Source organism: Thalassophryne amazonica, chromosome 3 (genome assembly GCF_902500255.1).
Source record: "Thalassophryne amazonica chromosome 3, fThaAma1.1, whole genome shotgun sequence".
Lineage (NCBI taxonomy): Eukaryota > Metazoa > Chordata > Actinopteri > Batrachoidiformes > Batrachoididae > Thalassophryne > Thalassophryne amazonica.
The window spans coordinates 96,817,237-96,889,325 of NC_047105.1; the positions used below are offsets into that span (position 1 = coordinate 96,817,237).

The 72,089-nt window shown below is 41.6% G+C and overlaps 1 protein-coding gene across 1 annotated transcript; it reads left to right on the forward strand.

Annotated features, from left to right (window-relative positions):
• The first annotated feature begins 22,892 nt into the window (after positions 1-22,892).
• Positions 22,893-58,464, forward strand: LOC117507309 (interferon-induced GTP-binding protein Mx-like). Its single transcript, XM_034167154.1, has 11 exons — positions 22,893-23,030; positions 23,132-23,286; positions 28,744-28,882; positions 28,960-29,158; positions 29,249-29,327; positions 48,707-48,829; positions 49,194-49,335; positions 51,563-51,721; positions 51,817-51,893; positions 51,971-52,234; positions 57,633-58,464. Exons 1-11 carry the CDS (start codon positions 22,925-22,927, stop codon positions 57,924-57,926), a joined length of 1,737 nt encoding a protein of 578 aa, XP_034023045.1. The 5' UTR covers positions 22,893-22,924; the 3' UTR covers positions 57,927-58,464.
• Positions 58,465-72,089: the final 13,625 nt, after the last annotated feature.

The following is a 72,089-nucleotide window of genomic DNA, read 5'->3' on the forward strand; positions in this document are numbered from 1 at the left end:
ACTGGGTACCCATACGCTTTCCCATTCCCCTTCATTTTCTTGATCATTCCCCAGATTGTCCCCACTGGGGTTATTCGGCCAATCGAGTTACAGAACTTCCTCCAATAGGCCTTTTTTGCATTCTTAACAGTTTTCTGCACCAGTGCCTGGGATTTCTTATAGTTAATCAGGTTTTGGAAGTTGTGTCCTTTTCAAAAGCCTAAACGCTCTATTTCTGTCTTTCATAACCTGCTTGCACTCCGCCGTCCACCATGGAACAATTCTATTCAGCATTTTAGGCCTAGCCTTTGGGATTGCCAACGCAGCCGCAGCAAGTATACCACAGCTGACCTCCGAAACTAAATTAGCAATATCCAGACTTGTATCCACCCTTAGCAACAATTCTTCACTGACTGTCCTAAATTTATCCCAGTCCACCTTGTCTATAATCCACTTTTCCCCTCTCACCCCAGAATCACATACAAACTGGACTCCTATCTGAGTTACAATTGGATAATGATCACTCCCAACAGGACTCTCCCTCAGGATGCCCCACTCACACTTATGAGCAACGTCATTCGTTACTATAGTGAGGTCAATAGCTGATTCAGTAAATGGACTGCATTTATATAAATGGACTGCATTTATATAGTGCTTTTCCATCTGAGTCAGACGCTCAAAGCGCTTTACAATTATGCCTCACATTCACCCCGATGTCAGGGTGCTGCCATACAAGGCGCTCACTACACACCGGGAGCAATAGGGGATTAAAGGCCTTGCCCAAGGGCCCTTAGTGATTTTTCCAGTCAGGTGGGGATTTGAACCCATGATCTTCTGGACTCAAGCCCAACACTTTAGCCACTAGACCATCACCTCCCCTTAGTACCCCTTACTATATCCACCCTCGTACCCGTTCCATCATTCATACAGATGAGCTCTTTGTCTTCAATAAACTCTTCTAAGGTTCTCCCATTACCATCATCCCTTTCTCCCCATAGTGTGCTGTGGGCATTAAAATCTCCACACCAGACAACCTTCCCTTGAACTCCCTTCCACATCTCCTCCAGCTGCCCCAACTCCAATCTCCTGCATGGATTGTAAAAGTTTATAATGGTCAGACTCCCACCGGTAAGCCATACCTCCACAGTAACACATTCCAAGTTGTCTCCTTTCTCCACTTCCCTGTACTGAAGGCCATTTCGTATGAAGGTGATCACCCCCCCACCTTTACCCTCTTTCCTATCCAATCTCACAGCCACGTATCCTGTAATTGTAAACTCCAGCTGTGGTATCAACCACGTTTCTTGAACACACATGACATCTGGGCGGACATTAAAATCCTCTACATACTTTTTAAATTCCTGTCCATTCGCAATTAGACTCCTCGCATTCCACTGCAATAAAATGAACACCATCAGGCTGAACCAACCCATGCATGAGATTGAGATTGCTGGACATCATCGTGTAAAGGATCCCTCACTGTTTCCCAAGGAAAACCTGTTATATCCAAGTACTTCTCAGCTGCCTTGACTATAATTTTAATTCTTTCAGTCCGGCTTGTAGTCTGCACTGAACAGATAACTTCCGCCATGAATAACACAAATGCATTTTTATCCACCACCAGTGTTTGGTCAGTACATTTATCACAGTGTTTACATTCAACAGCGTGTACCCCAGCTTTCGGCACCAGCACCGGTGCTGGCACCACCTTTGTTGGACCGACCTTCCTCACAGCCTCTGCATAAGATAGACCCCGAGTCACTCGGACTCTCTTCACCTCCTGCATTCTCTTGCTCACCTCACACCCTCGGTACGCTGAGCTGTGGTCACCTCCACAGTTACAGCACTTCAGTTTAGCCTTCGCGTCACACTGCCCATAGACATGCTCACCACTGCATTTACTGCATCGCTGCTTCCCCTTACAGACGGCCGCAATGTGCCCAAACTTCTGGCACTTGAAACACAGAAGAGGCGGTGGGATGTAAACCCTCACAGGATAACACATACATCCAATGAACACCCTGTCCGGAAGTTCTGCTGCATCAAATGTCAGTACAAGTGAGAGACTGTCAGTCAACACTCCACTCCGATGTGTTTTCAGCCGTTTAGCGTCTTTTACTCTCACATTGGTGATGCCCTCCAACACAATGTCTATGGGCACACTTAATAGGACGTCAGATATCACACCCTTCACCAGTTGCTTGTCAAAAAACACTGAACACTTCACTTTGTAACCGTTCAGGATAGTACCTGTGGTAGCTTTCTTTTGCTGTTCCCCATCCTTGCACATTATCAACAGACACCCGTTTCGTAGTTTTTTTAGCATACTTCACTTCCCCAATCTCCTTGTGTAACGCTCTCATAAGGCATATCGGATTCCAATCCGCAAACGTGGATCCTTCCTGCATCAACTTAACAAACACTTTGTACTCCCTACTCTTTTCCGCCACACTACGAGGTCTATTAGAAAAGTATCCGACCTTATTATTTTTTGAAAAGAGATTTTCATGCGGCGGTGCTGCATGGCGCACAGCAACGCCGTGATGAAGCCTCACGGGACATGTTCTGGCATGTCCAGGCACATCCACAATTTCTCGGATAATCACTCGATGGAAAAACCACCGACAGCTGTCTGAACGCCATCTCAAAGCCGTCCTGTGAGACCAAAACAGAGGTGTTCCTTTGTCTCGCTCCATCAGCAAATCGGTCGTGACACGCGAAGCCTCCGCTCGGCATTCCATGACAAAAACTCCTGTAACAGTGGAATGTGCCGTTCATTTCCAAACTGGACACTGTGTTTTATCCGGGATGTCGTCTGACTAGCACAGGAATTGTGAAAAGACGTGGACATCAGCACTTTTTTGGCACATTGAGACAGACGTGTGGAGGAATTCCGCGCGTCGCGGCGGTGCTGCATGGCGCAAAGCAACGCCGTGATGAAGCCTCACGGGACATGTTCTGGCATGTCCAGGCACATCCACAATTTCTCGGATAATCACTCGATGGAAAAACCACCGACAGCTGTCTGAACGCCATCTCAAAGCCATCCTGTGAGACCAAAACGGAGGTGTTCCTTTGTCTCGCTCCATCAGCAAATCGGTCGTGACGCGCGAAGCCTCCACTCGGCTTTCCATGACAAAATCTCTTGTTAAAAGTGAAATCTGCCAGAAAATGGTTGATGTCCAGCTCTTGTGATAACCAGAGAAAGTGCACACGACGGTCCCGGCTCCACAGAGCCATCCGTTTAGAAATGATCCAGTGGTTTGTGGCTCTCGATGGTGGCACGGAGTGCAGCGCGCCGAGCGTCCTTAAAGTCATCCTTAAAGCTGTAGTAACAGTCCTTATTCTCTGTGAAGCCCGTAAAATTTTCACCGAAAGCCAGATAAATTTTTCGACTGGTTTCCAGCTGCCAGTCTCTAACAGTTTCTGAAAAAATTCTGATGGAAAAAAAGTCCAAATCATTCCGCCATTTCCTGACAATGAAAATCCGCCGAGGGGGTGGACCACTCCTCACTCAAAGCCTGCTCACAGGTGAATGACGCAACCGACAAGCGTGGAAAAACTCATGCATGTGCACGAGGGTTCAAGCTTGTCTGACGCAATCACACATGATTCAAATCCATATGGTTTTTGAAAAAAATAATAAGGTCGGATACTTTTCTAATAGACCTCGTAAATCTTCCGTCGTCATCACTGGCGCAACGTGTGTGATTCTTTTTCCGTTTGGTCCCCCTGTACTCAACCCAAGGTTCAGAACACCCGCTACCTTCCATCTCCTCATCCCCACTTCCGGACATGTCAGTCTCATCCCCCCGCTCCTGACCACCCACAGTCCAGGTGTTGCCAACCGCCTCCACTCGGCCGCCGCTCGACGCAGACATCCTCCCCACTATCCGTTTTCCAGTCCTGCTCTGTTTCTGCTGCTCCTTTTTCCCCCTCTGCACAGGTGGCACGCTGCAAGCTGATTGACACACCTGATCTCCATTCAATCAGCACCTGCATAAGAACCCCAGCTCCTCATTCCATCTTCGCCAGAAACTCAGCTAATCTTCCACAGTAAGCTTGGCCTTTCTATTTTTCCAGAAATAGAAATTTTCTGACTATTTGGGTGTTTCCACACACACCTCCTGTCTGAGCCTCGGCTTAGAGCTGAGGCTCGTTGCTGCCACACCGAGACCAGCTTGACCTGCAGTCTGTGCGTGGAGCTCACACACTCTGCATCTACCAGCTAAGTGTTTGTCACCTTTTGCTCACACGAGCCACTTCACTCTGAACTCTGATTGGAATATTGTACAACCTGAACTGTGAACTTTTCCTGATGACAAACACTAAGAAGAAACTGAACTGAATCACTCTAACAACTGCATGTCTAGACCAGCTGTGATAGTTTGTCACTGATTGATTGTGAGAATCACTTCTGGAAGTGACCAGCTCGGCACTCACTCATCTGTCTCTCCTCCCCAGTCACGTTGACAGCTTGCAGGTGGCCACCTGGCTCCGGGTCCCTTCCACCTGAACTGAAGACAGGGCTGCGGTTCCCCTGGTTCCACCGCTGAGCGGGCCGGTCTCCACGCGGCTAGATAGCCGCACATTTGACTCATTTTACCTCAGTATTTGTACTCACTGTAAATAAATCTCTTTTCTAACGTACCGTTTCTGCTCCCTGCTTTTGGGTTCGTCCTTCATCCACGCCGAACCATAACAGAAAGTTGACCTACAACTTGACAGAAAGTACATTTGAGATGAAAGTCTAGATTTGATGTTTTGGTGAAAGAAACTTTTGTATTTCTTCATAATTGATGTAAATAAAGTCCAAGACATATTCAGTGATTTGGAAATGTTCACGTTTCCATCCCCTGACTTGTCTAAAGAAAACTGGCAATAAAACTGATTATTATTTACAGGTTTTAGAGATTTGCTTGAAAACTTTGAATATTAATTTACATCTACATTAAAAAAAAATGTTTAAAGTGGCAGGGGGTTAAAAGGGCTGTAATTAGGGGGGGTTAGATGAAAAGCAAAAAAAAAAAAAAGCTTAAAAATATGGGGGTACAGGGGGCAGAGCTTCTCCAGAAGCTGATAGGCAAAATAAGGAAAATGCTTAAAAATGTGGGGGGTGGAAGGTTTTAGTCATGCTAATGCTCCCAAGAACCATTTTACTGAAAAGTCTAAAGGACATGGTTAGATGGCGAGGAGCTTTTCCAGGCATGTGAGAGGTCAAAGAAAAATGCTTAAAAAGGCAGGGCACCCCCAGAAGCTGAAAAGTTTTGCAATGCTAATGCTCCCCTGAAACATTTATTCAAAATAATGTCTGAAGGACCTAAATGACATGGTGAGATGCTGACGAGATTCGCTCATTCATGTCCGCGACAGATGCATATTATTACAATTGGTAAAATAACCAAAATTATTGTTCATTCTTATTTATGAACGATAATCCCACGTGATCTGGTTTCTATAGTGCACCGGTTATTGCAACCGTAAGCAGCGCAAAATACTGGCAAATCTGCTCACTCTCTATTGACTCCGGTTGACTCTGGTGCGAGCCTATTGTGAAGAGATCCATCCAATATGGAGGCAATGCTGGATTACGTCACACTCTCACGAGTGGCACTAGCTTCATTTATGGCAAGCTAAAAGTGGACGCTCTCGTTATGGCCGAACAACTGTCCAGTTTCTGGGTATTCTGTGTTAGTACGCGCCCGCGGCTGACGTGCTTGATGAATTCCTGCATAATTGTGATACAGTCCTGTGAGATAATGAGTATATCTCATCTAAATTAATTCTAAAATTTACCAGTAATAAAATGATAAAACTGAAGTTTTAAGAGTGGCCATAATAAATATTTAAGAAACTTGAAGTTTATGAGCAACTTCACCTGTTATTGCTCAAACACATTGTAAACATTGACACAGTGGAGTTTGATGCGGAAGAGTTCAGAAAGATACAATTGGAATGTTCTGATTACTATTTCCAGTTGGCGATGAAAGACTTGGGTGTTAACTTCTTGTTCAAGTCAGAACAAGAAGCTGCACTGAAAGAGATCTTATCTGGGAAGAGACACATTCTGTGTTGTTGCTCCAACGAGAGCGGCACGCTGAGCAGTAGAGTAGAGGTGCTCTACTCAGTAGAGCACCTCTACTGAGTAGAGCACCTCAGTATACCAATACCAATTGGGTTGATACCAATTGGTATTGGTATCAACCCAATACCAATTGGTTGGTATTGGTATCAACCAATATCAACGCTGGTTGATATTGGTTGATACCAATATCAACCAGCGTTGATATTGATACCAACGCTGATACCAGCGTTGGTATCAATATCGATACCAACGCTGGTATTGATATTGAATGATCCTCGTGTAAAAAGATCGATACTTAAGCTTTTTTCTCTCCCGCACGCACTGACTGCTGCGCACACAGATTCATCAAAGTACTCTGTCTGTAAGAGCAGCGCTGCTCTGTGTCACACAACACAGAGTAGCGCACCCTTGTATTGTGGTTTGTCAGACCTCTACCTCAGGATATTTTGTTTTAAGCTGTGTTGAGTGATATTTTTTTAAACAAAAATGTTGATTGTGATAATATTTTGTTGTCACGTACAATGTTTGGTGAAATTCTATCCTAGGTCTTTTGGATCCTTTGGAGCTATGAAGCTTAAATATGAAAAAGTATCGGTATCGGTATTGATATCGGGAATACTGGGCCTGTATTACTTGGTATCGGATCAATACCAAAATTCCTGGTATCGCCCACCACTGAGCAGTATGGTGAAAGTAGTCCGGCGAGCTCAATCTGTGGGCGCGAACTATCCCACAATGCCAAAACAGCAGAGATCACAGTCCAATGAGAGCGGCACGCTGAGGTGGGTGGAATTACGTTGCAAATTATTCTTCTACTGCTTTATGTTTAATGGCGGTTGGCAGCTTCTATGGAGCATTACTGTCACCAACTGGACTGCAGTGTTGGTCAGGAGGCCAACATCCCCAAAACAAAATTACAAAAAACAAACAAGCAACAAAAAAAAAAAACAGCAGTCAACTCATACCCTGTGTAGTCATCCTGTAGTCTTCAGATATTCATAAAAGTAATTGAAGCAGATCCCACCAGACCCTAGCTTAAGTATGTTCTGGAAGCTGACGACTACTTGTCTCCCCTGCAGCTGACTGGACAGTAGTTGTCTATGCTGTTGGTACTTTGGACATGTAGAAGAACATGTTCACGGTTTCCTGATTGTCACCACAGTCGCAGGTTCCATCAACATGTTTATTAATCCTAACCAGTGAGCTATTCAGTCCTGTGTGACCAAACCTTAGTCTCGAGAACACCATCCTCCTACCTTTTGTTTCTGTGCGTGCACCTTCCCCTGCAATAGTACGCTGAATACCATAAAAGTGGTGCCCCATGTGCCCGCCGTCTAATAGGTGCTGCCGCTTGCTAATGCCTTTAGCCTTGATCATACTTTTCAGTTCAGCTCTACTGTGTCTGATGTCAGTATCTATAGTGGACTTCCCTGCTGCTTGTTTGGCAAGCCGTTTTCACAAGCTTGATTTTTTTGGTGCCCCTCCCCGCCACTTGCTGCCCTACACGCAGTGCGTGATGCGTGTGTGCGGAACAACGGCAGTGACTCAGAGAAACAGAAACACTGGACTTTTGAGCATTACAGGGACTGTACTAAATACAAAATGGAGCAAAATGAGGCAAAAATGGGTACTGATAATCACGAATGGGAGTAAAATGTAACAAAATGGAGCAGACTGAACCAGACTGACTCCAAATAATTACTTTTATTGAATTGTTTAGCTTTTGTTTTTGTGAAATGCGCTCAGTACATGCAGTAGGGGGAGGTGAGCCATCTGGCGTTCAAGAGATGAAACTTCAGTCAATGGGTCAGTCTGCTCCATTTTGCTACGTTTAATCCCCATTTTGTTATCAGTCCAATTTCACCCCATTTCGCTTAAAAATAATTAAATAAAGTAATTAATTGAATCATATTTAATCATATTTCTCCTAGAAACCTAGACCGACTCCAATCATATTTGGAGTCGGTCTAGGTCAGTCTTTTACGTTTACCATTTTTTTTAAGTTGAACTGAAAATTACCCCCAAAATAGCCATTTATTAAGACCATACAGTGTTGTACCATGGTTTTTTCATGCTGTCACTTCTGTCTTTCTGTCTGTCTGGGATAAACTACCAAACTATAATATTGTAGCCCTAAAAACTATATATACTTTGAATCCTCATGACATGGGGAACAACTGGTATCATTTTTTAAAAGTTGAACTGAAAATGACCCCCAAAATAGGGGGCTGTGGGTATGACCAGGCAGATTCAAACTTCCAGCCTGTATATGTGTTGGCCATCTCTGTTTATTAATCCCTTTCTACTGCACACTCAGCACAGCACACTCCACAAAACAACATGCTTAGGCGGAGGCTGTGGGTATGACCAGGCAAATTCAATTCCAGCCCTGTATATGTGTTGGCCATCTCTGTTATTTAATTCCTTCCTTCAGCTACTTTACGTTCTCAACTGTTAAGCACTTGACTGTCCTGTACAGCCCAGTTTGCCTTCCTGTCTGAATACATTCATTTTATATTTGTAAAATTCAATGTAAAAACAGTGAAATACACCACTACCTCAATTTTGTTTCATTCATATTTACATTTACTGTTACCTACCTTTTGTGTGTAATTTGTTATAAAGTTGATTGCAAAACAAAGGTCTGCATGAAGGACTGTGTTTGTCTTTAACCAAGTATTTCTACTTAGTTTGGTGAGTCCACCTCTTATAGTTCTGCTGGACAAACTTTAGGCCCATTAACTATTATAAGACATGAGCATTACTAAAAAAAATGTTAGGGCAGCTGTTTGATTAAAATGACTGGCATTTGGCTTATGTCTAAAACAGGTTAACCCAGGCAGGGCCGGGTACCCCAGCTAGTAATTAAATAAAAATAATTAATTGAATCATATCATATTTGGAGTCAGTCTGGTCAGCTCTGCTTCATTTCGTTACGTTTTACCCTATTTCGTGATTTAGGCTCCATTTCGGGGGGGGATCCATTTCGTATTTAGTATAGCAGCATTAGACAGGAGAAACAGAAACTGTGCGATTTTTTAACATGACACGAGAAATCCACAGTTTCTGTTTTGTTTCCTACAGGAGAAACAGAAACGCGAGAAGTTTTAAGTTTCGTTGGCGTTGCGCCTCTTCAGTCCGCTGTGTGGCAGATGAACCGTCCAGACAGTCTGACTGCAGTCAGCAAACGGCCGGCTGGCATCATGGACACTTGCACCAGCTGTTTGAGGAGAAGATTCGACCCTGTATTGACCTGGTCGACTCGCTGCGCTCTCTGGGAGTAGAGAGGGACTTGGCGCTGCTGCTATCGCGTGATCGGAGACCAAAGCTCGGGAAGAGCTCCGTGCTGGAGGCACTGTCAGGGGTGGCACTGCCCAGAGGTAAAGGTAAATATCATTACAAAATATTTAGGAATTAAACCCATCATCATATTCAGCCTCAGAGTGATCAGAGACCACAAATAGTTGGACAAACTAAAGATGATTGTCAAAATAATCAACTTTTACAGGGTGTTATTTTTTTAATCCAGAAAGGGTTCAGATTTATGAAATCATCACGAGACAATGTAGACATCCACATCTCTTTTATTAAAGTTATTGACTCAGATCAGTTTGCTCTTGTTTCCTCTCTCTTCTTTGTTTTGTACTTTTTGTGATTTTTACAAAGGCTACTTTTTAAATTCTGTTCAGATTGCAGTTGAATAGAACACTTTAATGTTTTATTTTAAAATATTCTGTGGAACATTAGACACCTTGTTTTCATTCCCAGTGAGCACAAGACGTAAAGCTGATTATTGGTTGGCTGATGTCATAGACTATATCAGACTGTACTCAGACAGGAGACCGACTTCATCCATTGGTTTTCTCTTTTCTGTGTGTTCCATGTTGAGAGCCCCGCCCGCACTGATTCGCAATGACAATGACAATGATTTATTCTCTAGAAAGGCACCCCTGGTGGGGTATGAGAGAACTACATAAGGTACACAATACATACATATAAAATAAACAAATAGAAGCATGTAATCCAGGGGCGTAGGTTTGCATATGGACCCTAGGACAAGTCACAACCAATATTTGGGATGGCAAAATAGTCCCTACCAATATTAGCATTTTTTTTTTATACGAAACAAATCTCGTGGCAGGCAGTGCTTAATTTGTAAAGTGGGAGGTCCCGGAGCGCAGAGGATGGGTGGCTCCGGTGCAGTGGTTGCCAGATGTACGATAATTATCGTATTTGTACGATAGTTTTGCCTCTGTACGATGTAGATCAATAATGGGAAAAAATCCAATATGTACGATAATTTCAGTGGTTGCCCAAACACGATCTCTCTCTGACACCCAAGACTCATTTTCGCACGGCGTTGCCACTCAGGCAGCATCAAAGACACACCACACACAGGGCTGCTGCTGGCTTTGGCCGGCCGGGACAGTCATTTGAAAGCCCGCCCCCTCTCATACAAAGTAATGAGTTCCCATCCAATCTCTGCAGACAGACAGGACAGATTCCCAACCCAACATCTTTTTTTTTTCGAAACTTTATTTCAACAAATGCAATAACAAACGAACAAAACACAAGAGCAAAGAGATATACAAGAAAATAAAAAAAGTTCAAGTTCCTTATGGATGGTGTCAACATTTTTTCTGTGTTCAACAAAATCTGCACAAGTGTCCATGGCATCGGATTGACGACAGCGACCTCGAGGTTGAATTCGACTCTTTCTAGTCTGGTAATTAACACGTTTGTGTCCCTTCACAGAAAAAAAAAATCTTTCTAGTCTGGTAGTGTGCATTTGCGTTCTTTTTGTGCCATAGTTCCCCATTACTATAATTACTGTTTAAAAATGTGACATAAAATTCTTTGTAAATTAAAAAAAAACCGCTAAAATACCTACGTTGTATGCGTTTTGTTTGTGTACGATAATTTCTCACAAAATACGATAATTTTGACGTTTTGGTACGATAGTTTCTATTTCATATCTGGCAAACACTGCTCCGGTGCAGAAAAACAAGAAGGGCGGGGCTTGCGACAATGCTGTGCGCCACACTTAAAATAAACTGCACACGCACACACACCTTGCACAAATGACACTAACACTCTGCCTTTCCTCAGAAATTACTACATTTATGTTTGCTGTCTGTCTCTGTACTTTTCTGTCACTGATTGGTTAATCATGTGAGATTTCAAACCATAAAATATTGCCTTGACGGTGGCAAAATATTCGACGGTTTCACATTCGATGTATTACTCCACGCCTTGACTGCGCGTTGCTACGCAGACGTCAGTAATGGCGCTGAGAGCGAGAGAAACTGATGTTTCTAGTTTCTAGAAAGGGGTGCGGCTGGGTGAATCCAAGATGCTACATGGTGCAAGATAGGGAGGACAACACAGGGTGGAGTGATGAAAAGACAGAGATATGTGAACAGGTGCCAAGAGAGTGAGTGAAGGAAAACACAAAGCAGACACCATAAAGGTGAGCGACAGATATGAGACAGGTGCAGTGACGAAGTGAGAATATAATCAGATGGGCATCAGAGTGAACACAAACAACTGGGATGAGGGAAAACAGCACAAGAAGCAAACAGAATGTGAGGGTGGAATAATAAATTACTAGGAACCAAACATGAGAACTAAAAAGCAACCATCAGCTAATAAGTATTAAAGAAAACTACATCAGAACAGATCAGAGAGCAATAAGAAAATAAACACTAAAGCACAACTAAACTGGAACTGACAAAGAAAACAAAGTGGTTAAACAAGCTATAAGTAAAACAGAGACTACATGATAACAGAAAACAAGACCTGACATTACAACACAACAGATATTACAAATGAAAGGACCTAAATAAACAAGTGTTAAACTCATGATTAAATGAAAACAAACTGACAGAACAAAACTAGAATGGAACTGGGAGCTATGGCCAAAGTATGAAAACGTAACAAAGAAAGAAAATGGGCAAAGCAAAATTGAGAATAAACATGATGAAATGAAATACCTAATAAATCAAAGCTGGAGCAGATGGTGGAAAAACGAAAGAGGGAAAAATAGACTCGAAGCCCCAGTTAGGGCCAAATCCTGACAGTACCATTAAAAGAAAAGAAACAAACAAGCAAAAAACAAACAAACAAAACAAAAAAAAACAAGTTTTCATCCTTGACATCAGCAAAAAGTGATGAGGGAAGGTGGATTTTTTTTTCTTAGAAACAGAGAACAAATGAATTTGAGGCTGGGAAATGAAACTTCCCCTAAGGGAAGAACTATGACAAAACCAGCATCACAGGCTCTGCAATATTATTTGATTAAAATCCACAAAAATAAGTACGTAATGCCAGAAGTATCCTATGACAAAAAAAAAAAACAAAAAAACAAGTGGCTGGAACTACCGAGCCTGAGTACTTTTGGCAGTAATGAGTTGCCACAGAAGAAGAAGCGAACATAGCATCCAAGCTACCTCCATTGTCCCATATACCACATGTATACTGGGAGTAAATATAGCTCATGGTTGCCTCGGGGAGACACTCACTCTGTACCATGGCTCAGCTTCTTGGCTTTGTCAGCAGTCTATATCACGATAAATGGCATCATCCTCTCATCTGTGGTTGTCAATGACGACAAGCGGTAAGAACTCAGTGCACCCCCTTCTGAGCACTCCCCCCTGCCTTCACTGCACTTCACTGTGCATGTGTCATTTCGGAGCGTCAGCCAGCGATTCAGCGATTAGCGCCTTGTTTCTGCTTAAAACTCATCATCATCTATCTCAGAGATAGCTATCTGAAGCTTTTGTACAACAATCATTTCCACATAAATTCAGCATTATTTCATAATAAAATACGGGGGAAGTGATCACAGCGCCACAGCAGCACGTTTGAGTCTGACTGTCTGAGTTTGACTCTCTACCTCCAAAGTGATCAAAGGGAATAATGTGATTATTAACCATAAGATGACAACCTAAAACCTCTCAAATCATTCACCCTTTTCAGGTTTCAAATCCTGCAAAACTTCAGAGAGGTCACTGTGCTGCGAGATCTCAGCAACATTGAGAACTGCATTGAGATGCTCTGATCATGCTGCACTTTAACCGCTGCACATGGACAACACCATTCACATTGCAACATAAAACTATTTTTATATTGTGCCTAAAACTCTCATGAATATATTCTCTGGGTTTATAGATGTTGTTATTGCGTTTGTTTTATGTAAACGTGCGACTCACAGGCTGTCACTCCGTTATTTTCAATGGGAGCTGCTGTGAGCTACGCTCGCTTCCTGATCATATCGTGCTGGGGGAGGAAAGTGAAGTTCGCTCTTTAACGTCTTGATTATTGTTCTTTACAACACTGTTTGTCCTCTTTGTTCCAGACTAATATATATAATATGTCTGAAATTCGGTTTGCGTTTATTAAATTCCACGCAGATTAAATGTAGCAGACAGGGATTATTCGTTATAATTGTTTTAGCAAGTTTTCAGGGTATCATGCAGCAGTCTCTTATTAACATGATGAAAAACATAAAAAAAATACATTTTTGTAGTATAATATTAATTTACAACTGTCATCGTGTGGATTCTCTATGTTGTTTTGACTGCGGTGACTCTCTGGCGCACAAGGGATTATGGGATACATGAAAACCCTGGATTGTAAAGTCAGTTTTAAGAAGAAATAAGGCAGTAATCTGCTAATCACTGCTAACAGCGCAGTGAATGCGCAGTGAAGGCAGGGGGCATACTCTCACGTGCGCCACTAGCTCAGGCAGTGGACGCTCTTGCTTTGGCCGAACAACAATATACAGTTTCTGTATATTCTGTGTTAGTACGAGTCCGCGGTTGACATGCTTGATGAATTCCTGAGCAAAAGGTAGTTCCTAGATCTGCAATGACAGTGACGGGCTTGGTAGAGAATAAGGAGTGTTACCTGCGCTTAAGGATGGCCCCCAGTGGCTGTTGGGGGCGCGCCGTGCTCCGAAGCCGCCCATCGACAGGCCTGAACGACCATTTCATTTTCTAAACGGATGGCTGTCTGGATCCGTGACCATCGTGTGCCATTTCTCTGTTTATGCAAGAGCTGGACATCAACCCCTTTTCCGGCAGATTTCACTTTTAACAAGAGATTTTGTCATGGAAGACGAGCGGAGGCTTCGCGCGTCACGAGGATTCGCTACTGGAGCGAGACAAAACCACCTCCGTTTTGGTCTCTCACAGGACGGCTTTTGAGATGCGTTCAGACAGCTGTCAGTGGTTTTCCATCGAGGTGATTATCCGACGAAATGTGGAGGTGCCTGGACATGCCATGATGCGCCGTGACGCGCGAAGCCTCCGCTCCTCTTTCATGACAAAAACTCCTGTAACAGTGGAATGTGCCGTTCATCTTCCAAAATGGACGCTGTGTTTTATCTGGACGTCGTCCTGACTAGCACAGGAATTGTGAAAAGACGTGGACATCAGCACTTTTTTCCGGCAGATTGAGACAGACGTGCGGATGGAATTCTGCGCGTCGCGGCGGTGCCGGCATGGCCGCACAGCAACGCCGTGATGTAGCCTCACAGGACATGTCCTGGCATTGTCCAGGCACATTCCACAATTTCTCGGAGAATCACTCGATGGAAAAACCACCGACAGCTGTCTGAACGCCATCTCAAAGCCGTCCTGTGGAGACCAAAATGGATGGTGTTTTGTCTCGCTCCAGTAGCGAATCCATAGTGATGCGCGAAGCCTCCGCTCGGCTTTCCATGGACAAAATCTCTTGTTAAAGTGAAATCTGCCAGAACAATGGTTGATGTCCAGCTCTTGTGATAACCAGAGAAATGGCACATGATGGTCACGGATCCAGACAGCCATCTGTTTAGAAATGAAATGGTTGTCCAGCCTGTTGATGGCGGCTTCGGAGCGCGGCGCGCACCACAGCCGCTGGGGGCCGTCCTTAAAGCGACAGTAACACTCCTTATTCTCTACCAAGCCCGTAACATTTTCACCGAAAGCCAGATAAATTTTTCTAATGGTTTCGAGCTGCCAGTCTCTAACAGTTTCTGAAAAAATTCTGCTGGAAAAAAACCCAAATCATTCCGCCATTTCCTGACAATGAAACAACGACGAGGGGGCTGGACCACTCCTTACTCAAAGCCTGCCTCACCGGCGAATGACGCAACGACAGGCGTGAAAAAACTCACGCATGCGCACGATGGGTTCAAGCTTGTCTGACGCAATCACACGTGATTCAAATCCATATGGTTTTTGAAAAAATAATAAGGTCGGATACTTTCTATAGACCTCGTATGTGGCACAAGAACCTTGTGTATCTCATGTGTTTTTACACCTAAATGATCGTAAGTCAGTACTCACTCATCCAGCAGCATCTTCTCATGTTGGCACATTCAGTGCTGGGTCAGGCGAAAGTAGTCCGGTGAGCTATCCCACAATGCCAAAATAGCAGAGACGTCATTCCAACGAGAGCTCCATGCTGAGCAGTTGTGGGCGGGGGTGGGGTGGGGTGCTCAGTCTAAGAGAGTGCTGAGTCCCTGACACCGGGTCTGGCTGGGTATACTTTGGCCGTCTTTGGCCAAAGCACACTTGCCACCTGGTGGATGTGCTGGTTCTTTTACTAGCTGTAGCACCGTCAATAAAATTCTCAAAAAAAAAAACATTGATGTGAGTCGGTTTCACCATAGGGACAAGGATGATAAATTAATGTTGTTGTTTTTTTAATGGGGCCTAAAAGTTATCCACCGCATATTTCCTCATTAATCATGCATTAAGTGGACCTTCTGACAGCTGCTAAAAGTGCTAACACCGTTAGCATACAATATTAAATATGTTGAATGTTTCACCACACAACAAGCCGCATTATTCCAGGTGTTTGCAATATGGATGGACACAGTCACTGTCACTCAAAGCAACCACTCCCACAATTATCCAGAATTTTATTAATTAAAACGTCTTCCGCAATAGAGTCAAAATGTGAGCGAGTGTTGGCACTTGGGTGAAATCTGTCTGAATGTATTTTCACAAACCAGGGAAAATGTGGCTACATTATCAACAGGTCACAAAAGCATGCAGATTTCTTTCATTAAATGGGTGATTGGTTCAGATGAAACTTTAAGCAGAGTTGACACGGATTATTGTGGTGAAATTTCTCCAAATAAATTTTTCACTGGTCGGTGAAATCTGGTTTACTAAAAGATGATAAATGAGGACATGCCTAGCTATGATTCAGAGTCACAGTTAAAAACGGTCTAAACCCAAATGTTGATTAATCGTCTACAAATAGACGTTGAACAAACCTTATTTTTTGATTTATTTTAGAGATGGTCTCAGTCCCCACACAACAATGTCTGAAATCTGTTTATGTAAATGCTCAGATGGTTATACACTAGGGTTGTGGATGGACACGCAGTACTTTCAGCTTATCAAACTCCAGGGGCAGCTCTCGATTTAGATTGGGGGGGGTGACTTGGTTCTCCCTGGATAATTTTTAAATCTAAAGCCTTTTCCTGTGTTGTAAGGCGGTCTGGGATGCTAACTACTGAAGCCTTGGTCCCACCGAATAATAAAGCCATGAATAATGAACCATGTATGGATTTACCAGAAATTTCAGTGATTATTTGAATAATGGAGCCATGTATAAATCTATCAAGTATCCGCTGTGAAGAAGCCTCTATGTGCCTCTAAGTACCTCACATGTGCCTCTAATCAGCCATGACTGACCTGTCATTTGAGCCCCATCCAGCCTGGAATGGCTCGTGTCACCACATATGAGCCACGTCAAGCCACATATGAGCCATGTAGCGCAGGGCTTAATTTGAGGGGGAGCAAGCCGGAGTGTGCTCCGGAACCTCGGACGCGCGCTCCGGAACCTCTGACGTTGGCTCCACCAGCTATTTATACTGGATCCGTGATCTGCCACCTCTCTTGACTAAACAAAATATTTTTAAAAAATCACTGTGATTGCTCTCAACTGCCAGTCACACCGCCGCCCTCCTGTTTGCTGTGCGGAATTGCGCCAAATCTGTTGGCTGTTTTGATCCGGATGTTGACTGTAGCCGCAGAGCTCCATGGCCACCGAGAGAGGACTTGGATTCTTTGCAGGTCCCGCAACCGTACCCCCGGAGGCAGTGAGTGAAGGGAGAGCCGTGCATTGTGTTCTGCGTGTGTCTGTTTATAATCTTCTGGCACAGAAGAAAAAGAGTGTTTACACAAGAGAGAAAAGTGAGAAAATGTTAATGCCTGTTTGAGAAAAGTGTGTAGTGAGGGGTTTTACAGCCTTAAAACATCTATAATAAGTGTAAAAAATAGTGCTACTTCGCAGATTTCCGCCGCGTTCACACCGGGCGCGATCAGACGCTACAAATTCTCGGGGGTCGCTTGGCGACGGACGCGCCTCCTTCGCCCGGTGTGTCGCTCTGCTTGGGTGGACTTTGGCTGCGAAAATTCGCCCTGGTGCATCATCAAATAGGAGGAGCTTCCATTCCGCTCGGCGTCAAGTCATCATGACGGACCTTGATCACACAGAGCGAGTTGTTGTGAAAATCTCCCAATACAGACAGTATCATTATTTGCTGCAGGAGCTGCGTCTGGATAACGGCCAGTCACCATTTGCTTTATTATACGAGTACATCTGTGTAGTTAATTAATAAAATATTCTCCACACAGACGATTCAGAAAGAACGAAAACTCCACTGCTTGCTGTGGGGCTGCTCCTCGCTCTTTCCAAAAAAAACTGTGTAGAAACCAGTCACCATTTGCTTATTGTGGGCAGTCTAAGGCACACCTGTGCACTAATCATGGTGTCTAATCAGCATCTTGATATGGCACACCTGTGAGGTGGGATGGATTATCTCAGCAAAGGAGAAGTGCTCACTATCACAGATTTAGACTGGTTTGTGAACAATATTTGAGGGAAATGGTGATATTGTGTATGTGGAAAAGTTTTAGATCTTTGAGTTCATCTCATACAAAATGGGAGCAAAACCAAAAGTGTTGCGTTTATATTTCTGTTGAGTGTACATCTGTGTAGTTAATAAGTAAAATAATCTCCATGGATGATTCCCTCGCGCGTACACATAAAAAAAAGAAAAAGAAACTCCGCTCCCCTGCTGTGGGTGCTGCTGTTCGCTCCGAAAACTCTGTCATGATTGTGAAATAAGGACAAAAGAGACATAAGTCCTGCTCACAGGCTGCTACCAGATACAGGACATGTTCGCATCCTCAGTCAAACTCCAGACATCGCCACGTCACTACAATATTCAGTCCCCTGATTGGTCATCGCGGCGCGACGAGACGAAAAAGTTCAGATTTTTCAACTTGGGGAGGAGTGCAACGCAACATGACGTGACGCAAATATCGTTGCCACAAACGCGCAAAACGCAACAATATGTGCCCAGTTATTTTCGGTGTGGCGCACAGCGTTTGTTCGCAAGCCCCCCCCCCTTCTTTTTTTTCTGCACCGGAGCCACCCATCCTCTGGGCTCCGGGACCTCCCACTTACAAATTAAGCACTGATGTAGCGTCACCATGTAACACAACGTTGGTGCACGTTTAGGCATGGGTTTGATCCAACCCTCCAGCCCTCCCACACTTGTCTGTTTGAAGTGTGGCTTTTCAATTCACAGAATCCATTCAAGATGCCACTTTTTTTAAACCCAGTCCAAAAAAGATGCTCTTGTCACAGTCTGCCGGTGTGCGCATCCCTGCACCAGGCTGCAGTTCACCTGTGTTACAGAGTCATTAAATGCAGCCGTTCTGTATGTGACCCAGCTCTCTGACCCAAAAATATATAATAATACAGTTAATTATATACACCTGCACTGTGTGGATCATCCCCCCCAAAAAATAAACAAAACTGATCCACAAACACAAAAACCCATCCATAACCAGAGCAGCTAGAACCGAACCACTTTGTGTTCGTCCATTGTCTACAAATCGCTCTTTTGCGAGCTCGCGTTCAGCGTAAATGCTCATCTTCATTTTGACACCAGTGATCCAACTTTTAACTTTGTGTTCGTCTGATATTGTCTGCAAAATTGCTCTTTTGCACACTCGCGTTCTGCTTAAATGCTCATCTTGAGTGTGACTCGTGCCAGTGCGTACACACAGCTCATCTGATCCATTATAACAAGATGTTAAATCCATCATAAAACATAAAAATACTTTTATAGCAGCTTAGGAAGGAATGAACATGCAACTATTTTACCAAACCATTACAATATAAACATTACAATAATTACCTTTTAGGCTGTTCCAAATACGTTCTCCACCTCATGCAGCACAGGAGAGCGGAAAAAAACGGTCCAGATGAAACAGTCCTCTGTGATTCAGAAAGATTTGAGGTTTTCAACATCCATACTCTGACAGAAAATAATTAATCCACTACAAAATAATTATTTTATATACAGTGACCAGCACACAAAGCAGGTGAGATTGTCACTGTGAAATGCGCGAGAGGGCACTTTGCAGACAAAATAGCCTGTCCTGTCCTCGTATCCACCAGGTGCTCGGGATAACGGGCTTTTAACAGCCTCGTCCTCACTACAAACATGCCTGTAAAATCCTTGTTTGTCCTCATAGTAACTTGTACACAAACTGCCCCACACCGTTGTTGCTAAATTTTGAACTTCTTGAAATTAGCCCATTCACCTGGCTGCTGTGGCACAACAGGATGCTGATTAAACAGCACAAATATTACACAAATGTGTCTTGGATTGGTCTCAGTAAAAGACCATAATGTGCAGGTCAACTTGAAAAAATATCTTCATTTGGTGTAGAAGCCAGATGTGGCAGTCCTGGACTGACATGGTTACGTGTGGTCTGCAGATGGAATGGAAATGACTTTGGATCTGACTTTTTTGGTCTTGAAATGAACACTTAGTTCACAGGCAGCAGGTCTGGTGGACGTTCTTGTTGTGAGCATGCAAACTGTGAGCTCCCTCAAACTTGTGACGTTGGTATGCTGTGATAAAAAACGCACATAAAGCGTGGAATTTTATTGTGACCAGTCCAAGATGCATCCTTGCAATAATCCTACTGTTTACCCTATTGCCTGGACTATAAGTCGCATTTTAAAAAAAAAAGCATTTTCTCTTATTCTTAGTCACACATACTGGAACATATTCAAACATGACAAGTGAATGAACAACGTGCAGTGTGGTGGTAAGTACTCTTGTTTCCAAAAGAGAAGGCTTTTCGGGCTATACCTACATCACGCTAGAGGGTGAATGAGCCTGAATGGCGCCCAGTGTTACGTCCATAATGAGCATGATATTACAGATCCATTGTCAGTCCACTTCATGTGTTAGAAGATGTATCTGTAATATTATGTTATCATGGCTGTTAAACCCCATCTAGACGGCCGTACTGCGGGTCAGCACATCACAGAGACACGATGATGTGCAGCGCTTGTGAACGTGGCGTCACAGCTGTAATAAACATATAATGACGGATACATCATGTAAACCATTAAAAGGACTGATGATGCAACTGTTTACCAAGGTACTACAATGTAAATAAAGTAGGTAATGGCTCCAGACTCACTTCCACACACAGCGACCACCTGCCACGCTGCAGCCATCAGCTGTCATGTCATCCGTGACATCCGGACAGCGGACCTTTCAGCTGTCCGCTAAAAGGCTGCAAGCGGCGATGAGGGTGGATGGTTCTGTGTGGAAGATCCCTGACGAATCAGAGCTTTTGGATACGACTCTTTTGATCCTTACTGCCGGTTCAGATCGGGCGGGAGTTTAAACACACACACGCCACACGGAAAGACTTCTGGTGCAAGTTAAAAAACTATCAGTGTAACGTGAAGAAACACACTTTCAAGCTAAATCATATCAATATTTTATCTTTACTGGACCATGTGCACTGCACAAACATGTTTTGCCCCTAAGCCATCGTCAGCGTGTAGTGAACAACAGAAAGGAATGTATTTACAAAGGTAACAGGTGAATCCTACAATGTCAACTGATTAGCTGCACCCTACGGTGTAGCATACAAATTACAGGACATTGCCAGACAAACAGATAATACAAAATGGCATCACAGCAGGTCATCATTGATGGGCACATGCAACCACCAAGGACAACACAAGATCAGCAATTAAAAAAAAAAAAAAAAAAAAAATTAATTCTGACAACTGGATACATAATGACATTAGTGCCCCCTTCTGGCCAATCCCTTCTCAAGCATCCTGAACACTGATGCACTAACAATCAAAAGGCTTGTCTCAATAGCTACAGTACAATAAATAACTCATAACCAGATCACATTATCAAGTATGTTGGCCTAATAAGGCCCAAAAGTTAACAAATAATGTGTTTTACAATAACCATAGAGAATCACAAAAAGCAATTTAAAACCAACTCTTCATTTAGTCCATTGGGATGTGCAGTCTGAAGTTTGTGGCTCCAGACGGCCTCCTGTTGAAGATAGCGCTCCGTGGGTCACCACAGCAAATCTGAGATCTGCATGTTGAATTTGCACAGGTTTTTATGCCGGATGCCCTTCCTGATGCAACTCCACATTACATGGAGAAATCTGGCAGGGGTGGAGTTTGAACCAAGAACCTTCTGCATTGAAACCAAGCACACTAACCACTTGGTCAACACCCCTGCCGCAGACAAGAACTATGACACATTTGTTTTCTTGCTCGTCCTCGTGCAGAAGATAAATGAAACAATCCTTCAAATGGTGATACACGCACCAAATTCAGCACAAGTACTTCTTAAACATCACTCTTTTGGTAAAAAAAAAAAGGACTGGCCACTTTAATATTCAATAGGTGGCCACATAGGAGTCAAAATTTAAAAATGCTCCAATCATATTGAAAACTATACCACATTATTTGTCCAATCATAAATATTCCTAAATGTTATAGTTTGGACTATCTATGACTGTATGTTATGGAGTTATCCGGTTGTTAAGTGTGACAGCTCCAAACAAAAAAGGCGCACTGTCATTAACATTGAGAACTGCACTGAGACGATCTGATCAGGCTGCACTTAAATCGCTGCACACGGACAACAGCATTAACATCACAACATAAAACTCTTTGTTTATTGTACCTAAAACTCTCCTGGATATATTAACTGGGTTTTTAGATGTTGTTACTGCGTTTGTTTTATGTAGAAATATCAGACGCTCAGGTTGTTTCTCCATTATTTTCAGTGGGAGTTACTGCGAGCTGCAATCGCTTCCTGTTCATGTCGTTTGGGGAGAAAGTGAAGTTTGCACTTTAAGGTCCTGTTTATTTTAATTTTTTTTATTTATTAACAAACAGACATGTATATTTTACCTATGCATGATAAAATATGTAAAGTAAAAGAAAAAAAGTTTTATTAAGTGTTGTGACCATAGAACCAGACGAATGCGGTTAACGGAGGTGGAGGCGGAGAAGGGGGGGACGGAGGTTTGCACACAATGTAAACACAAACTGAACTTAAACTGTAAATCCTTTAAAGGATCAAACAGACGTAATTTTAATTGTAAACTTTGAGGTCTTTGGACCCGGAAACAGATTTATCACGTGATGCGTTACATCAACGCTTAACAACCGGATAGGATAAAAACAGCAAGAATAGTGACAAAGGTCAATTCCAGTTTGTTCAGGGTTCAAAAGTTAGAGGTACTCCAGTTTTCTTTTATTGAACTAAGCTTATATTATCCTGCATTATACAATATGACACTATTATACGGTATATTATGGCTAACATGATATTCCCTAGTGTGGAAGATCATAGTGAGATCATTAATTGCTAATTATTTGCATGACATTTGCATCATCACAAAAATTTTGTGATGATGACAACCCAACTGACTTCATGTCCCATCATTCTTGCTCATTTCAGGCATTGTCACAAGATGTCCTCTTGAATTAAAAATGAAGAAAAAGAAGGCCGGGGAGAAATGGCATGGAAAAATAAGCTACAAGGATTATGAGGAAGAGTTGGAAGATCCTGCTGATGTGGAGGATAAGATTCTACATGGTGTGGGATCCACAAATTCAACACACATCATGTTTAAATGTCATTCATGAAAGTAATGATGGTGTTGATGCTGTTGATTGCATGTCGTGTCTCCACACCAGCTCAGGATCAAATGGCTGGGGTCGGACTGGGGATCAGCGATGACCTCATCAGTCTGGAGATCGCTTCTCCCGAAGTTCCTGATTTGACGCTCATTGATCTGCCTGGCATCGCCAGAGTGGCCTTAAAGGGACAGCCAGAGAACATTGGAGATCAGGTTTGATTCCTCACTTCAGTTGTTAGCCGTGTACTTGGGTGATCCCCGACGCGTTCTATTACAGATTGGTGTGTATTGGGGGGATATGTCATCTCCTGACGACTCGTTACCTCTGTAAATGTTTAAAACCATCTATTAGAAAAGCAGTTCCTTACCTCAGCTGCAGCAGTCCAGTCCATAAAAGTCAAATGATGATGAGATAAATGGACTGCATTTACGAGAGCTTTACCATCTGCATCAGACGCTCAAAGCACTTTACAATAATGCCTCACATTCACCCCTATGTCAGGGTGCTGCCATACAAGGTGCTCACTACACCCCGGGAGCAATAGGGGATTAAGGACCTTGCCCAAGGGCCCTTAGTGATTTTCCAGTCAGGCGGGGTTTTGAACCGAGGATCCTCTGATTTGAAGGCCAACGGTTAATCACTAGACCATCACCAGAGATGATGAGCTTTTCTTTTCTAATCAACTAAATACTGATGGATGTTTTCAAAGTCACTGGCAAATATACTGAACAAAAAAATGCACATATGTTTAATATTGCTTCATGAGTAAAATCTCTGCCAGATATTGTACAAGGTCTCATGTCATATACAAGGTCTGTTAGAAAAGTATCAGACCTTTTTATTTTTTGCAAAAACCTGATGGATTTGAATCACGTGTGCTTGCATGAGCCAACCTTGAACCTTCGTGCGCATGCCTGAATTTTTTCACGCCTGTCGATTGCGTTATTTGCTGGTAAGCAGCCTTTGTGTGAGGATGGGTGTTGTCTCTCGTCAGATTTTCATTGCAAGGAAAATGACAGAACGACTGGAGCAGTGCTACTGCATCAAATTTTGCCAGAAACTGGGCGACAGCCAGGTGGAAACCATTCAGAAGATTCAGACGGCTTTCGGTGACGATCCTATGGGCATCACACAGATTAAGGAGCGGTACAACTGGTTTAAAGACGTCTGCACAACGGTGGAGAGCGAGCCGCGCTCTGGGCGGCCATCAACATGCTTAAATGACCAGATCATTTCCAAAGTGAACGCTGTAGTGATGTGGGACCGTCGTGTGACTATCCGAGAAATTGTGGAAGAGGTGGACATCAGCACTTTTTCGGCACATTCCACTGTGACAGAAGATTTGGCCATGAAAAGAGTGACGGCGAAATTCGTGCCGAAGCTTCTAACAGCGGAGCAAAAGCATCTCCGTGTTGAAGGACATGCTGGACTCCAAAAAATGATGCCCACCTCTTTCACACTTTCTCGGATAGTCACACGACTGAAAAGCCACCGAAAGCTGTCTGAATCTTCTGAATGGTTTCCACCTGGCTGCCCGTGAAGGTTCAAGGTTGGCTCATGCAAGCACACATGATTCAAATCCATCAGGTTTTTGCAAAAAATAAAAAGGTTGGATACTTTTGTAACAGACCTCGTACAAAATAAAGCTGTGTTTGAGTTTATCGAGTAGATAAACAGAAAGGTAACATTCTGGATCAGATCACAGTGAACAGCACGTGACCTGCTACTCCTATCTCAAGGCATTCATTTGTTCAGTATCGGGATACGAGCACTAACATGACGATCCAGAATATCTCATAACTGTTCTATGGGCTTTTTGTGCATCCTCCCTGTGTCATGGAACCTTCTCCTTAACCAGCTGATCATTGAATCACACTCACTCATCTTCCACCACTTACTCCAGTTAAGGGTGATCATTGACTCTTGAACTTTTAAATGTCTGGCTATGTTCCACACTGTCAAACCAGCATCCAACATGCCAAATGCAACATTCACGAAGAGTTTCAGTGGGGCGTGGCATGGCAAAGACGCAACAAATTTCAAATTGTGTCATTTGCTTTTATAGGCCTCTCATTTCCCAACAAAATCGCCCTCGTAATTGGTAGTGACAGTCATTGCTCAAAACATGCGACATCTTCATAATTCTGTTTGTGTGCAAACGTATGTTCCGTGACTTAAAACTCACTCTTTATAATCTGCATGTCTGTAGTAATCTCAAAATGACAATTACTCTCCTCCCTGTAGTTTATAGAAGAACTTGTGTTTTGAACATACAGATGAGCCGTATTCACTTATACTAAATATATGGAGGACCTGCTGTGGCAGTCTGTCCACGCATTCTGAGAGGAAGCTGTCACATGGAGGCCAACTGGCTTCTAAAAGTTTCAAAATGGCACAATGTTGATGCGTGATGTCATCACATAGCTGTAGAATGTGTCATTGAAAACTTTCAGGGAAAATTATGATTTGAAATGTATCAATTTTGTTTATCACATTCTTATTTGTGAAGTTAATTTTTTTCACCGATGCTATTCTGTCATCTCCATTATGTAACTGAGCAACCTTTTGCACCAAAGTGACCTGCTTTTCCTCAGCATAATTTGTTTTAAGAATATGGACAGCCATCAAATCCAAATGGCTCAACTGTGATTTCAAAATTAAATTTGTGGTCGGACGTATACATAGACAAACTATGGGCCTGATTGTCATGGTAATTTTGGGCTTTTAATGATGTCATTGAACTGTTCTTTTACCAAGGTGGAGTGAAATGGCGTCTGTGTACGTGTATGCGTGCATGCGTGTTTACCTTCAATCACGGACAAACTGTGGAGAGCTGACATTTTCCGTTTGGTATGCTTACGTATTTTGGGTCAAGGATGAACATCGCGAAAACAGAAAGTTGATAGGACTAATACTTTTGGAGAAATTAGATTTATTAGTTAAAAAACAGTGAACAGTGAACATTGATATCATCATTAATCAGTCCCTGGTAACAAGACAAGCTCTGAACAAAGGAAATAGCTCAACCTTACCAGTTTGAATGTATTTTGGATTTCTTCAAATCCACACAGGGGCAAATTACACACACACACACACACACACACACACACACACACATATATATATATATATATATATATATATATATATACACACGAGGTCTGTCAATAAAGTAATGGTCCTTTTTATTTTTTTCAAAAACTATATGAATTTCATTCATATGTTTTTACGTCAGACATGCTTGAACCCTCGTGTGCATGCGTGAGTTTTTCCACGCCTGTCGGTGACGTCATTCGCCTGTGAGCATGACTTGGGAAGGAGTGGTCCCGCCAGTGGTCTCGTCAGATTTTCATTGTCAGGAAATGGCGGAATGAAAAGGACTTTTTTTTCATCAGACTTTTTACAGAAGCTGTTAGAGACTGGCACCTGGAAACCATTCAAAAAATGTATCTGGCTTTCGGTGAAAATTTTCAGAGAATAAGGTCTGTTACTACAGCGTTAAGGACCCCTTTAAGGACGCTTGGCGCTCCGCGCTCCGAGCTGCTACGACACGGCACAAGCCACCAGTTCATTGCTAAACGGATGGCTCTGTGGATACGAGACCATTGTGTGCTCTTTCTCTGGTTATCACAAGAGCTGGACATCAGCCATTTTCCGGCAGATTTCACTTTTAACAAGAGATTTTGTCATGGAAAGCCACGCGGAGGCTTCGCGCGTAAAGACCGATTCGCTTTGGAAGCGAGACAATGGAACACCACCTCCGTTTCGGCGTGTCAGAGGACAAGTTTGGACATGTCCAGCTCTCCACAATTTCTCTGATACTTACTGGACTGGTAAGCATTGAAAGCCGAGATAGGTGTATATATATATATATATATATATACTCAACAAAAATATAAACGCAACACTTTTGGTTTTGCTCCCATTTTGTATGAGATGAACTCAAAGATCTAAAACTTTTTCCACATACACAATATCACCATTTCCTCAAATATTGTTCACAAACCAGTCGAAATCTGTGATAGTGAGCACTTCTCCTTTGCTGAGATAATCCATCCCACCTCACAGGTGTGCCATATCAAGATGCTGATTAGACACCATGATTAGTGCACAGGTGTGCCTTAGACTGCCAACAATAAAAGGCCACTCTGAAAGGTGCAGTTTTGTTTTATTGGGGGGGGATACCAGTCAGTATCTGGTGTGACCACCATTTGCCTCATGCAGTGCAACACATCTCCTTCGCATCATCCGTGAAGAGAACACCTCTCCAACGTGCCAAACGCCAGCGAATGTGAGCATTTGCCCACTCAAGTCGGTTACGACGACGAACTGGAGTCAGGTCAAGACCCCGATGAGGACGACGAGCATGCAGATGAGCTTCCCTGAGACGGTTTCTGACAGTTTGTGCAAAATGTCTTTGGTTATGCAAACCGATTGTTCCAGCAGCTGTCCGACTGGCTGGTCTCAGACGATCTTGGAGGTGAACATGCTGGATGTGGAGGTCCTGGGCTGGTGTGGTTACACGTGGTCTGCGGTTGTGAGGCTGGTTGGATGTACTGCCAAATTCTCTGAAACGACTTTGGAGACGGCTTATGGTAGAGACATGAACATTCAATACACGAGCAACAGCTCTGGTTGACATTCCTGCTGTCAGCATGCCAATTGCATGCTCCCTCAAATCTTGCGACATCTGTGGCATTGTGCTGTGTGATAAAACTGCACCTTTCAGAGTGGCCTTTTATTGTGGGCAGTCTAAGGCACACCTGTGCACTAATCATGGTGTCTAATCAGCATCTTGGTATGGCACATCTGTGAGGTGGGATGGATTATCTCAGCAAAGGAGAAGTGTTCACTATCACAGATTTAGACTGGTTTGTGAACAATATTTGAGGGAAATGGTGATATTGTGTATGTGGAAAAAGTTTTAGATCTTTGAGTTCATCTCATACAAAATGGGAGCAAAACCAAAAGTGTTGCGTTTATATTTTTGTTGAGTGTGTATATATATATATATATATATATATATATATATATATATATATATATATATATATATATATATATATATATATATATATATATATATATATATATAAGCAGAGGAGGATTTTCTTAAAAAGAAGACCTGAAAGTTCACCTACAATTTGCCAGAATGTACATCTGAGATGCAAGCCTAGATGTGATGTTTTAGTGAAAGAAGACCCTCCTCTGTACCACTTCATCATGAAGCTGTATAAATGGGGTGCACAATTTCTCCAGTCACAGCCACCGAAGCGTATAACTTCTTCTGGGTTGTCTAGGTGTCTGGGTGGCTTTCCTCACTCTTCAACTTCTTGCACAATCACTCAGTTTTTTAGAACTGTCAACTCCACACAGATTTACCATAGAGTGCCACACTGTTTGTCTTTCTTGAATTGCCATAAACAAATTAAAATGCATGAAGTACCAAGGGGCTGAATACTTTTGCAATCCACTGTATGTGTTATATTAAAGGGGGCACTTACTTATTAAGACCATCATTTTGGCTTTTAGATCATTTCTTTTAATTCATGATGTTGAGATTAGTTTTCACTGTGAATTTAAAGAGCAGAATTTTAGAAATTTTAATATACAAAGCCTGATTTATTTGCAGTTTTATCACTTGATACACAATGATTAAATACTTTCAGATAAAGAGAATGATCCAGAAGTTCATCACCAAGCAAGAAACCATCAGCTTGGTGGTTGTTCCAGCCAATGTGGACATAGCAACCACTGAAGCTTTGAAGATGGCCCAGGAAGTGGATCCTGATGGAGAAAGGACTCTGGGTAAAGATATTTGGTTTTAAATATGGACCAGCTCTTTAATACAACAAAATTCTGACACTATTCTATGTCTTTCTTAGGTATTTTGACCAAACCTGATCTCGTTGACAAAGGCACAGAAGAGATTGTGGTTCAAATAGTCCAGAATGATGTCATCCCTTTGAAAAAGGGCTACATGATTGTAAGATGCAGAGGTCAGCAGGAGATCAGTGGTAACGTGTCACTTATTGAAGCAATCAAACGAGAGGAAGCATTCTTCAAGGACCATGTGTATTTCCGGTGTGTTCGCTGGTTTTGTTTGTAAATATTTTGTAGTTATCTGATTTGTAGTTTTACATTTTGTGTGGTACATTTTCACTCTTGCTGCAGCACTCTCTACGAAGACGGCCACACCACTGTTCCAAAACTAGCTGAGAAACTCACTCTTGAGCTGGTGCAACACATTGAGGTGACCTCTTTTTTTGGTTTACATATAATCTGTCTGTCTGTCTGTCTGTCTATCTATCTATCTATCTATCTATCTACAGTTGTGCTCAAAAATTTACATACTCTGGCAGAATATTTTTTTTATGAATGATAACACAAAAACCTTTTTTGCTTTCATGGTTAGTGGTTGTGTGAAGCCATTTATTGTCAAACAACTGTGTTTGCTCTTTCAAAATCATAATGACAACAGAAACTACCCAAATGACCCTGATCAAAAGTTTACATACCCCAGTGATTTTGACCTGATAACGTGCACACAAGCTGACACAAACAGGTTTGAATGGCTGCAAAAGGTAACCATCTTCACCTGTGATCTGTTTGTAATCAGTGTGTGTATAAAAGGTCAGTGAGTTTCTGGGCTCCTGGCAGACCCTTGCATCTTTCATCCAGTGCTGCACTGATGTTTCTGAGTCAAAGAAAAGGTAACTGAACTGTATAAAATAGGAAAGGGATATGAAAAGATATTCAAGGGACTGAGAATGCCAATCAGCAGTGTTCAAACTCTAATTAAGAAGCAGAAAATGAGGAATTCTGTTGGAACCAAACCAGGTAGACCAACAAAATTTTCAGCAACAACTGCCAGGAAAATTGTTCAGGATGCAATGGAAAACCCACAAATAACTTCAGCTGAACTACAGGGCTCTCTGAAGCAAAGTGGTGTGGCTGTTTAAAGATGTACAATAAGGAGGCACTTTAAGATAAATGGGCTGCATGGTCGAGTCGCCAGAAGAAAGCCATTACTATGCAAATGTCACAAAGTACCCTGCTTGCAGTACACCAAACAGCACAGAGAACAAAGTAATTTGGGGGGATGAGACCAAAATTTAACTTTTTGGCCTCAACCATAAACATTACATTTAAGCCTGGGTCCCACCGAATAATGAAGGATGAATAATGAGCCATGCAGCATGTTTTCTTGCTACAAGAGGATTTCTTCAACTATCCTGGGCGTTTCGTGGCTCTGAGTGGCTCTATAGAGGCATTATCTTCAGCTAATGAGGCTTCTAATTCCTAATTTCAAGAAGTTCAAAATTTAGCAACAACAGTGTGGCGCAGTTTGTGTACGAGGTACTGCGATGCTTATGAGTCTGCTAAAACCCTTTATCCGTGCACCTGGAAGCTACGCAGGACCTGAGAGGCTATTTTTGAAGCGGCTGCCCTCTTGCGCACACAATTCCACCTGCTCTGTGCGCTGGACGCTGTATATAAAATAATTGCTTTGTAGCAGATTATAATCATTTTCTGCCAAACCTTGGATGCTGAAAACACCTCTAATCGCTTCTGGAATCACAGAGGACTGTTTCATCTGGATGCTTTTTTTCCTCTTTTTTCCTCTCTTCCCTTACCAAAAAATAGTACTGATAAGTATATAAAAAGTAAACTAGAAGTATACTTGAAACATACTTGCATATACTACTTTTTGGTAAGGGTTTCCTGCTCCATATGGAATGTATTCTGAACAGCTTATGGTAACTATTTTTAATGTTTTTTATAGCTTGATAAAACAGTTCCTAGCTGTTAAGGTATGGTTGATTTAACATCTTTTTAATGGATCACATGAGCTCCGCTGTGTGTGCGCACAAAAGACTCCAAGCTGTCATTGATGTCAAACTGTAGGTGACAAAAAATGTGCACAAATAATCACAAAAAATTATGAAATGTTGATATTTAAAAAAAAAAATCCTGAATAATAAAAGTCAATGATGAAGGATAACAGCAGCTGTCTAAAGCCTGCGCTGTATTTCAGCCCTCAGCCACGGCCATATTGTTGCTACGTCATCACAAGAACGGGACCTGCTGATTCAATCCCAAATCAATTGCAAACACAGCAAAGGTTGAGTTGTTTTCGGACAATTTTTTTCTAATGTGTAGCTTTTTTTTTTGAAGTCCAGTCTGAAGGTGTTTCTGAAGAAGCTGTGTGAAATACAGACTTATTGTTTTGAGCCTTATTTAGATGACAATGAGAGAGACTAAACAATGGAGTAAAACTTTCAGTCTGACTACAGTGAAAATATTGGCAGAGTTCAGAACACAGAATGGTGATTATAAAATAAATAAATAAATAGTGCAGGCAATTTATACATTTGAGTGGGGATTCTATTTTTTTTTTTTTGCTGGTCATAATCTGTCATGTTTTGGCTCTGGTCCTATCCTGAGTCATGTTTTGCCCCCGCCCCCCCAGTCTTCATCTATTTCCCGCTCTTTGTCCTTTTGTCCAGCCCTGATTGTTGAAGTTCTGTTTTTTCCACTTTAGTCACGGGTTCTATTATGTTATACTTTTCCCATACAGTGAGTTCTGTTCTCATTTAGTCTCTGCTTTTCATTTCCTTGTTGCTAAGTTATTCTGTTTTATCATGTTAGGTTTTGGCGATTGTCTATTTTATTGTTCAGCCACTCGAGTTCTGTTCTAGTTTAGTCTCTGCTTTTCATTTTCTTGTTGCTGTTAGTTATTCTGTTTTATCACGTTAGGTTTGGGGGATTATCTATTTTATACTTCAGACACTCGAGTTCTGTTCTAGTTTTGTCTTTATCCTTTGTTTTCTGGTTGTTCATATTATTTTCTGCCTCTTATTAACTAAAACGGACTACAGAATATATCTTTCTAGCCCAACGGGGCTATATTTTATTTAACTCATAACTGGAGCTATAAGACGCGTGACTTCTTTGGCTCACTCACTGGTGCAACACACAAAATAGTCCGTGTGGACAACAATTCCCATTGATACATCCTTTCTCTCTTTTTTTTTTTCTGATTACACTCTTAACTTGTAAACAATCTACACATTCAAAATTCTGTCAAGGTAAGAGGTCAATTGTTACTGAAAATCTTGTCCACAAGGTATAACTCATAACTGTTATTGGAAATCTAATCTGTAAAGTATAAATCACAACTGTTCAGATATTAATCACATCCTAGGCAAGATGAACTTAAAAATAGTTGTAGTTATCATTAAAATTAAATGATGGTTCAGATTGACATCCATTCTAATATTCTTACTTTAAATAAATTCAAGATCAAAGTTATAGAACTCATTACCAGCGTAACACATTCCGTACACATAGACGTGTTAGTAATAACAATGGATTTTTTTTCTTTTCTTTTTTTTTCACATTTACAACATATTTTTCTTTTCTTTTTTTCTATTCCCTTCTCCCCCCAAAGGCCATAGGTGCTTCAGCACTAGTGACTCACAAAGTCTTTGAATCTTTGTGGTTTCACCACTGTGCGACCAGATCTAGTGGTCACAGGTAGGTCACTCTGACCAGCACTGTCCTGGTCAGACGTGGTGTGTGTGTCAGGAACAGCTGGTGATGGTACATCAGTGTCCATGTCCATAGGCTCACTGAAAGCCTGTGCGTCGGCACGCCGGAGGTGTTTGCGGTTCCTCCTAAGAACACCACCAGACTGCAGTTGGATGTCGTATGATCTTGCATCCACGATCCTCAGTACCTTGCCTAGTCTCCACAATGTGTGCGGCTCGAATGGTTGTACTCGCACACAGTCACCTGGTTTCAGTGTGTCCAGATCTCTGGCTGATCAATTGTAGTAGGCACACTGGCATTCTTGTTTCCTTTTCAGGCTCTGCTCCACTTGTTGCACTTTTGGCTGCAGAAGGCTCGCTTTAGTGGGCAGCAGTGTTCTGGTGCGGCGGCTGAGAAGTCTTTGTGCTGGACTGCTGTCTAGACCTTGTGATGGTGTGTTACGGTGATCCAAGAGCACGAGGTATGGATCTTGTCCAGCCATTTTCGCTTTGAGCAACAGTCTCTTGGCTGTTTTGACCGCCGATTCAGCTTTGCCATTGCTTTGAGGGTGCCCAGGTGACGAGGTCTTGTGCAGGAATTCCCATCGTTCCCTGAATCTTTTGAATTCTTGCGAGGAGTATTGTGGTCCATTATCTGAAATGACAACATCAGGGATTCCTTGTCTGGCAAAGTGGGCTTTCAATTTCTTTATCACTGTTGTAGATTTCGTGTCTGACAGGTAGTCAATTTCCCAGAAGTTGGAGTGATAATCTACTGTGACTAGATAGTCCTTGTTGTCAAAAATAAACAGATCAGTGCCCACTTTAGCCCATGGACGGTTTGGCATTTCATGTGAGATCAGTGTTTCTTTTTGCTGCTTGTAATCCACTGACCTGCAGATGTCACACTTGCTTACATATGTTTTGATTTGGTCATTAATCCCTGGCCAGTATACGCACTCTCTGGCCCTCCGTAGGCATCCTTCTATGCCCAGATGAGAGGAGTGTAAACGGCATGTAATGTCTCTCCTCAGTGCATAGGGGATGACGACACGTTCGTCTCTGCACATTATTCCATCTTGATGGCTCAATTCATCTTGAAAAGAGAAGTATGGCCTAATTTCACTAGCTGTCTTTGCTTTGTCATTTGGCCAGCCTTTCTGTATGGTTTCAATGAGAATCTGCAGTGTTGCATCCTCCTTTGTGGCAGAACGAATTGAACTAAGGCTGTCTGCAGATATGGGCACATGCTGTAACATATTTATAGTCTCTATTTTAGCTTCCACTAAGCCATAGGATGAACATTCTGGAAGGTAAGCTCGGCTTAAGGTGTCTGCCAACACCATATCTCGTCCTGGTAAGTACACTATATCCACATCATACTTCTGAATGTGCATCATCATTCGCTGCAGTCGTTTGGGAGCACTTAGTAAAGGCTTCCTCACAATGTTTTCTAAGGGTTTGTGATCACTCTGTACAGTAACTTTACGGCCATAAGTGTACTGGTGGAACTTCTCCAAACTAAAAATCATCGCTAAGAGTTCTTTCTCTATTTGGGCATAGCCCCTTTCTGTCTGAGTGCTCTGCTTGCAAAAGCTATGGGCTTACCCCTCTGGACCAGTGCTGCTCCTAGGCCTGTGTCTGAGGCATCACACTGCACAGTCAGCTCCTCTTCTGGACTGTAGTATTTGAGCACCGGTGTGTTTGCAATCATTTTTTTTTCAGTTTGAGAAACGTCTCCTCACGTTGCTCTGACCACCTCCATTCACAGTCTTTGTGTGTCAGTTCTCTCAGCGGCTGGCAGTGGTCAGAGAGGTGAGGGCATAACTTTGCTAAGTAATTCACCATGCCTAACAGTCTCTGCACGGCTTTCACATCAGTTAGGCTTGGCATTTGTTCAATGGCACGCACCTTTTCCGGGTCGACTTTCAGCCCATTCGCTGTCAGGAGATGTCCGATGTATGTCGCTTCCTTTTGTTTCAGTTTGAACTTCTCTGCATTCAGTTTGATGTTCTTTTGTCTGCACCTGTTCAGAAACAGTCTCAATTTCTCATCATGATCATGCTGTGCCATTTCTTGTGTCTCACCTTGTCCGGTGATCAGGACGTCGTCTGCGATGATGTACAGACCTGGCAGATCATCCAGTGCTTGTGTCAGCTTTCGCTGGAAGACCTCTGGCGCTGGGCTGATTCCCATTGGGAGTCTCAGCCACCTGTAACGTCCAAACGGTGTCGCAAAGGTAGTCAAAAAGCTTGACTCCTCGTCTAGCTTAACATGCCAGAAGCAGCTTTAGACATCACATACCGAAAACACCTTGGCTTTGGACAGATCTGGAAGAATGTCGTCAATGGTTTGCAAGGGAAAGTGGCTGCGCTTCAGCGCCTTGTTCAAGGGTCTTGGATCGATACACACTCGGAACCTCACATTCTGCTTCTGCACTACCACCATACCATTAATCCAGTCTGTGTTGTGCTCCACGGGTGCAATGATTCCTCTTTTCTGTAGGTGGAGCAGTTCAGCCTTCAACGGCTTCATCATGGCAACTGGAACCCGGCACCTTGGCAACTGCACCGGTTTCACTGAGCTTCCAGGCGATACTCTCCTTCAAGGCAGCCATCACCGTTGAACACATCTGCATACTCCGCTTTTATTTGGTCCATGGTCCACTGGCCCCTTGTATCTGGCGATGTAGTAACGATGCTGTCAATTGCCATGATGTTGTCATACTGCACTTTGATCAGCTGCATGCCTTCGTTTGCTCTTTTGCCCAGTAGTGGTCCAGTGGCACCTTCCCCTACCACTTGGAATTCTAACCTGTACAGTTTCTGGTTTCTTGGATTTCTCAGTTTCAGTTTGCATTTCCCCAGTGGCTTCAATTTGCTCTTGTTGTACATGACTAACACAGTCTTTGTGTCTTCCAACTTTGTGTTTGGATCAATCAGGTCAATTGGGATAATGTTACACGTAGCACCACTGTCTATCTGGAATTTCACAGTCTTGTTCCCAAGAAGTATGCCAGCAAAAAGCTGTGTACTGTGCCGTTTATCCTCCTTCCCGCGGCGAAATGAGCAAACTAAAAAAACTAAGCTTACAAAACGTAAAACTGGTCAAAATCCGTGACCGCTGCCACCATGTTATTTTCTGCCTCTTATTAACTAAAACAGACTACAGAATATATCTTTCTAGCCCAACGGGGCTATAGTTTTATTTAAGACACGTGACTTCTCTGGCTCAGTCACTGGTGCAACACACAAAACAGTCCATGTGGACAACAGTTCCCATTGATACAGTTCAGTCTTTCTGTTTTTATCATGTTAGTCTCTGGTGTTTATCTGTTATACTTCAGCCACATGTTGATTTCTGTTCTAGTTTAGACCCAGCCTTTTATTTTCTGTTGATCTTCTTCAGTCCTATCATTGATTTACTCTGTGTTCCTCTCACTATTTCAATTTAGGTATCTTTATTTCTTATGTATTTAGGATTTGTGTTGTCACTATCACATTTCTGTTATTGCTGCTTGTGTTTGACACGCCCACCTGTCACTCCACTCTTGTCTCGTACAGCCACGCCTTCCTCCCTGCACCTGCTTCACATCACTCACTGATTACTCTCTGGATTTTAGGCCCTTGTGTTCCAGTGTCCTGTGCTAGTTCGTTGTGCATCGTGCCTCGTTCCAAGCCTCTTGTGTTTTTTGCCGTAGTCTGTTTCCGTGTACGACCCCTCGCCTGTTTTTGACCTGCCTTTTGTCTGAGCATGTTAACCTGCTTCACTGTTCCTGAACCCTGCTTGCTTTTTTTACTGTTTTTTGCTGCCTCCTGTATTCCTGTTTGCCCGTGCAGGAACTCTGCTTGTTACTGACCACACCACCACCTCACGACTGCCTGTACCTTCACCTGTTTTGTCTCACAACCCGTGTATCGACCACAGCCTGTTTTTGGTTAAATCTTTTCCTACATCCCACCTCTGAGCTATGAGCATGCAAATGTGTCTACCTGCCTGGCGTGCCACACCACCACAGTTCCTGACATAATCAACTGATATAAAAAATAGTTTGTTTGACCATCTTTGAAATATTATTAAATATTAAAACCATTTACACACACATAGTAAAAATAAAGTCTTACCTTTCAGTGAGATCATCCTCTGTCCACGAAAACATACCCACATTGAGAACCAGGTCTGAAAATAATTTAATTCCTTATCAAGGCTGAAGAAAAGTCCCGCTGTGACACATAGCGGCTGTTTGTCCAGCTGTATCAGTCCGGTGGCAGGTGAAATCCGTTAATTGTTTGTGGCTGCTGGTTTGAGTCTGCAGTGAGTCGAGTCTCCTCTTCCTCCATCAGGCCGCTTTGCACCGCAAAATGAAAGTTGCCCGCATCTCCTTCACTAATAAGCATGAGTGGATTAATTGGACACGGCAAAATTATCCCATGATCCACAAACAAAAAAAAAAAAAGTTAAAATAATCAGTTTTGCCTCCATGTGATGTGGAGAAACCCACAAAACACTGTGCACGTGCGCTCATCAATATAAGCCTTCCACCTGCCAATCAAAAGGATCTGCCTGATGCATGAAATTATCCGATGATTCCTTAAAAATAAATAAATAAACAACAATAATAATGTGAAAACAATCTGTTTTGCCTCTGTGTGAAGTGTTGAAGCCACATGACACCTTGTGAGCGCACTTGTTAATATACAGTGGGGCAGAAAAAGTATTTAGTCAGTCCCTGATTGTGCACGTTCTTCGACTTAGAAAGATGAGAGAGGTCTGTAATTTTCAACATAGGTACACTTCAACTGTGAGAGACAAAATGAGAAAAAAAAAACAGGAAATCAAATTGTAGGATTTTTAAAGAATTTATTTGTAAATTATGGTGGAAAATAAGTATTTGGTCACCCACAAACAAGCAAGATTTGTGGTTCTCACAGACCTGTAATTTCTTCTTTAAGAAGCTCTTCTGTCCTCCACTCGTTACCTGTATTAATGGCATCTATTTGAACTTATCGATATAAAAGACACATATCCACAGCCTCAAACAGTCAGACTCCAAACTCAACCATGGCCAAGACCAAAGACCTGTTGAAGGACACCAGGAAGAACATTGTAGACCTGCACCAGGCTGGGAAGAGTGAATCTACAATAGTCAAGCAAGTTGGTGTGAATAAATCAACTGTGGGAACAATTGTAAGAAAATGGAAGACATACAAGACCATTGATAATCTCCCTCGATCTGGCGCTCCATGCAAGATCTCATCCCGTGGGGTCAGAATGATCATGAGAACCGTGAACATAAATCCCAGAACCTCACAGAGGGACCTGATGAATGACATGCAGAGAGCTGGGACCAAAGTAACAAAGACTACACACTACGCAGAGAGGGACTCAAATCCTGCAGTGCCAGACGTGTCCCCCTGCTTAAGCCAGTATGTGTCCAGGCCTGTCTGAAGTTTGCCAGAGAGCATATGGATGATCCAGAAGAGGATTCGGAGAATATCATGTGGTCAGATGAAACCAAAATAGAACTTTTTGGTAAAAACTCAGCTAGTCTTATTTGGAGGAAGAAGAATGCTGAGTTGCATTCCAAGAACACCATATCTAGTGTGAAGCATGGGGGTGGAAACATCATGCTTTGGGGCTGTTTTTCTGCAAAGGGGACAGGATGATTGATCCGTGTTAAGGGAAGAATGAACGTGGCCATGTATCATGAGATTTTAAGCCAAAACCTCCTTCCATCAGTGAGAGCATTGAAGATGCAACGAGGCTGGGTCTTCCAGCATGACAATGATCCCAAACACACCGCTCAGGCAACAAAGGACTGGCTCCGTAAAAAGCATTTCAACGTCCTGGAGTGGCCAAGCCAGTCTCCAGACCTCAACCTCATAGAAAATTTGTGGAGGAAGTTGAAAGTCCGTGTTGCCCAGTGACAGCCCCAAAAGATCACTGCTCTAGAGGAGACAAAATACCAGCTACAGTGTGTGCAAACCTGGTGAAGACTTACAGGAAACATTTGACCTCTGTCATTGCCAACAAAGATTATGTTACAAAGTACTGAGTTGAACTTTTGTTATTGACCAAATACTTATTTTCCACCATAATTTACAAATAAATTCTTTAAAAATCCTACAATGTGATTTCCTAGATTTTTTTTTTTTTTCTTGCACAATCAGGGATTGACGAAATACTTTTTTGCCCCACTGTAGGTGTTTCGACCTGCCAATCAAAAGGATTCTGCCCGTGAGAATAAACATTCTCACACCGAAACATGGTGCAGCTCTAACTCGAACCACTCTGTGGAAATGGGCTGTCAGTAGCCTGTAAAAATTTAGAAATTAATCCATAAATTAATGGGACTATTAAGATAATGGTTCTGGCACTGATGCCACTTCCTGCTTCTTCTCCAATGTCGGGACCAGCCAGGAAATTCCTGGTTTTTAGTGGTGCACAGTTCAAAATCTTAATATTTATCTCTTCAGCAACTGCGCACCAGGAAAACAATAAAACTGTTGTATAATTTTTGTCATAAATACTCAAATAAACATTACATATGGTGTCACCTACACTTTAAAGGGGGCAATACACAGTATTAAGAATCTGGGTATGTAAACCTTTGCTCAGGGTCATTTGGGTAGTTTCTGTTGTCATTATGATTTAAAAAGAGTAAACACAGTTGTTTGTCAATAAAGGACTTCACACAACCACAAACCATGAGTGAAAAAAGTTTTTGTGTTATCATTCATATTTTTTTTTTCAATTTTCAATTAAATTTTAATTTAATTTATATAGTGCCAAATCACAACAGAGTTGCCTCAAGGCACTTCAAACAAGTAAGGTCTAACCTTACCAACCCCCAGAGTAACAGTGGTAAGGAAAAACTCCCTCTGAGGAAGAAACCTCAAGCAGACCAGACTCAAAGGGGTGACCCTCTGCTTGGGCCATGCTACAGACATAAATTACAGAACAATTCACAAAATGAATATACAGGAAATGCTGTTGGTGCACAGGACAGGAGGGTCGCCAGCACAAATACAACTCCCACCTCTGGATGGAGCTGCACTTTAAACAGAGAGAAAAAACAGAATCAGGCATCAGAAAGACAAGAAATACTGTATAATTTGCCAGCATTAATCAACAAGAAAACAGAAGAAATACTAATGTGATCACCAGCCAACTAGCCCTAAGCTTCACTAAAAGACCCAGAATTTAGGTTAAGTTGAGGTCACGACACACTCCGTTTCCTAATAAAATGAATTAAAAGAGTAAAAAGCGTAAAACAAAACTATATCACTATGCTAGCCATACGAAAGGGAAAATAAGTGTGTCTTAAGTCTGGACTTGAAAGTCTCCACAGTATCTGACTGTTTAATTGACGTAGGGAGATCATTCCACGGAGCAGGGGCACGATAAGAGAAAGCTCTATGACCTGCAGACTTCTTATTCATCCTGGGGACACAAAGTAGTCCTGTACCCTGAGAACGCAAAGCCCGGGCCGGTACATAAGGTTTAATTAGGTCAGCTAGATAGGGAGGTGCCAGTCCGTAAACAATTTTATAGACTAGTAGCAGAACCTTAAAATCTGATCTCACTGGGACAGGAAGCCAGTGAAGGGATGCCAAAATGGGTGTAATGTGGTTGAACTTTCTGCTTCGTGTCAAAAGTCTGGTTGCAGCATTTTGAACCAGTTGGAGAGCCCCAATGCTAGACTGCAGTAAACCAGAAAATAGAACATTGCAGTCGTCCAATCTAGAAGAGATAAACACATGGATCAGGGTCTCAGCATCAGCCATAGACAGAATGGGATGGATCTTTGCTATATTTTGCAGGTGGAAGAAAGCAGTCCTCGTAATATTTCTAATGTGGAGGTCAAAGGACAATGTAGGATCAAAAATTACCCCAAGGTTCCTCACTTTGTCAGTGTGATGTATGACACACGAGGCTAAGCGTTAACTGGTCAAATTGATGCGGATGTCTCACTGGACCAAGAACCATCATTTCAGTCTTATCAGAGTTTAAAAGTAGGGAGTTTCTGGACATTCAACTTCTCACTGATGCAAGGCAATTTTCTAAGAATTTATATGAACAAGATTACCAGGAGTTATTGGCAAGTATAACTGAGTATCATCAGCATAGCAGTGAAAGGTAATCCCAAAACGCTGCAATATGTGCCCAAGGGGTGCTATATAAAGAGAGAAAAGCAGGGGGCCTAAGACGCACCCCTGTGGAACCCCATATTTCATGTCACTAAGGTTATAGGTAGTGTTACTGTACAAAACACAGTGAGAACGACTGGTCAAGTATGACGTCAGCCATGCAAGGGTGCTCCCAGTAATCCCAAAATGATTTTCCAGCCCATCAAGTAGAATATGATGATCCACGGTATCAAATGCAGCACCGAGATCTAACAGCACCAGAACCGTAGTGGTGTCCAAATCCATTGTAAGCAGAAGATCATTCACCACTTTACTGAGAGCTGTCTCTGTGGAATGATATTTTCTAAAAGCAGACTGCAGTGGCTCAAAGAGATTATTCTCAGTAAGATAGTCCACGAGCTGCCGTGACACCACTTTTTCCAGAATTTTAGAGCAAAATGATAGATTTGATATCGGCCAATAGTTTTTCAATACACTAGGGTCATGATTAGGTTTCTTAAGTTATGGTTTAATCAATGCAGATTTGAAACATTTAGGAACAGATCCAGAAAATAAAGAAAGATGAATAATTTCCAGCACAGTCGGCCCAAGAGTAGGCCACAGGTACTTAAACAGTTTTGTTGGTAAATAGGATCAAATAAACAGGTTGTGCTTTTTGTTGACTTTACAAGTTTCGTCAGCATGCCTAGTGAGATACTATCAAATTCTGTAAATCTAGGTAATACCTCAGTAATGGTGCCCACCTCAATAGCAGGGTGTAGTGGCTGGGTTAAGGCATGCTGGGATATGTTTAACCTAATGTCTTCTATTTTCTTCTCAAAGTAATCCAGGAAATCTCGTGCTGTAAAAGGAGAGCGAACTACAGGTGGTTGTCCATGAATAAGTGTTACCACCGTGTCGAACAAGAACTTTGAGATGTGCTTGTTTTTGTTGATCAAATCAGAGTAATAGGTCCGCTTTGTAGCCAATAATGCATGCTTATAGTCTAAGATAGCATCATGCTATGCAAGGTGGAATACTTCTAATTTTGAACTACACCATTTCCGTTCTAGACCTCTTGCCTTGTGCTTGAGGTCATGCAGGTAATCACTGAACCAAGGTGACTGTGATTTGGGGAGCGCGGTTTTAACAGGTGGCGCAATAATGTCGAGTGTAGCTTTGAGCACTGATCAAGTTTAAACTATCCACAAGACTGTCTACTGATTGGGTATTTGCCAGATGTGAAGCTAAGACATCAGGCAGTCTAGCTTTGAGTTCAGTCTTAGTTGAGGAGTTGATGCATCGCCATAGTGATATATAAGGTTGTTGTTCCACTAAAAACGGCAGTGAAACTGTAAACTTAATAAGTCAGTGATCAGAGACCATGGATGTAAGAGGCATGATGTCAGTATTCGTGACAGCAATACCACGTGCAAGAACCAGATCCAGAGTATTTCCACTAATGTGCGTCGAGTCCTGAATGCATGGCTGAAATCCTAATGCATCCACAATTTTGATAAATGATTTGTCGAGGGGATCAGAAGGCCTATTTATATGAACGTTAAAGTCACCAATGATCAGAATGTTATCTGCACTAGCTGACAAGTTAGAGATGAACGCACCAAATTCATCTTAGAATTCAGAATATGGGCCAGGGGACCTATATACAATGACAAAGTAATACGGCTGATTTTTATACTTCTAACCTTGGCAATGCATAATATCCTGAGCAGAGCGGAGAATCAGATTCTCAAACGAGTTATATTTGTGACCCCCAACAGCTAATAAGCTAAACCTAGATTTATAAATAAGAGCAACACCCCGCCTTGCTTCACGAGGGACGTGACTAAATGTATATGCTGGTGGGCAGGCCTCACTTAAGGGGAGGACAGCTGTAGGTTTAAGCCAGGTTTCACATAAGATGCCTAGAAGTAAGTTTAGGTTTGAAACATTGTAGAGAAGCTTGAATCTTCGACTGGACTGGGTTGCTTGACGCGAGGACATTTCGCTTCAAATCGCAGACGCTTCCTCAGCTAAAATTCTTGCTCTGGTGGTCTGACTTCTGTCTTGACTCTTGTAGAGAAGAATAATCAAGAAGTCACAAAAGCTGGAGTTTTAAACCTAACCAGACCCCTCCTACCGAGAGGCAGACTGCTATGGGCTGGTGAGTAAACAATAGCTCTAATTAGCACCTATTGTGCTCTAGTTAGCACCCTCCTAATGACAGGGCAGTGATTCCACACCCACATTTGTCATAAGCCTTGCAGGGTCTCTAATCACTTGCTCCGTGGCTTGCTGTATTGTCTGATCAATTACCAAAATATCTAAAGTTCTGCCAGGGTATGTATGTATGTACACTGGTATGTAAATGTTTGGGTACCCCTGATGATTTCCATGATTTTACTTTATAAATCATTTGTTGTTTGGATCAGCAATTTCAGTTAAATATATCATATATCAGACAACCACAGTGATATTTGAGAAGTGAAATGAAGTTTATAGGATATACAGAAAGTGTCCAATAATTCTTTAAAGAAAATTAAGGCAGGTGCATAAATTTGGGCACCCCAACAGAAAAAAATGCATCAATATTTAGTAGATCCTCCTTTTGCAGAAATAACAGACTCTAAACACTTCCTATAGCTTCCAAAGAGCGTCTGGATTCTGGTTGAAGCCAGACCATTCTTCTTAACAAAACATCTCAGGTTTGTTGGTTTCTGAGCATGGACAGCCCGCTTAAAATCACACCACAGATTTTCAATAATATTCAGGTCTGGGGACTGAGATGACCAGTCCAGAACATTGTACTTGTTGCCTTAGTAGATTTTGAGCAGTGTTTCAAGTCATTGTCTTGTTAAAAGATCCAGCCCGGCACAACTTCAACTTTGGTGCTGATTTTTGAACATTGTTCTCAAGAATCTGCTGATATTGACTAGAATCTATGTGACCCTCAACTTTAACAGGATTCCCAGTACGTGCACTGGCCACACAGCTCTCACCATCCTTTGCTTCAGCTTACCTGAGATTTTTCTTGGCCTGCCACTTCAGGCCTTAACTAGTACTGTGCCTGTGGTCTTCCATTTCCTCACTATGTTCCTTACAGTGGCAACTGACAGCTGAAATCTCTAAGATAGCTTTTTGTATCCTTCCCCTAAACCATGATGTTGAACAATCTTTGTTTTCAGGTCATTTGAGAGTTGTTTAGAGGGTCCCATGTTGCCACTCATTAGAAGAGATGCAAAGAGGGGAAACATTTGTAAATGACCACCTTAAATACCCTTTCTTATCATTGGATTCACCTGTGTAAGGAGGTCAAGGGTCAATGAGCTTACCAAACCAATTTTCTGTTCCAATAATTAGTGCTAAATATATTCAAATCAATAAAATGACAAGGGTGGTCAAATTTATGCACCTGCCTAATTTTGTTTTAATAATTATTGCACACTTTCTGTAAATACAACCCCTGGCAAAAATTATGGAATCACCGGCCTCGGAGGATGTTCATTCAGTTGTTTAATTTTGTAGAAAAAAAGCAGATCACAGACATGACACAAAACTAAAGTCATTTCAAATGGCAACTTTCTGGCTTTAAGAAACACTATAAGAAATCAGGAAAAAAAATTGTGGCAGTCAGTAACGGTTACTTTTTTAGACCAAGCAGAGGGAAAAAAATATGCACTCACTCAATTCTGAGGAAAAAATTATGGAATCATGAAAAACAAAACGCTCCAACACATCACTAGTATTTTGTTGCACCACCTCTGGCTTTTATAACAGCTTGTAGTCTCTGAGGCATGGACTTAATGAGTGACAAACAGTACTCTTCATCAATCTGGCTCCAACTTTCTCTGATTGCTGTTGCCAGATCAGCTTTGCAGGTTGGAGCCTTGTCATGGACCATTTTCTTCAACTTCCACCAAAGATTTTCAGTTGGATTAAGATCTGGACTATTTGCAGGCCATGACATTGACCCTATGCCATGACATTGACCCTATGTGTCTTTTTCTAAGGAATGTTTTCACAGTTTTTGCTCTATGGCAAGATGCATTATCATCTTGAAAAATGATTTCATCATCCCCAAACATCCTTTCAATTGATGGGATAAGAAAAGTGTCCAAAATATCAACGTAAACTTGTGCATTTATTGATGATGTAATGACAGCCATCTCCCCAGTGACTTTACCTGACATGCAGCCCCATATCATCAATGACTGTGGGGAATTTACATGTTCTCTTCAGGCAGTCATCTTAATAAATCTCATTGGAACTGCACCAAACAAAGGTACCAGCATCATCACCTTGCCCAATGCAGATTCGAGATTCATCACTGAATATGACTTTCATCCAGTCATCCACAGTCCACGATTGCTTTTCCTTAGCCCATTGTAAGCTTGTTTTTTTCTGTTTAGGTGTTGATGGCTTTCGTTTAGCTTTTCTGTATGTAAATCCCATTTCCTTTAGGCGGTTTCTTACAGTTCGGTCACAGACGTTGACTCCAGTTTCCTTCCATTCGTGCCTCATTTGTTTTGTTGTGCATTTTCGATTTTTGAGACATATTGCTTTAAGTTTTCTGTCTTGACGCTTTGAAGTCTTCCTTGGTCTACCAGTATGTTTGCCTTTAACAACCTTCCCATGTTGTTTGTATTTGGTCCAGAGTTTAGACACAGCTGACTGTGAACAACCAACATCTTTTGCAACATTGCGTGATGATTTACCCTCTTTTAAGAGTTTGATAATCCTCTCCTTTGTTTCAATTGACATCTCTCGTGTTGGAGCCATGATTCATGTCAGTCCACTTGGTGCAACAGCTGTCCAAGGTGTGATCACTCCCTTTTAGATGCAGACTAACGAGCAGATCTGATTTGATGCAGGTGTTAATTTTGGGGATGAAAATTTACAGGGTGATTCCATAATTTATTCCTCAGAATTGAGTGAGTCCATATTTTTTTCCCTCTGCTTGGTCTAAAAAAGTAACCGTTAGTGACTGCCACAATTTTTTTTCCCTGATTTCTTATAGTGTTTCTTAAAGCCAGAAAGTTGCCATTTGAAATGACTTTAGTTTTGTGTCATGTCTGTGATCTGCTTTTTTTTCTACAAAATTAAACAACTGAATGAACATCCTCCGAGGCCGGTGATTCCATAATTTTTGCCAGGGGTTGTAATAGGAACTTCATTTCACTTCTCAAATATCAGTGTGTTCGTCTGCTATATGATATATTTAACAGAAATATCTGATCCAGACAACCAATGATTTATAAGGAAAATCATGAAAATTATCAGGGGTGCCCAAACCTTTGCATACAACTGTGTGTGTGTGTATGTCTATCTGTCTGTCTTTCTGTCTTCATTAAAACCCTGGGATACCTAAAACCTTTATCTATCTACACGCAAAAATATAAATACAACACTTTTGTTTTTGTTCCCATTTTTCATGAGCTGAACTCAAAAATCTAAAACATTTTTCTCTTTACACAAAAGACTTATTGCTGTCAAATATTGTTCACAAATCTGTCTAAATCTGTGTTAGTGAGCACTTCTCCTTTGCCAAGATAATCCATCCCATCTCACAGGCATATCAAGATGCTGATAAGACAGCATAATTATTGCACAGGTGTACCTTAGCTACCATCGACATTACGCTTGTCCGATTGGCCGGGACAAGTGTAAAATGTGATCGGACAAGCAATAGCTCTAAATCGTTGTGCGACCGGACAAGTTGTTTTCTCATTTACATCACGTCTTGTGAGGCACCTCGCAAGAAAGCGTCTTCAGTTTTTCCCGCAACTCTCCACGCAGCGGACAATCGGAAAACATGATATCACAGGGTTCTCCCCAGACAATGGAATAACGGCGCCGTGCCACAGTGTTCTGACAGTGCCGTCACACTCTGCCTTGCTCTCAGGTAGTTTTTTAAATCCAGCCAGGCTGTTTGTGCTGAACTGCCCGCTTGCCACACCCAGGGTTACTTGTCCTATGCACAAGTACACTAAAAAGCTTAATGTTAATGCCTGCTTAGGCTGGCCACAATAAAAGGCCACTCTGAAATGTTCAGTTTTATTACAGAGCACAATGCCACAAATGTTGCAGGTTTTAAGGGAGCATGCAATTGGCATGCTGACTGCAGGAATGTCCACCAGAGCTGTTGCCTGTGAACTGAATGTTCATTTCTCAACCATAAGTCATCTCCAAATGCATTTCAGACAATTTGGCAGTACATCCAACTGGCCTCACAACTGCAGACCACATGTAACCACACCAGCCCAGGACCTCCACATCCAGCATGTTCACCACCAAGATTGTCTGAGACCAGCCACCCGAATAGCTGTTGCAACAATCGGTTTTCAGAACCAAAGAATTTCTGCACAAACTGTCAGAAACCATCTCATGGAAGCTCACCTGCATGCCCGTTGACCTCATCAGGGTCTTGGCCTGACTGCAGTTCGTCGTCGTAATCGACTTGAGTGGGCAAATGCTCACATTCGATGGCATCTGGCTTCTGATCAAACCCCCCCCCCCCCCCCCCCCCAATAAAGCAAAACTTCACATTTCAGAGTGGCATTTTATTGTAGCCAACCTAAAACACCTGTGCAATAATCATGCTGTCTAATCAGCATCTTGATATGCCACACCTGTGAGGTGGGATGGATTATCTCTGCAAAGAAGTGCTCATGAACACAGATTTAGACAGATTTGTGAACAATATTTGAGAGCAACAAATCTTTTGTGTAAAGAGAAAAATGTTTTAGATTTTTGAGCTCAGCTCATAAAAATGGGAGCAAAAACAAGAGCGTTGCATTTATAATTTTGTTCAGTGTATCTACACATATATACACTTGCACAGACAGACATACACACAGAGAAGCAATTCATATATCTGCTCTGCCTTTGATGATTAAGGTAAAAATAGGTAAAGGAAAAATAAAATTAATCGATGGTGGTGACTGTGGGCCATTTGGTTGAGCAGGTAAACACAAACCCAGCTGTCAGCAGATCTGTCATTCATTAGTAGTGTAGAAAGTACTTAAATTTCATATGATGTTACATTATTATGCACATTTAATTAAACTTTTGTATTTTACTTTTGTTTGAGTTCACAATACTTGCGTTATTAGGCTTCCTTAAATGTTCACAAAATGATGTTTAAAAGGGATACGTTGCTGGCAAAAAGTTGTTTTTTTTTTCATTCTTTCTCTGTAATGATGTAGCGGTGTAACAACACTGTGTTGTAGTCCAGGCTTTTTTGTTGCTTTTTTTTTCATAGCTGCACTGGTCAAGAGTCCTTTGCTCATGTTTATGAAGCGACTGCAGTACGAGTACAGCACAACGTGCATTCAAGGTGGCAGACGTCAGCGACTTTCCAGAAATTCCTCCAAGAAATCACGTTCAGGCGCTGAAAAGAATACTTAAGAATGTGGTCAGTGTGGCTTTTCTTCTGTGGAGAGCTTTTCAAGAGGATAAAGTGCTCCAACTGGTTCTCATCACTCTTGAGGCAGGTTGTGGGCAACAGTGTTTTGACATGAATTGCTGGTGGTAGTGCCCATCTAGAGGCAGTATGTCATAGCATCTTTACAATAATTTAGTTGAAACAAGAGGAAACCGAGATTTCCACATCTTCCAATCAGGATCCAGATCACCTCCAAAATTCAGTGGGGTCTTCCATGCCCTAATATCCATCTGTGGTGCAAATTTGGTGAGAATACGTGAAGTAGTTTTGATGTAATCCTTTCAAGCCTAAATAAAGTGAAATCTTGATCCAGAATCCGGATGCGGATCACCTCCAAAATTCAGTGGAGTCTTCCATGCTATAACATCTATATCTATGGTGAAAAATTTGTCAAAATCCATGCAGTAGTTTTTATGTAATCCTGTTTACAGACAGACAGCTAAATAAATATGTTGGCGAACGTCATCACATATCAGGTTTTTGCAGTGTTATGCATTCAAGTATTTGATGTCTGTGTGTTTTACAGAAATCTCTGCCTCGGCTGTGGGAGCAGACTGAGAAGAAATTAGCAGAGTCTCATGCAGAGTTGAACAGATACGGCACCGGAGCTCCGTGTGAGGCAGCAGAGAGAAGGGTCTACCTCATTGATGTGAGTCCAATTTTATGGCAGTCTGTGTCTTTTGTAATGAGGTAGTTTATAATAAAACACTTCACTATACTGTACAGCAGTGGTGTCCAAAGTATTCCAGAATGGGCCAAGGGGATGCAGGTTTTCTTTGCAGCCACTGAATCCAGCAGGTGATTTCAGTGATTAACATCACTTTCAGCAGATGGGATGAGTTAATCAGTGAAATCACCTGCTGGAGTCAGAGGCTGCAAAGAAAACCTACACCCTCTTGGCCCTTTTTGGAATACTTTAACTGCTGTATAGTAATCCTACAGATGACTAATTTGAGGTTCTCAGATGACTCATTCTAAAATAGAACCTGCATTTTGCTCCCTTTATATTCTAGAAAGTAACAGAATTTACACACAGCGCTGTCAGCCTCGCCACAGGAGAAGAACTAAAATATGAAAATGGGTCCAATATCTTCTCGGACCTCAGAAGCCAGTTTTGTGAATGGAATAGTACCATCGTGGTGTCTGGACAAAATTGTAAGTGCATTAAGGTGCTGCTATTATATGTGTTTACTGCAACTTATGTCTCTCAAAAGTACAATTTCAGGCCTTATTTTCACAGTGAAACATGTCTGTTTAGTGTTTTGATACCAACACAGAGTGAAAAAGTAGGAGGAGATGCAGATGTGAGCGTTTCCTCAGACAGATCAGCAGGGTGGTGCAAATTCAGTTAATCACCAGAAGCTGTCACGTGAGAATGAACGTTGCCAGTAATCTGGTGGAAAACTGAATGATGACCTTTCTTCATTTCTCCATCATGCAGTCGCTTATCAATTATTGCAGCGTCTTCAATCAAGGAATCTCAGACAGGTGATAACTGAACAGAAATGAGCTGATCACTGAAGACAGGCTGGTCAGGAAATCATCAAACTGTGGTGCATCATTCCATCCACTGATCCAGTTGTCCTTGATGAAGATACTTTAGGACATGGGTGGCCTCCTGGCTGGGAGAAACTATGAGAAAAATCTTTATGAAGGCTTCAGAAAACATTTATAGGAATAACACAGAAGATAATTATGGTCCCACTCTGCCGAAGCCACTATTTTATAATAAATAACATTATGCACTCTGTGTAAGGATACACCTGTTGTATGCTTCATTTTCAGGGAAATGAGACCACATTCGTCTGCCGCATTCCAAGGTGGTTGACGAATGCAGTCTAAAAAGGACACAGCGGATGACTTCTGTTGGTATCAGATAACAGCCCTATTCCACAGGGTGCTGTTCTACTATAACTTGCCCATGATCCAAAAAAAAGTGCAAAAATGGGATGAAACACCTTAATCCAACTTGCCTCTTACCAGGCTGGCTGATAAAGTGCAGACGTGGCAACTGGCTGGCTTATAAAGTGCAGACCTGGTAACCCACCTGAAAATGAAAGAAGGAAGCTATGCCCTTGGTCAGAACTGCAACAATTGCTACTTTGGCTTCAAATATTTACCCCTGTGGAGCAAACAAGATTCAAGTTGTACTCACTAGGAATTCTTCATTTAGCGTGATTGAAGCCGTTAAGACAATGCACGCCTGGAAGTTAGCCCAAACTCAAATAAAGCACATCCATGCAAGATAATATAATTTAATTTAGTTGGGACTACATATATTTATTCGATGGAAATCCTGCCCATAACTGAATTGAGTTCATCCAATGAGTCATTTGTTTGTGTGATACACACAAAATATTGAGTCACTGGCTTGGATTTCCATCTAATCCAGTAGTTTTTAATGTAATCCCACTAGCAGATAGACAGATACACAGACAGAGAAATAAAGAAACACCAATGATTTTATTACATCCTTGGTGGACGTAATTATGTTCTTTCCACTTCTGTGTTTTATCATAGACTTGCGCATGTTGGATCACATGCGGATGGATCAAACCTGTTCACACGCGAATCTGAAACTTTTTCACACTTGATGCTCACAGCATGCTTCTGTAAACTGTTACCTGGTTTGCACAAACTGAGGCGCAGTTCGGTCTGAGAGATCACCACAGACTACACAAAATATTATTACGTTGTGTTGGCCCTCGGCAGCACCGAGTCAACGAGGGTGATCGTGCTCCTGCAAAGCCCCCTGCTGTGAACAAATATAATGCCATCAAGGATCGTGTCGGCACTCAGCAGCTCCAATGAGGATGATTGCGCTCCTGCAAAGCCTCTCCCTCTAAGGAAGTGCTCACAAACCGGCTTCTGTTTCTGCCATGCAACATTCGGAGCCACCAACTCAGTTTCGACAGTGTACAGCTGTGTAGATTTGCATGCAGTAGCTCAGTGTAGCGCAGACTTACATGCAGAAGCACAGACTTGCTTAAAACGGTGTGCTTTAATCGACCAGTGCTCTACGCAGAAAAAAATTAAACATGTTTAATTTCTTCCGCTTACTGCATTGGGGAGCAATGAGATGCAAAACTCAATGTAGTAGGTACGCCACAATGCGCAGCTCTACATTTGCACCGCTGGGAAAGGGGCTTTAGCAACCAACATTACAGGTATGCTGGGAAACACCCACAGTGTCCCTGCAACCAAGACCTCATTCTTTGTGCTGGCTATGCTGCTTGCACGCTTCAAATTGGGCCCTTAGTGTGTTGTTAAAAAATGTTTGAAACCAATATTTAAATTTGGTTGTTGGCTGTTGTCTTGACCACTAACATTTGCTTTACTTTTTCTCCAGCATCTCTTTCAATAAAGCAAATTTATTTTACAGTCAGTGCAAAGTGTGAGCAACAGGTGACAGAGTACGAACAAAAGTACCGTGGACGGGAGCTGCCAGGGTTCATCAACTACAAGAGCTTTGAGGAGTTGATCAGACAGCAGATCAGATATCTGGAAGAGCCTGCTGTCAGGAAGCTCAAAGATGTGTCAGGCACGTCCTACCATGACTCCATCTGAATAACAGTGTTTAGATAAACAGTGTATGAATGTATTTTTCACTCTGTCTCCACGCGACATGTCTTATAGATGACGTGAAGATAGCATTCTGTCAGCTGGCAGAGAACAGCTTTATTGGATTTCCTAACCTCATCAAAACAGCTAAGGTGACATTTAATGGTCGAACAGCACAAAATATGGACTGTGCTCCACATTATGCTGACTGACGTTTTCTGTCCTACAGACAAAGATTGAAACCATCAGAAAAGAGAAGGAGATCACAGCAGAATCCATGTTGAGGACTCAGTTCAAGATGGAGTTGATCATTTACACTCAGGACAACAGATACAGTGGGCAGTTATTGAAGCGGAAGAGGGAAGATGAGGAGACTGCAAGCAAGAATAGACAACTTGGATATGTTAACAGTTCTCAACAAAGCACTCTGAGCTGTACTGACAGCAGAGCCACCCTGAAAGAGATGATGAAACACCTTAAGTCCTATTACCAAGTAAGTACCATTTGTATTTTAAAAATATATATTTGTCATATTCGTCGGAGAATGAATCATTTGAAAAAGACTGTACAAGTGCATCTCAATAAATTAGAATATCATGAAAACGTTAGGTATTTTTAATCAGATATTTTGTAGAGTGAAAATTTGACATATTTTCAATACATGTTAACAAAATGTTTCAAGCATTTCTGTTTGTGTAATTTTGATAATTGCAGCCTGCGTCTCCAAAAAACAGAAAAAAAGCAAATCAAAATATGAGAATATTTCATTTCAAGTTTGAAAACTCACTCTTTATGTGGCATAAACACCATGAATTTCTCACTCTGGTTGAGTATACACAGTCACAGTCATGGGGGAGACATGCTGACTTGACAGCTGTCCAAAAGACACTCATTTTTGACACCCTCCACAAGGAGGTAAAGTCACAGAAGTTCATTGCTGAAAGGACTGGCTGTTCATAGAGTGCTGTATTAAAGCATATTGATGGAAAGCCCACTGGAAGAGAAACGTTCAGCTAGAAAAGATACACAAACGGCAGGGATGACTGCAGCTTTGAGAAGACTGACAAGCAAAGCTAAGTCAAGGATTTGGGAGAACTTCACAAGGAGTGGAATTAGGCTGGAGTCAGTGCATCAACAGTCACCATGCACAGATGTTTCCATGAAAGGGGCTGCAAGTGTTGCATTCCTTGTGTCAAGCCACTTCTGAACCACATACAATGTCAGAAGCATCTTACCTGGGCTCAGAAAAAAACAGAACTTGACTGTTGTTAAGTGATCCAAAGTCCTCTTTTCTTTTTAAATTAAATTTTGTATTTCATTCCAGTCTCCACTTTTTTACAGTCTCCAGCCCCGCCCACTTTTACAAAAGAGGCATTTCCGTTTTGGCTTAGGACTTCGGGTGAGCGAGCAGTGTTTACAATGGAAAAAGATGGAAGTCGTTACATGGGTAGAAACAAAAACCTTTTTGAAAAGCTCAAAGGGAACGACAGGTCATAACAGAGTGGGAAGATGACATGAAGTGGCCATCGATTATGTATGCTGGTATTTTTAACTACTTCGTGTTGTCACTCGGCGTGAATGGTTTGGCTATGATGAATTACTATAAAAGCACCGAAGCCTATCAATATTTACATAGCGGTAAAGGTAGCCGTGTTCTGTTGCATGAAGAACAGGGATATATATTGTTCTCAAAGCCAGTGTCAGCCCCAAGTCAAGCCAGCGCGTCCTCTCACTTGGAAGGCGTGTTGTTGAGATCATTGATTTTTTTTTTTTCCATGTATTTTTTTCATTATATGGTAAAAATTAGGGCCGCTTGTTTTTCGGTCTTTCAAGAAATTAGAACTTATTAAATAGTTAATGCCAAATTTATCTTGTATTACTGTTTATTTCATCTGCTGTCTTATTTTCTACTAGTCAGACATATCATTAGGAACCTAAACATCTGAAGGTCGTCTTACAGGTGAGAAATAACTATATTCTAGTTGTTAACTTTTATGTCCAATAAAACTAAAAAAAAAAACACAGCATTCTGCCAGAAAAATGAGCAGTTTTATTCTCAAATACAAGTTCTCCACTGGGTGGTGCACTTGCATTCGGATAACATATATACATATACAATTTTATACAAATTTTTACCACAGTACACCAAGTCCTAAGACTGGACAAAAAACTGAGGAAATCTGATTGAATCTAGACTAACACAAAGTACTTGTGCAAAAACAATAGAACATGCTGAAAATACCTTGTCAAAATGGCACAGTTACACTGTAAATGAACTACAATATGTTTTGTAGGGTTGCACAATTTTTACATAAAAACAATTTACAATAGTAACACTATTCACAAATCATCTTTTCATCTTCATGGATGATCTCTCCACGCAGGTTAGACAAAGCTGCACAGATTCTGAGTATTTGATCAAATTTGTTTGTCAAGTTATTTGGGACAGTTTGTGAAAGAATCCTAAAGTTCTTGAGAAGCCGGATGACCATTTCCACATGGACTCTCACGGTTGCAATGCGCCTGGTGTGGGTGGTATCCTCCTCAGAGATTTCCATTCCTTTTTCGGTGAATGCAGCTATGATAAGCTTCACTCTTCATTCATGCAGCAGATCTGATATTAAAAAAAAACGTCTACCAGGACCACGTCACCTGGCCGCAGGTAATCCAGGAAGCCACAGTCTGAAGTAATAAATTTATCACTGCATCTACCTCCATATGCAGCAGAGATAAACATTATCAAACCACAAGGAACAATTTCCACCAAATATTTGATCATGTTTTGGCCATAGTAATGACTATATGACTCAGCCCTAGAGTCAATGTTATGCAGTTTCTGAAGGGGAGTTTCTGAGCAGTCAATCATGCCGGTTGTTGATGCATATTGATGTTTGAAACACTGTGGCATTGTTGCAAAAATGATCTCTCGGGGAAGCCATGGGATGAAACGCCTCAGCATTTCCTCCACGATGTCAAGCCACTGAGGTGTTCTTCTGCTGATCCCAGACTGCGACACGTGAAACATCTCCGCCAGGTCGGCCTGCAGCAAGCAACTTTTGGCAGCAGATCAGATATAAACAAAAAACCTTCTACTGAAAGACCAGTGTAGAACAGACTGAGTTGGTCAGTGCGTAGCAGTTCTCTGTTTCGGTTGGACCTGAATATCATACACGAAAAATTACTGACCGTGTGTCAGCTCAACAATGAAGGTGGTCTAATAAATTTGTATGAACAAAAAGACTGTACCAAACATGCACCCCAAATGGCTCAGATGTACATTGTTATATAATGTTAACCCATCCTACCCACACTCTTTGCATCTGATAGAGAGCTTTCATGGTCATGTTATAGTGTTGTAACGTTAATATACGTATGGTGTTATTTCATGCAGTGCTTGGTTGTATCAAACGCCAGAAAATGAGTAAATTAGATAGCAGCTAACGCTACACACACAGCTTACCCGTTTGTCTCATTAGCATCCGCCGTGGCTTCTTCAATGGAGCGTTGTAGCCCAACCATTTGTCTGGGTAAGGATGCAGTGGTATGGGTTTTTTCTCCACAAAATAAAGAGAACAGATATAGGGACATTTGGGTGGATTTTTCAAATTCAGCGCCTTTAGCCAGCACCGGAAATCCTCGTCTTTCGATGGAGGAGGGAACAGTTAAATGCTGGTCCACAGCACTCAGATCTCTTCTTTCCATGTTCAAAACATCGTTCTGAAAGTGATAGTTTCCTCTTCTTCCAGTTGTGGCACCTACAAACTGAACAATTAATGCTGCTCATGTTTGGACACTTCTAGCGTAGCCTACTGTGTTCCCATGTAGCTAATCATTAGACGCAGTGGCAACCCGGAAGTTGTTTGACAAAACGGAGCCTCCCACCCTGACTTCCTGAATAAGGTGAATAACCTGAACTGCATTAAGATGTGTAATCATGAAAATAATGTCACGATGATGAAACTCGGCAAAACTAAATTATTACACAGCTTGAAAATGTTTGAACGTACCTCATTCATATGCCAATTATCTTTGTATTAAAAGTGTACATGTGTGGTTTATTTACTACGTTCATTGTGAGTACACAATATAATTGTAAATACATTCAAAATACATACATGACAAAAGAAGGTGAAAATATTTATTTCCATTGTGGTCCATTTAATAATCAAATGACAAAATTGAAGTAATAAGATAACAATATTAATAATACTGATAATAATAATACAAGTGAAGTGTTGCACAGCGGTGCAAAGCTCCCTCGTATACTGAGTCCCAAAAACGAAGTGCCAAATTTTGAGTCCATAGTGAAACAGGAAATGTCAAATGTTGAACACTTCCTGGATCCCACGAGAAGAGATCTTGTGGGATCTCCCCAGATGCTGAAGGTTTTTAGTCATGTTAGTACTCCTCAGAAGCATTTACTGAAAATAGTCTGAAGGACCTAAATGAGATGGTAAGGCGTTTCAGGCATGTGAGACGGAAATTTAAAAAAATGCTTAAAATGAGGGGGGGGGGGGGGGGGGACTAAGAGGGCCATAGTTGTGGGGTCTTTATCCATGATAATGCTCCCCAGAAGCATTTACTGAAAATAAAGTCTGAAGGACCCAAATGAGATGGTGAGGATTTTTCAGGCATGTGAGATGCAAATTTAAAAAAAAAAATGCTTAAAGTGGCAGGGGATTAATAGGGTGGTAATCAGGGGGAAGAAGCTGAAGGTTTTTAGCCATGCTAACGCTCCCCAGAAGCATTTCCTAAAAAAAAAGTCTGAAGGACCTAAATGACATCTTGAGATACTGAAGAGCTTTGCTCGTTCATGTCCGTGACATATACATATTAATAAAAGTAATGATAATATGAATAGTGTGTATATGATAACAAGAACCTAAACAATAAATTAACAAAAAACATTACATAATTAACAGGAAAAAAGGGCAGTTCTTCCAAAAACTGTTGAGATATAAGGTTCTAAAAACATTCTGGACTCACACACCATTCCAACTCATCATAGAAACTTTGCATAATTACCACCCGTGAAAAATGTCAGCTACCTATTTTATAAAAACTACTCAATCTAGTGTCCGTGGATCCCCATGGGCAACACGTTAGTTATATTGCTTAGCTTATTTTTATGCTTGCTCTCCGTGCTGGTAGTTGTGCACAAGCGGTGAGTGTAGAAGTGCCAGTACGTGCTGTAATCCAAAGTGAAGTTTGCCTCAAACAGGTGTGTCTTAGGCTGCTAACATCACTTACTTTGATGAGGTCAACCACAAACATTATCCCTGCATGATCTAGCTGGTAGCGTGTTACTGAATCACTGACATTCAACATACAGGGACTATCTCTCCTTCCTCTCTGCCTTTTCTGCCATTTTCTTTGCTTAAGACACTCCTTATGAGCTCTCTTAATAAGGCCTATCTTACCAAGGAAAATTTTTAAGAAATGTCTAAAAATTGGAGGAATTCAAAGATTTTTCTCAGAATAACGTCACTAGGTGCTACTTTTAGCCTTAGGATGCTTTGCGGATATGGGCCCAGGTGTTGAATACTTGTACTAAATGGAATAGCAGATGTCACTTGGACTGGTTTAACACATACTCGTGACTATTTCAGTGGCTGAGTACAACTCCTTTGTGCCCTACCTGTCATTCAGATTTCACATTGTGTAAATAGCCAGGTGGAGTTGGACATGCCCAAATATTCACTTGCCCTATGTGCGTAAAGACTGTCACTCCTTTCCTACAGCGTTAACATTTTCAACTTTAGGATTTATTTCATAGCGTAATGAAATAGTGACCTGGGGTACAGAAATGTAGTGGTTAGCAGTGTGTTTTGTTTTTTCTTAAATCTGACTACGTTTGATCTCATGAAATGTTTTTCTCCTGTACATCACAGATTGTTGGCGAACGTCTTGCTGACCAGATCCCCATGATGATTCGCTACCACATGCTGCAGGAGTCTGCACTCCAGTTGCAGAAGGAGATGCTGCCCATTCTTCAGGACAAAGAGCTACTTGAATTCCTGCTTCAAGAAGATTCTGTCATAAAAAACAAGCGAATCAGGCTTCAAAAATGCATCACCCGCCTGACCAAGGCGCGGGTTTTGCTGGCTGCTTTTTTTAGTGCAAATGTCTTTCCGTTGAGTTGCATTGACCAGGTGACAAATGTAGGGGGCCACACCAAAGCTTGATCGGAAGTGATTTGCTTAATTAAGTCATGGAGTACACTTATTTGAAGCCTCTACATTTATCATTCTCTGTTCATGGATTCTTTTTTTCCCCCACTGGTCTGTGTTGAAATGGTAGCACAACCTTAGTTGTTGTTTTATTGGCTTAAAATGTGCTGATTGTTCACCCTCAGAAGTATTCTAAAAAGAGAAAAACATTGTTTTATGTTTAACCAAGAAAATGAAAGTAAAAGAAAAAAACACTGTGGAGTAACACATTATCACACACTTGGTGTAGTCATACTATGAGTGACTGAATAAACTGATTAGCAACATTAAAATAATTGTCTGGTAGCAAACATCACTTAACCCATCGGTCTCCGGTGGATTTGGGGCTCCGTTAGATGGATAACGTCACATTTCCACTGGCAACACAAACAGCCACATTCAGCAGAATGATTTTCCTGGTTTCAAGACATCCTGTATATGTGCACTGGTGGGGAGAGTTTGATTTGAGCGGAATTTATCACTGTCTGAATGCGAACATGGCAAATCCGACAAGCTCAGGGATCATGATGTTATGGGAGTGTATTGCATTCACTGGATAAAAAAAGAGTCCCTGATATCATAATTATGAGAAAAGATCTCACAATTACAAGGTCAGGTGTTTTTATATATATATATATATATATATATATATACGAGGTCTATTAGAAAAGTATCCGACCTTATTATTTTTTTCAAAAACCATATGGATTTGAATCACGTGTGATTACATCAGACATGCTTGAACCCTTGTGGGCATACAAGCATTTTTTCACGCCTGTCGGTTACGTCATTTGCCTGTGGGCAGTCTTTGAGTGAGGAGTGGCCCACCCTCTCGTCGTTTTTTTATTGTTTAGGAATGACGGCGATCTGCGCTTCGAGGCGGCAGCGTCTCGCCGTTTCAAGTTGAAAACTTCCACATTTCAGGCTCTGTTGACCCAGTAAGTCGTCAGAGAACAGAGAACTTTCAGAAGAAGTCGGCATGAGGAGTTTATTCAGACATTCCATTGTTAACGGACATTTTGTAATGAAAGAACGTGCGGGTAGAGTCGCGTGTCGGGCCGGACCCGACCGCGGGGGGTCGCGACAGGAAAAACACCTCCGTTGGAAACCTTAACGGGCAAGTTGGAACATGCCCAAGCTGTTAAACAATTTCTTAGTTACTCACTTGTTGAAAGCCATCAAAAGCCGCCTGAATTTTACAAATGGTTTTCAACACGGAGGTGTTTTTCCTGTCGCGGCGCACACATTTGCCGAGTCATCACGGAAAGGACTCGGCGAATTTGCGCACACGTCTTTCATTAAAAAATGTCCTTAAACAGTGGAATGTCCGCATAAAGTCCTCATGCCGGCCTCTTCTGAATCTTCTCTGTTCTCTCACGACGTCCTGGGTGAATTAAGCCTTAAATTAGGATGTTTTCAGGTCGAAACAGGCCAACGACGGCGCCTGGAAGCGCTGCACGACGTCCCGCTCCGTGGGAAGTCCTTACACCGACAGAAACACCCCATAATCTCTCATCAGCCATTAAACTTTTCACCGAAAACCAGCTTAATTTCTCGAATAGTATCCACTCGGATATTCCTCACAGGTCCAGAAAAAATGTTGATAAAGCAACGCGCGCCGTCTCGAGCAGCGTGTGAAACAAAGGAATTCAGCCGAGAGGGCGGGAACACATCTCACTCAAGGCCTGCACACAGGGAAATGACGTCACCGACACGCGTGAAAAAACTCACGCATGCGCACGAGGGTTCAAGCATGATTGGTGTAGTCGCACGTCATTCAAATCCATATAGTTAAAAAAAAATAATAAAAGGGTCGGTTTATTGTCTAATAGACCTCGTGTATATATATATATATATATATATATATATATATATATATATATATGTATGTAGTCTTGCTGAATTAAGCAGGAACGTCCCTGAAAAAGACGTTGCTTGGATGGCAGCATGTGTTTGGCACTAACACACCCCCATACCATCACAGATGCTGGCTTTTCAACTTTGTGGTGGTAACAATATGGATGGTCTTTTTCCTCTTTTGTCCAGAGGACACGACGTCCATGATTTCCAAAAACAATTTGAAATGTGGACTCATCAGACCACAGCACACTTCCACTTTGTGTCTGTCCATTTCAAATGAGCTCAGGCCCAGAGGAGGAGGTGGCGTTTCTGGATGTTGTTGATGTATGGCTTTCGCTTTGCATGGTAGAGTTTTAACTTGCACTTGTAGATGTAGCAACAAACTGTTAACTAACAATGGTTTTCTTAAGTGTTCTGAGCCCACGCAGTAAGATCCATTACACTATGATGTCGGTTTTTAATGCAGTGCCGCCTGAGGGATCGAAGGTCACGGGCATTCAGTGTTGGTTTTCGGCCTTGCCGCTTACGTGTAGAAAGTTCTCCAGATTCTCTGAATCTTCTAATTATATTATGGACTGTAGATGATGGAATCCCTAAATTCCTCGCAATTGAACATTGAGAAACATTGTTCTTAAACTGTTGGACTATTTTTTTTCACACAGTTGTTCACAAAGTGGTGATCCTCACCCCATCTTTGCTTGTGAACGGCTGAGCCTTTTGGGGATGCTCCTTTTATACCCAATCATGACACTCACCTGTTTCCAATTAACCTGTTCACATGTGGAATGTTCCAAACAGGTGTTCTTTGAACATTCATCAAATTTCCCAGTCTTTTGTTGCCCCTGTCCCAGCTTTTTTGAAATGTGTTGTAGGCATCCAATTCAAAATGAGCAAATATTTGCACAAAAACAAAAAAAATCTCTCAGTTTGAACATTAAATATCTTGTCTTTGTGATGTATTTAATTGAATATAGGTTGAAGAGGATTTGCAAATCAGTGTATTCTGTTTTTATTTACATTTCACACAACGTCCCAACTTCATTGGAATTGGGGTCGTGTGTGTGTGTGTGTGTGTGTGTATATATATATATATATATATATATATTATACAAAAGAACACATTTGATTGTGCTGTTTCTAGTTTGTGTCCACTTGTGCATATTATTAATGTGTACTGTTTTCTTGTATTATCCACTGTTTGTTGTGTATTAAGTGGTTTATATTATATTAGCATAACCTAAAGTGATCTTTTGTAACTGCCAGTAAATGCTGTTATTGTGTAACTACTGTGCACCTGCTGAGTTTGTGTGAAAAACAAGAAACTGTGTAGACAGACTGTGGGAAACTGATAAATGGGTCAGACATTCCACGGCTAAAATGAGACATGGTTGAATGCATAAAAGAACTCCTTTTTAGGTAATTATCCTGAAGGACACCGCGTGTCAAGCACAGATGACTGCACGCAGGATGGGAAGTGGACCAGTCAAGAAAGAATACAACATCTTAGCATAGTGACGCAATGTTTTGACAGAAACTCAGATAGTATATATGGGTTCAGCGAGAAGTGAATGAGGTTCCTGCTCAGAGTCTCATTGCTAGGACAAGCTAAGTGTGAACCCAGAGACTCTCTGTTATTGTTATTTTGGCTCATTCTCTGTATTAAAGGCGAGGTCAATCTGAGAACTGGACTGACTCCTGGTCATCTTTCACTCTCTCATCAACGGACGTGCGGGGTGTGACTGAGGTAAATTGTTAAACAATTTCATGTTAATGTTTTGGCATTACAGTTGTGAGACTGTTGTAAAAGGTCCGCTCCAACAATATACACACACACACACATATACGAGGTCTGTCCGTAAAGTATCGTACCTTTTTATTTTTTTCAAAAACTATATGGATTTCATTCATATGTTTTTACGTCAGACATGCTTGAACCCTCGTGCGCATGCGTGAGTTTTTCCACGCCTGTCGGTGACGTCATTCGCCTGTGAGCACTCCTTGTGGGAGGAGTGGTCCCGCCCCCTCGTCGGATTTTCATTGTCTGGAAATGGCGGAATGAAAAGGACTTTTTTTCCATCAGAATGTTTTCAGAAGCTGTTAGAGACTAGCACCTGGAAACCATTCGAAAAATTTATCTGGCTTTCAGTGAAAATTTTACGGGCTTCACAGAGAATAAGGACTTTAACTACAGGTTTAAGGACCCCTTTAAAGGACGGTCGGTGCGCCGCGCTGCGACGATGCGGCACAAACCACTGGATCATTTCTAAGCTGATGGCTCTGTGGATACGAGACCGTCGTGTGCTCTTTCTCTGGTTATCACAAGACCTGGACATCAGCCATTTTCCGGCAGATTTCACTTTTAACAAGAGATTTTGTCATGGAAAGCCGCGCGGAGGCTTCGCGCGTCACGACCGATTCGCTGATGAAGCGAGACAAAGGAACACCTCCGTTTCGGAGTGTTAGAGGACAAGTTGGGACATGTCTATCTCGGCTTTCAGTGCTTACCAGTCGTGTGAATATAAAAGAACTTGTGGAGAGCTGCTCACAGGCGAATGACGTCACCGACAGGCGTGGAAAAACTCACGCATGCGCACGAGGGTTCAAGCATTCTGACGTAAAAACATATGAATGAAATCCACATAGTTTTTGAAAAAAATAAAAGGTACGATACTTTACGGACAGACCTCGTATATATATATATATGTATATATATATATATATATATATATATATATATATATATATATATATATAATATATATAATTTTCTCATGCTTGTCTTTACTTAGGAGCTGGAACTACCTAAACCCATTGGGCTTACAGTAGTGTTAAGAATAATAGTAGTGCTATGTGACTAAAAAGATTAATCCAGGTTTTGAGTATATTTCTTATTGTTACATGGGAAACAAGGTACCAGTAGATTCAGTAGATTCTCACAAATCCAACAAGACCAAGCATTCGTGATATGCACACTCTTAAGGCTATGAAATTGGGCTATTAGTAAAAAAAAAAAAAAAAAGGGGGTGTTCACAATAATAGTAGCATCTGCTATTGACGCTACAAACTCAAAACTATTATGTTCAAACTGCTTTTTTAGCAATCCTGTGAATCACTAAACTAGTATTTAGTTGTATAACCAGTTTTTCATGATTTCTTCACATCTGTGAGGCATTAATTTTATTGGTTTGGAACCAAGATTTTACTCATTTACTAGTGTGCTTGGGGTCATTGTCTTGTTGAAACACCCATTTCAAGGGCATGTCCTCTTCAGCATAAGGCAACATGACCTTTTCAAGTATTCTGACATATCCAAACTGATCCATGATACCTGGTATGCAATATATAGGCCCAACACCATAGTAGGAGAAACATGCCCATATCATGATTTAATTTAATTTAATTAGCTTATAATGCCCCAAATCACAGCAAAAGCCATCTCAAGGTGCCTTACATAAAATAAGTCAACATAAAATTGAATAATTAAAAATGAATTAAAAAAAAATTCAAATACATAAATAAAAACAGAAGTAAAAGAATAAAACAAATAAAAATAAAAACTATCCATAAGAAAGAGAAAATAGGTTTTGAGTCTTGACTTAAAAATGTCCACGGACTCAGACTGCCTCACGGTCGCGGGAAGACTGTTCCACAGGGTGGGTGCACGATACGAAAAGGCTCTTTGACCTGCTGACGTCTTCTTCACCCTGGGAACACAGAGAAGTCCCGCATCCTGCGACCGCAAAGCCCGGGCCAGCACGTAGAGTTCTTGCACCACCATGCTTCACTGTCTTCACTGTGAACTGTGGCTTGAATTCAGAGTTTGGGGGTCGTCTCACAAACTGTCTGTGGCCCTTGGACCCAAAAAGAACATTTTACTCTCATCAGTCCACAAAATATTCCTCCATTTCTCTTTAGGCCAGTTGATGTGCTCTTTGGCAAATTGTAACCTCTTCTGCACGTCTTTTATTTAACAGAGGGACTTTGAGGGGGATTCTTGCAAATAAATTAGCTTCACACAGGTGTCTTCTAACTGACACAGCACTTACAGGTAACTCCAGACTGTCTTTGATCATCCTGGAGCTGATCAATGGGTGAGCCTTTGCCATTCTGGTTATTCTTCTATCCGTTTTGATGGTTGTTTTCCGTTTTCTTCCACGCGTCTTTTTTTTTTTTTTTGTCCATTTTAAAGCATTGGAGATCATTGTAGATGAACAGCCTATAATTTTTTGCACCTGCGTATAAGTTTTCCCCTCTCCAATCAACTTTTTAATCAAACTACGCTGTTCTTCTGAACAATGTCTTGAAGGTCCCATTTTCCTCAGGCTTTCAAAGAGAAAAGCATGTTCAACAGGTGCTGGCTTCATCCTTATATAGGAGACACCTGATTCACACCTGTTTGTTCCACAAAATTGACAAACTCACTGCCTGAATGCCACACTACTATTATTGTGAACACCCCCTTTTCTACTTTTTTTTTTTTTAATAATGGCCCAATTTCATGGCCTTAAGAGTGTGCATATCATGAATGCTTGGTCTTGTTGGATTTGTGAGAATCTACTGAATCTACTGGTACCTTGTTTCCCATGTAACAATAAGAAATATACTCAAAACCTGGATTAATCTTTTTAGTCACATAGCACTACTATTATTCTGAACACTACTGTACGTAGTTCCAGCTCCTAGGTAAGCATGAGAATTCCTGAGTCATAATCTTAAATTGGCTAATTTGTAGCTGCCAGCACTGCACTGTGATTGCACAGAAAGTGTGGATTTTCCCCTAAGGTGTTGCTGGATGAATGAAACTCCTACAGGGAGGCGGGGCACGGGGCACCAAGACTGACGTGCCTGGATGGGAGTGACCCCCTAGTTGTCCCTCAGGAGGTGTCAGGAGACATCTGATCTGATCTCATACTTACAAGATCTTTTCTCGTAATTATGAGATCAGGGGTCAAATTTCTTTTTTTATTCAGTGAATGCAATACGCTTCCGTATGACGTTACACTTCCTCACTATATTCCTGTGCTGACAGTGTCCTCTCCACTGTTGTGGCATTCAGTATGGCTGCAACAGTAAGGGCAGCAAACAACCTTCTCTCTCACGGCACCTTCTTACCAAGAGAATCCGCCAGATACAACTGTACACAGCCACGCTTTTTCTTCAGTCTGACTTTGGCTAAATGAACAGCAGCACATGTTGATGCGTTGTGAACTCCCTCTTTCCCCTGGTGCTGAATTCACACCCTGCACTGGAGCTTTCACCAATCAGTAGCTCAGTGTGAAGCATTGGTCAACCACAGTATTTGAACACATCATATCATAGAAGTAACATAGAAACGTAGCCATCGGGAAACGCTCTCCATGCTCAAAGTTTTGAGCGGATAAACTTTCCAACGGACTTGCTGGACATCAACTAACAGGGAATGCATTTAACAAATGAAAAAAGGACTTGTACAGAACAAAAACTGACAGGAATGGAAATCAAAATTTTGTATATGTTAATACGTTTCTTCAAGAGTGTTATGCTGTGTTTACACATAACGACGGCATGTCACAAATGCCACGAAGTATACATTCTTGGCCGCTGATCACAAATGTGATGATTTGAGGCAGAGGCGTCAAGTGTCCTCAGGAACTGCTGCAACCTGTTACCACATGTTACGATTAATGGCACTTGTTGCTGGAGAATTATCAGGAACCATTACGCACGGTCAAGCATTAAGTTCTGTAACATTGTGAATGAGGCAAATTGTCTCCACACACATCCCTGTGTTCATTCAACCATCAGTTGCCGAACAATTCAGATCACTCCAGTTTGCTCCTCAAAAGCCACAGCAGAAGAACTTTGTGACTGCATGCTTAGTTGGGCTCAGTGCCACGGAGTGGCGCAGAAAGGAGGAGGAGACAGAGCCAGATATGTGGCTCCATGCGGCTCTCGTCTCGCTCGTTTTCCCAAACATCAGGCACATGCAGCAGGTGGAACACGTGCAGGAGCGTGCTGAGGAGCACTGGAACAAGACTTTTAGCCGACTTGGCGTCACTGTCCTTCAGTATACTGCAGCAATGAAACTGAATGCGGTGCAGCAGGGTTTAATTGTGCGCACGTCAGAGAAGAACGCTGTCACACTCTATTAAGGTTCACCACCCATCAAGACAGATCAACACCTTAACTTGCGACCTCCACGATATGAGGTGAAATGAGGGTGGTGCATGACATTCATGGAAGATTTTTTGTCAGCCAAAAACATTCTCCACAAAAATCACAAATATCACACACCAACACACACTATTAAGAAACCTATTCAGATGTGTTAAGGCATATTAAGAAAGTCAGGAATGTGCCAAGAATGACACAAATATAATATTCGTAACGCATCTTGCCTATGTGTAAACACAGCATTACAGACATGTAACAGGTTACATTGTAGCTTCACGCTACTCAGGGGCGTCGGACTGGGGGGGTAAAGGGTAAACTGGCATTAAATACATGTTTGTGTTGCATGTTATTAATGTCATACAATTCATGTTGTAAAAGAATATAATTAGAATGAATGTAGAAATGTTGCAAAACATAATTCTGCTCTAACAATAATATTGAAAGATCTCTGAGGGCCCTTCCACACCTGCACAATGGTTTAGTCCAGGCTCACAGGTGACACGCTGACACATACACACACATCCCAAACGGGATCTCACAGAAAGAGGAGGTGGTAGTGCTGAAACAACTAATCGATTTAATCAATTATTAAAATAGTTGTCAACTAATTTAGTCATCAGTTAGTTGTTAAATAACTGTTTTACCGCAAATGTCTCGTTTCTTCCATATAAATCAACCGTTTCTGCAGTGCGGCTTTGCTTTGAACATTGAACCAAGCAGTGCTTCGATCTGGTGCGTTGTTGAGTCAGTGTTTTATTTCGCTTAATCTTAATTTTCCGCACTAAAGCCCCAAAGAGCATATGTCTGTGAGTAATATTTACCTTTTTATGTTAATCTGACCTGTTATGGTCTTCTGAAACAGTTGATAGATGTATATTACAACTTAAAAACTGGACCGATGCTAACGCGTTAGCATGTCTATGGCTTTTTCAATGTTGAAGTTAGCATTAAGCTGTTGCAGCTGTCAGCACATTTGTTTTCTGTATAATTATTCATGGCTCAGCGTTTGTTGTAAAAGAGTCAAATGTATTACGAATTGTAATATTTTATTCATTTATTTTTATTTATATATCAATAATATTAATAGCAACAACAACAATAATAGTAATAATAACTAATAATGCCACAATACAATTTCAGAGAAACTGACAAAAAGAATCTGATAAAACAAAACAGAAAAGATGAAACCAACTAACAATGAACATAAATAAATAAATATAGAAATAAATAACCATTTCCTATGAACACCTAGTGACTCTTAAACCTCCACTTCATCCCTGTTTTATTTAAGTTTAATGACAATTTGTTTCGGTCAAACCACATCTAAGCTGTGCTTTTACACAAGAAAAAAATAAAATGCAGTAAACTGCACATTTCTGTCTTTTTTCATGAAAATATCTTATTAAAATACTTTTGTTGACTCTTGCTGTAATATGTTGTCAGTGGTTGAGATAGTTGATGTCGGCATCTAAAAATGCTCATAATCGGGTTAAACCTGATAGAAATCTCTTTGTGGTGTGTCGGTGATGCATATGTGAAAAATAAAACAAAACACTACTCCAGGTATATTTTTGATGAGAATATAACATCAACTGAGTTAGCCAGTGCTTTTAACAGTTTTTATAATGTTTTAACACTGTGGATTTTAACTCTGAGATTCAGGAACTGAAGGATGAGCTTGTGGACACTCAGCACTTTAATATTGAACTAAAAGACGTAGAAAAAGCCTTCTACAAAATTAAAGTTAACAAAAGTCCAGGTCCTGACAGAGTGTGTGGGCGTCTGTTAAAGACATGTGCATCAGTACTCAGCCCTATCTTTCATTCAATTTTTAATATGTCTTTGAAGGAACAAACTATTCCAAAAATATGGAAAGAAGCTGATATAGTCCCTGTCCCCAAATCTAGCTGCCCAAAGACCTTGAATGAATATAGGCCTGTTGCACTTACATCAATTGTAATGAAAATCTTTGAAAAATTTTAACGAACTGAAATCTTACAGTTGGTGGAGGGGGAGCTTAACCCTTTACAGTTTGCATACAGGCCGCACAGGGGAGTTGAGGATGCCACAGCCACTTTATTGAATCTTGTTTTGAACCACCTGGATGGGCACAGAGCCCATGCCAGGCTTTTATTTGTGGATTTTACTTCAGCTTTTAACACCATCCAGCCCCATATTTTAACTAATAGGCTTTTAGATCATTTTAACTTGAGTAAGAATCTAGTGGGGTAGATTCTGAACTTTTTATCTGACAGGACACAGAGTGAGTCAATGGTGTTTTATCTGATCCTGTTTGCACTTCCACTGGTTCACCACAAGGGTGTGTCTTTCACCACTGCTGTATATTTTGTATACAAACGTGTCAAAGCAAGTATGAGAACAGATTCATTTTAAAATATGCAGATGACTCTGTCATTGTGAGCTTGCTGAAGGATGGGGAAAGTGGCCATGGGCCGATTGTCAATGACTTTGTTGAGTGGTGTGAGGCCTCTCACCTCATATTAAATGTGTCCAAAACCAAGGACATGGTCATGGACTTCAGGAAGAGTGGTCAAACTCATAGCAATGACCACCTCAATCAAAGGTGAGACCTTGGGGCAGGTCACCACTTACAAATACCTTGGAACTGTAATTGACTCTGGACTGACCTTTGTAGCCAACTGCAAGGAAGTCTTCAAGAAAGGACAGCAGCGCCTGTACTGTCTCAGGAAACTGGCTGTTTTTAATGTTGATCGAACTGTTATATCCTTGTTCTATCGTGCTTTTATTGATTCCATTTTATCATTTTCTTTAGTGGCTTGGTTTGGGTCATTATCTGTGACGAACAGGAACTCTCTAAACAAGATAGTTACATGGGTGAGTAAGCTGATTGGGCAACCACAGCTGAGCCTAGACTCACTGTACATCAGACAGTTACAGCGGCTTGTACCAGCCAGGACCAATCCCACCCTCTGCACTCTCTGTTTGTGCTCCTGCCGTCTGCTCAGAGATTTTCTGTTCCAAAATGTAGAACAAAGAGATTTAAAAACAGTTTTGTTCCTGCAGCAATATCTGTGCTAAACAAAAATCAGCGCTACTAAGAACAATTGACTCTGAACACTTTAAGTCCTGGTTTGTTTTTACTGTTTATTTATTCATGTTGTATTGTATGTATGCGTGCACGGTTTGGGGATGCCCCTCTCTTCTGAACTGCAAACCTAATTTACCTACAGGTACGAATAAAGGAACCTGAACCTAACTTTGTTACAAGGTCAAACGTTGATGTTGCGTGATAAAGGCCTTTTAATAGTAACTCACTTAAAGAAATAATGGCAAAACTCACATGTAAGAAACAAAACAAAACGATTAATCGAAAAAATAATCGACTGATAATCATTAGTTGCAGCCCTAGTGTTTAAGCTGAAAATAATATCTCTCCTAAAAAAATCAAAGTCCGGATTTCAAAAAAGAAAAGAAAAAAGGACAGGGAAAGAAAACTAAATGAGAGAAAGCAGCTGCTAACCAAATTCTTTGAAAAGAGAGGTGAGCTTGAAAGCTAGCTATACTGAGTTGCGGGGTCTAGGGGACCAAATTGCACCATTTTCTAGAAAAATGGTGCAATTTGGTGCATTCCTGTGCATTTTAACAGAGGGAATGGTGCAATTTGGTGCATTCCTGTACATTTTAACAGAGGGAATGCACCAAACCTATGCATTTTAACAGATGGGAATGGACCAAATTGCACCTGGTGCATTCCTGCGCACTTTAACAGAGGGAATGCAACAAATTGTACCATTTTTCTAGAAAATGGTGCAATTTGGTCCACCAGACCCCCCAACTCAATATTGCTCCCCCAACTTTAAAAAGGGTTCTGACTCCCAGGTGTGATCTGTGGTATACATGATTTAGACCTGGTTTGACTGCGCATTAGAAATGTAGTGTTTGTGTTAATAAAAAAGAACATAACAGTTTGTGTGTGTGTGTGTGTGTGTGTGGGGGGGGCTTTGTGTGTGACTAGTACCTAGGGCCCAGAATTTGGTGCTACACCCCTAACGCTACTCACCAAAATCCTCATGGTCTGAAATCAGTGTTTCTTGAAGGTCTTTATTGCAAATCCTCAATGCATCTTAACTGTCCAGTTTCAACCAACAAGGTCTTTCTCAATGATGCTTACATGAACATACATGTAGCATGTACTCAAAATATTTATGCTCTGAAAAACCTTGACTTTAAATTAATCATCAAAAAATTTAAGGTAATTTTTTTTGTTCTGAACTTCTTTGGGTTTATAGTGTGCTGAGTAGAAAAAATTAAGCATACCACTGGAATCAGTGCATCAATGTGGTGGTTTTAGGGTATAAATACACTACAGCACTTGCAGAGTGCATACCCCTGCCCAGCAAAAACACATAACTCTGGAATTACAGGGCGTAGTCAAGTCTGGGAGCATGCACTGGCACTGTGCTTTGCTGCATCCACAACTCAGTTGTCTGCCACTGAGGCAGACAACTGGTCCAGTCCCACATCTCTAAAATAACCATCTATCTGTCACAGCCAGGTGAAACGTCTGTGCCCCCTTGGACTTCTCCTGCTGCTGTGGTCCTCAACATTCAGGCACCTGTGTGCTGGATCGTGCGGAGAAGCGGGCCACATGGCCAAAATATCATAGCTGACGCTCCCTCACAATGCAAGTGAAACCCCACATCCTAGTCTCTTAGTAACTGCTCATTTGATACAAAGTGATTTGGTACCCAATGATCCTACACCTAGTACCAAGGACACTTTGTGCCAACGACATCCATTCATCAGCTTAGGTCACTGGTTAGCATCCAAGTCGCACAACAAGACAGACAGTGACAAGTCCCAGGACCCTGTGGACTTGGACCTTTATTTGCCTGCAGAGATCTCACCATCGCCAAACACCTCTATCCAGTGACCTCATGACTCCACAAGCTCTTCCCAGGTGCCTCTTGATCTCAAAGGCTGAGAACCCAGAGAGGTGTATGTCACTGCTAAGATAAGTAAATGTCTCTGGTTTCAACTCCTTCACCACATACAGACACACTTCTGATGGCTGAATCCAAGAAGTCATGAAAAGCTTGAATCTTAGTCTTGACCTCAAACTATTTTTCATTTTTAATAAATTCAATACAGAAATTTTTTCACATCAACATTATGTGGCATTGTGTGTAGAATGTTGAGGAAAAAAAAATGTAATTTCATCTATTTTTGAATAAGTGCAGGGCTGTGAATACTTCTGGAAGTGCCAGCACATACTGCTCAAAATAATTAGGGGAACACAGTTTTCCTCCAATTATTTTGAGCTATATATATATATATATATATACATATACACATACATATACACATACATATACACACATATACACATATACACACATACACACATATACATACACATATATACATATACATATATATATATACACATAATGCATGAGAGTTCCACCTAAAGTCGAGCACACTCGAGCCATGTGTACACGGCTCAGTCTGCTACAGCTGGTTATAGCTGTAACCTGTGTGTATCTACAACAGCACATCTCCAAAATGATTTGCATCTGTCCTTAATCATGTTAATTTCTTCAGTTTTCATCTTACTATTTCTAGCACTTTCTAGTACAGGTCTGGTTAAAACATTTGAGATCAGTACCATCAAGTGGCAACAGGTGGAATGACAGCTCAGAGACATTCGATACCCCAAAACACAAAAGCAGGCAGTGACGTGCGGTGAGGTTGATGGCTGGTGAGGCACTGATTTCATCACAATCAGATTGACAAACATACATGAACCCCAAAGAGCAGCTTATTCACCGTTTGATTGAAAGCACTTAACGGGTTATGTGTAAAATCTCATATCAGCATTCTTCACACATACACATGTAGCACACAACAAAACACATTTTTGTGGCATGTTTGTGCACAGCGTACCTTTAAAGTGAATGCGGGCTGCGCCAAGGGGGCATAGAGACATACCACCTGGAGTGGGTTTGTGGTGGCAGCGTGCTGCGGGTTCTGTGCCGATTTGCTTGGGCACATTTGCATTGGACTCTGAGGGTTCCGGTCCTTCTTACAGGTCAGTTTTGTGTTTTTCTGTAGCCTCGGTTGACATTGGCGTTATGTAATTGC

What these genes read in the sequence shown, in the direction of transcription:
- LOC117507309 (XM_034167154.1), top strand. Translation starts at nt 22,925, where the DNA reads ATGAAGAAAAAGAAGGCCGGGGAGAAATGGCATGGAAAAATAAGCTAC. An exon ending in CAGAGAACATTGGAGATCAG is followed by an intron (nt 23,287 to 28,743) that starts GTTTGATTCCTC and finishes AAATACTTTCAG; the next exon opens with ATAAAGAGAATGATCCAGAA. An exon ending in GAAGGGTCTACCTCATTGAT is followed by an intron (nt 48,830 to 49,193) that starts GTGAGTCCAATT and finishes TTTATATTCTAG; the next exon opens with AAAGTAACAGAATTTACACA.